This window comes from Eriocheir sinensis, unplaced genomic scaffold (genome assembly GCF_024679095.1).
Source record: "Eriocheir sinensis breed Jianghai 21 unplaced genomic scaffold, ASM2467909v1 Scaffold6, whole genome shotgun sequence".
Lineage (NCBI taxonomy): Eukaryota > Metazoa > Arthropoda > Malacostraca > Decapoda > Varunidae > Eriocheir > Eriocheir sinensis.
In genome coordinates, this window is record NW_026111942.1 from 258,240 (window position 1) to 330,328 (window position 72,089).

The following is a 72,089-nucleotide window of genomic DNA, read 5'->3' on the forward strand; positions in this document are numbered from 1 at the left end:
CCACTCTGCCTGCCAGGCCCTCAAGTGTACACAGACCTTCGTGGAGGAGGAGAGAGAGAGAGAGAGAGAGAGAGAGAGAGAGAGAGAGAGTGGGTGGGTGCACTTCTAGAGTTTTACCTGTAGATGGAATGGAGGAGAGGGAAAGAGAGAGTGTGGAGTGCACTTCGAGAGTTTTACTTTTAGATGGAATGGAGGAAAGGGAGAGAACAAGGTCATGTATAAGGGGACATGTCTCAAGAGAGTGCAGGGAGATCTGATAAAAGTATTCAAATAGGTCAAGGGTTACAACAAAGGCGATATAAGTAAAGTACTGAGAATTAGCCAGCAGGATAGAACATGCAGTAATGGATTTAAATTATTAAAAAGTATAGATGTAGGAGGGAAATAGGCAAGCATTGGTTTAGTAATAGAGTGGTGGGGGAGTGGAATAGACTCAGCAATCACATAGTGAGTGCAGGGAAGATAGCCTGTTTTAAGAGTAGACTGGATAGCTACATGGATGAGGACGACAGGTGGTAGTGTAGTGCGGCGACTAAGCCGGTCGAATGAGAGTCAAAGCAAAATTCAAAAAGGCTATCAAAGGATTCGTTGGAGAAGACGACTGATGAGTGAGGTGTGGGTACAGTAAGGTAGCAGTGTACACCCGTACCAAAGGTAAACAAGGATCAAGCCTCTATGACACAGTGTTGATTTCAGTAAATTGGAAGCCACACCACCCGCTTTGGAAGCCACGGAACGAATATGGTCATGAAATTTCAGTTTAGCATCAAACATTACCCCTAAATCTCTGCTCAGAGTGGTAAATGGGATAGGAATATCACCAATGAAGTACTGGTCGAAAAGGCCAGCAGGAGGGAGATCTCTGCCAAATCTCAAAGCCACACATTTGTCTGGGTGGAGGTTAAGACCCCATGATTTTGCCATTCCATTCAGTACATCAATATCTTGCTGGAAAGTAGCTATACAGTTGATTGTGGAGGAAATATTATTACTCTGAACCTTCATATAAATTTTCAAGTCATCAGCAAAGATCTTATATTGGCAGCTAAGTGATGACGTCAGGTGGTTAATGTAAATAAGAAAAAGAACGGGACCCAGGATTGAACCTTGCAGAACACCACTTAACACACTTTTGCAGGTACTAACCGTCAACAACAACTGACATTTTCCTGCCGGTAAGAAAGTTATGAATCCAAGACAATATGTTACTAGAAATACCCAAGTGATGTAGCTTTGTGATCAAAATGGAATGGCAAACTGTGTCGAAAGCTTTTGAGAAATCAAGTAAGATTAGGTCAACTGTACCTCCTGCATCAACACTTTTGACTAATTTCATCATAAGTCAAGAGTAACTGATCCTTGACACTCCTTCCTGCTCTGAAGCCAAACTGGGCATCAGACAAAATTAAATTATTATCCAAGTAAAGATTAAGTTGTTCCACAATAATTCTTTCAAGCATCTTGCAGCATATAGATGTTAGACTCACAGGACGGTAATTCAAAGGGTCCGAGTGCAAACCTTTCCTAAATATAGGGACTATGTTAGAACTTTTCCATGCTGAGGGCACTTGTCCAGTATTTAATAATTTTGTAAAAATAAGGTGTAAAGGGTAAGCCAGATGATATTGACAAGATTTCAGAACCAGAGGATGAATGCCATCAGGACTCATACTAGTGTTATTATCCAAATTGTCAATAGCCAACTTAACTCTTTCCAGAGATGGCAGAATAAAAGAAAACTGAGTATTAGACATCTGGTGAGCTGCAGGAAGGGTTGGGGGCGAGGCTGTGTATATATGGCTAAAAGTGTTTGCAAGACACTCCGCCATGCCACTGGGATCACTAACTGTTGACCCGGTACGTATATGTCATTTCAGAGGTAAAAAAGAAATTGAGTTCTTGGTATTAATTCGGCCTCATCAGTACCACTATCATAGCTCGCAATCTCCTACTCATGTTTTTACTCCCATTTTCTGTTGCCAAGTCAGGTCATCATATCCTTTCAGAGCCAAAGAAGAGGTATGGTGTTGGTTATATCTCTGCACCCCGGCATCACTACCCAGACTATTGTTACTTACTATGGGTAATCCTAGACTATTGTTACTTACTATGGGTAATCCTAGACTATTGTTACTTACTATGGGTAATCCTAGACTATTGTTACTTACTATGGGTAATCCTAGACTATTGTTACTTACTATGGGTAATCCTAGACTATTGTTACTTACTATGGGTAATCCTAGACTATTGTTGCCACATTTGCCACAAAACTCCTCTCTGGGGGTTCTGGTAAACCTGCCTCTTACAACAATGGGTAATCTGCGGTTATTAGTTCTAAATTTACAAAGACTTATTCTGTACAGCTTTGGTAACCTTATTAAGTAGCTTTGAAAAGAGAAACTGTCCTTATAAGTCACATAAGTACTGCATGATGATTTACTGTTGAATGCCACTCCGAGATCCAGTGATCCTTAACATTCCTCTGGAAAGCAAGTTTCAAGCAGTGTGTTGTGAACCTCTTGTTCCAGACACATCCCCGACATACTCTGCGGAGTTGTTCAACAGTGATTTTATACTTCATCCTTGGTGATTTGTAACTATTTTCATTATGCATTTTAAAAAGACTGATACATTACATAACAGTTTCTCTTGTTTACCGGAAATTATCCTTGGGTCTACCAAAGCCGTGTCAAACTATCTCTTTGCTCTTAAAACTGCCCATGGAAATACTACTAACACAACCTCTACCAAAGCCTTGTCAAACTATCACTTTGCTCTTCAAACTGCCCATGGAAATACTACTAACACAACCTCTACCAAAGCCTTGTCAAACTATCACTTTGCTCTTCAAACTGCCCATGGAAATACTACTAACACAACCTCTACCAAAGCCTTGTCAAACTATCACTTTGCTCTTCAAACTGCCCATGGAAATACTACTAACACAACCACTACCAAAGCCGTGTCAAACTATCACTTTGCTCTTCAAACTGCCCATGGAAATACTGCTAACAAAACCTCTACCAAAGCCGTGTCATGCTATCACTTGGCTCATAACACTGCCCATGGAAATACTACTAACACAACCTCTACCAAAGCCTTGTCATGCTATCACTTGGCTCATAACACTGCCCATGGAAATATTACTACTAATACAACCTCTACCAAAGCCCTGTCAAATTATAATTAGCCTCGTACCACTACCCATGGAAGTACCCAGAGAGTCTTATCCATTGTTGGTGTGTGAGGCCTGAACTCTCTGAGGATATTGACCCAGGCCTTGAGATCAGTCCCAGCAATGTCAGTCAGCCAGGCACTGTTCCCTACACGCTTCCCATGAACCTCTGCTGTGGGTCAGTGGCCACACCCAACACACTCATTATCCCTGTCAGTAATAGCAAACAGACCCCAAAAAGTGATGGAAATGAACTCTATGGAATGTAAGGGAGGCAGAAAACAGTTTAAAAGCTGACATTGTTTTTTGAGCTGGTAATAGCTGGCATTTCTTCGTGAGGGAGAGCTGGCAATACTGTTTTCATGCCCAAGGAAAGGCTTAGGTAGTCTTACGCTTGACAAATTAAACGGATCAATGAACACTTACTCTGACCTCTGCCGTGTGCATAACTAAACTCAATCCTCCCTGTCATCCCTGCCCTGTTGTGCCGTGTCCTCTGCTGCCCCGCGTCGCCCCGCCAGTGCCCCATCAGGACGTCATTGTCTCCAGTCGTGTGGTCCAGTGAGTCACCGCTCTACCGCACGACAGTGACCCCAAGGAAGTCCCGGTTAGTCAGTCCGTCTGTCAGTGAGGGACATAACCCCTGCCTGAGCTAACCCATCGCTGAGTCAGGCATTCATTATTTGTGTTATTTCAAGCCATAAGAGTAGGCTAGCATATGAGGAGGAGGAGGCATCCATTAGTCTACTCATGCATTTGAGATATAACGTAACACAAGATAATAAGGAGTCTGCAAGAGGCTGATAGGCCAATACAAGGCAGCTCCTCACTATCCATGAACTCATCTAACCTCTTCTTGAATGTATCTTGTGTTGGCACCCACCACATGACTGCCAGGTGTGTTCCACTCATCCACCACTCTGTCAGTAAATCATTTCTTTCCTGTGTCCTGAATTTATCTTACTTGAACCCATTGCTACGTGTCCTACCCGGCCCTCACACCACCAAAGTCTTATTAACACCCCTTATTAATTAAAGCCCTTCATACATTTGTAAACCTCCGTCAAGTCTCCTCACACCCTTCGCTTTTCTAGAGAATGCAGGTTTAAATGCTTAGGTCTGTCCTCATATGGCAAGTTTCTCACCCCTAAAGATGTATTGTAGAGGATTGTAACCCTTTCCCATATACAAACACAGGTAAACATACACACATTGACCCTTCCTGACCTGTCGTAACCCTCCACAGGTCCACAGCAGTGATGTGGCCACCCCTGGCCACAGCCCCAAGTGTTCCTGGTGGGCCATACTCACTGAGCTCCTCCTCCTCCTCCTCCTCACCCGGCTGCCGTGGAAGGTGAGGGAGAGAGAGAGGGACTTTGATCACTGTCTTCAACACCAATAATCATAATCTATTTACCAATGAGCTACATGAAATAAACCAGGAGGAACTACTAAATCTAGAAAATTCAAATGATAATTTTAATCTTTTCTATGAAAGAGTTTATGAATGTTACAATAAAAGTTTCCCCATTAAAACAAAATATGTAACTACAAAAGACTTCATAATGCTTGGCTTACAGGCAGAATACTTAAATCTATCAAACATAAATGTAACTTGTTTAAAATGTATAAACTTGGAACAGTTTCTTATGAGACCTTTAAACAATATAGAAATTACCTTACTCAGAATATTAGGGTTGCCAAAATGAACTATTATTTCCAAATATTTACAAATTTTTGCAGAAATATCAAAAAGATTTGTCAAACAGTCAATGAATTAAAAGGTAATACATACAAAGCAAACAATATCAAGTCATTGCAGTATAATAATTCAGTATTAAGTGATCCGTCAGATATATCGGAAGCCTTCAATAGATACTCGAAAGACTATCTTAAAGGTAACTTTCCAAATTCTATGATGTGCCCTATTGTTACCACCTTTGATTTGGCTACAGTAATTAAGTCATTAAACAATAAAAATCAGGCATTAATGATATATCACCTCTTATATTAAAAGAAACTCTCATTTCATTTCAATCCCTTTGGCTATACTTTTTAATCAATCTGTTACAACTGGAACTTTTCCATCTCTGTTGAAGACTGCAAAAATTACACCTATCCACAAGTCTGGTCCCGATGATGACCCTAAAAATTATAGACCAATATCTCAACTTACAATTTTCTCTAAAATATTTGAAACTTTAATGAAGGTTTATTTACTTGACTATCTTGAAACTAAGAATATATTAAACCCTTCTCAGTATGGTTTTAGGTGGAACTGCAGCACTTTTACAGCCTTAAATGTATTTTCTAATGATGTACTTTCTGCAATTGACAAAAAACTCCGTGTCTTATCCATATTTATAGATTTTGCTAAAGCCTTTGATACAGTACACCATAACATTCTTATTAACAAAATGTACCACTATGGGATCAGAGGCCCAATACTCTCTTGGTTCAAGGATTACCTAACAGATAGACGTCAATGTACTGTATTTAGCGGCGAAAAATCATCTACTACCACTGTAAAACTTGGTGTACCTCAAGGAAGCATTCTAGGCCCAATTTTGTTTCTTATATACATCAATGATATATCAAATCTTTTCTTTAAAGCTAAAAGTATATTGTTTGCCGATGACACGACACTCTACTTAACAGGTCCGAACCAAGATCAACTTGTACTAAATGCAAATCATGAACTCGAAAAACTATACCAATGGTGTCTATGTAACAGACTTAAAATTAATACAAACAAAACTTGCTTTATGCTATTCACTACTAAAAAAGCGTCTAACTTGATTAATTTAAAAATCAATAATGAAATAATTTCTAAAATGGATAGAGTGAGATTTCTTGGTGTAGATTATGATGATTCATTATCATTTAAATATCACATACATAACCTTACACTGAAAATATCAAGACACATTACTTTACTTTATCAAGTAAAGGATCTCATGCCTCAAAATGTATTAAAGTCAATATACTGTGCACACATTTATTCACTAATTACCTACTGCAACCCCATTTGGTGTACAACATACACCACCTATTTAACCCCCCTAAGATTGCAGCTCAAAAAAATTGTAAGAATTATTACTAACAGCAACTATTAAGCACACACTAGTCCACTCTTCAAGGAAACCAAAATTTTAAAACTGGATGATATAACTAAACTGGAAATAGCTACACTCATGTACAAAAATAAGAATGAAATGCATGACCTCCTCCCATCTCATGATTATAGTACCCGTCACCTCTACAATCTAATCTTTCCTATTCATCGTCTTTCAAAACTCCAACATTCAACTACTTATTTGGGTCCTGTAATTTGGAATTCTATCCCCACACAAATTCAAGAAGCTCTTTCCCTCAACACATTCAAAAGCCGATCAAAAACTAATATTATAATGACCTATTAACTAATTCACTTTTTCCTTATAAATGTGCATATGTGTATGTACTTTAAAATATTATGTTAATGAATTAATGCAACATATGTGCAATTTACTTATGTATATGAATGGGTGTATGCGTGTGTATGTGCGCATATTTATATGTGTAAGCTTGTGTGTATGCATGTGTGTGTGTGTGTGTGTATGAGTATATATAGGTCTGTGTGTGTGTATGCATGTATGTATGTACGCGTTTATTCTATTGTGTTATCTCGCATGCTCAATATATGATTCTATTACTTTAACATTATGTAAAGTTATCATAATCATTTCAAATAAATTATATATGTCTTGCCTAAAAAGCTATGCTTTAGACAGGCTAGCTTTAGTTGTACAGCTTAAAGCTCTGTCCATATATATATGCATATAACATATATAATTTTGTATAACTAATAGCTATAAATAAATGTTTCTCTCTCTCTCTCTCTCTCACTCACTCACTCATGTACTTACTCCACTCACGCACTCACTCTGAGGACATGAATGAACCCACAAACCTCTGGTCCAGGAGTCACTACAGCTGTCAGCAGAACAACTTGGAGCGTCCGCCCTTCCTGCCACCAGTGGTCGGAGACTCTCTCTTCACCACACGGTCTGCATGTCAGCAAGGCACTACATCGGACTCCACTACAACCTCCACAACCTCTACGGACTGTCAGAGACGAGTGCCACCAATGCATAAGTCTATGATGCTCAGAGTTTTAGGTGCAGGGAGGAATATGCTGACAGTAAGTTTGTGGTATGCATTCAGTATGGGTACAGTACATTAATAATGTGCTTGCAGTAAGTTTGTGGTGTGCATTTATTATCGTTACAGTTTATTAATAATATACCCAAGTCATAGGCAAGAGGAAATATAGATGAAGGAAGGCTGTTTTTCTTTCAGAGTTTACCAGCCAAAGGGATGAAAGAATGAAGATGCTGGCTGGCTGACTCCTGCATAAGGGATTAGGGCAGCATAGGGATGAGCCAGTGTTTAAAATGATGGATGGTAGGGGTTGAGGCATGCAGCTACCAAGTTCAGGAGTGCCCGCCAGTCCTCTTTCTTATAACATATCAATACTTTCATTTAGTATCTATCAATATGGCCGTTACTTGTTGCCAGACCCCTGCAGGGTGTGGGAGCCAGGCGGCCATTCATCACTTCCCGCTCGTCCTTCCCCGGCCAGGACCACTACGGGGGCCACTGGACGGGCCACGTGTGCTCCCACTGCTTCAACATATGGCACTCCACCGCAGGTCAGTGCTGCTGGAATTTATTTATTAATTTATCAATTTATCTATTTATTTTGTTTTATTATTATTATTATTATTTTTTTTTTTTTTTTTTTTTTTACATCCTGGCCTACAGTTGGTAGGCCTTCTTTAGGGGCCTGGTGGTCGGCCCGAGCCCGTCATGGCGCAGGGCAGGTGAGTATTTACAGTGATGCCATCTGTTCTGAGCGGGCAATGGGCCACGTTATTTAGAGATTCCTGCGCCCAAACACACACGTGACGTGACTTTTGTAGGAGTTGTGGGCCTTTCCGTAGGTAGTTTTGTGACCCTGGTGGCAGTTTGACAAGGCTTCTGTGCCATGAACTCTAATTACCACTCCTGAGAATGCATTTTACCTCTCTCTTTGCCTTAAGAAATAGCTGGTGTGTGAGGGTCAGTAGTGTGTAAGAATCCCAGGCAAAGCATTCCCTTGTCAAGTTTATTCTTTGGTGACATGCAGCTGTGCCCTCTCCTCTACAGCAAACACCCTTGCTCTGTCCTTATCGCAAGTTGTTACCTGAAAACTTCTCATCCCATCTCTCAAAAACTTAATGTCTTCTTCTGGCAACTTGGCCCAGCCTGCCACATGGCTATTGTCCACTCAGGAAGGGACGGTCCACCACACAGCCTGATATCATGAGGACACTGTGAAGAGAACACTTAATATAACATGAGTGCATTGATGTATGGCAGAATTGTTACAATTTTTAAAGGCTGAATTTAGATTAACTTTTACATGGATGATATATTTTTGGAGTTCATATTATCAATTTTTCACCTTCTCTTCCTCCTCCTCTTCTTCCTCCATGTGCATACTGTTTTTCACTCCAGTGTAATTGTGTGTTTGTGTGTGAGTGTGTGTGTGTGTGTGTGTGTGTGAGAGAGAGAAAGAGAGAGAGAGATTCTATGTCATCAACACCCAAAATGAGGCGCTGTAAGTCAGCCTATGGTCCTAAGCATATCAGGCTCCCACTGTTACTATTCCCCAAGGCCACAGAGAAGGCTAACCGTGTTTTCCTGGGTGGTGTTTTCCCGTTCAGGGTGCAGCAGCCGTGTCAAACTATCGGCAACACCACCCTGCATCTCTGTTTGTCTGTATCTCTGTGTCCCTGTCTTCCTAAATGTATCAGGCTCCCACTGCACCTATTTCCCAAGCCCACAGGGAAGAGTAACTGGGTTGTCTTGGGTGTTTTCTCCTTCAAGGCACAGAAGCCATGCAAAACTACCGCCAGGCTCAGGAAACCGCCCATGGAGACCCCGACAACCTCTGCGAGAGCCTTTTGAAATAGATGGAGCAAGCCTGTGAGGAGTTTGACAATATGGACCTTAACTTCATCATCTGCCAACTTGACGCAGCCTTTCACGCAACTTTTCCCTATCCTTTACAATACTCAGCTGCTGCACTCTTCCACATGAAGCATTTACAATCTGTCCTAAATCATCTTCCTAAGTCCCTGTCACCACACTCAAATTCTTCCCTTCCTGTGCTGTCTTCTGTGCCTTCATTTCATAGTCACTGCTGTTCAGAACTTGCTAACAGCTGCTTCCTTCCAGCCTTCTGCAGTGCCCGAGGCTTTCTGCTCAAGCTCATTCCTCTGCTATTTAACTTCCTAATGCCTGAGTTAACCAAAATCATCACTTTTTTCCATCCCTTTCCCTGGTAAACTCTGAAATACTTGTCCTTCCTTATTTCTGCATTTTGTCCTGACTGCCATTTGCTTCACTAAGTCCTCTAAGTCACTGCCATCACACTCATTCTTCTTTAATTCCTATCTTCTATGCCTTAATTTCATAGTCACTGCTGTTCTGAACTTGCTAATAGCTGCCTCCCTCCAGCCACACACACACACACACACACACACACACACACACACACACACCTTCCTCCTCCCTACCAATTTAACAGAGGCAGGAAATAACATAAGCTGCCAATGATTTTTTTTGTTATTATTAATCAACATCTTTTAGTAAGGAAGAGCTTCACTTTCTCCAGTGCTCCTGTCACCTTTTTCCTCCCCTCAGAACACTTCAGAAATATGTCAGGGGCAAGAAATAGTTAGGAACCTGCCAGCATCAGAAATATGTCAGGGGCAAGAAATAGTTAGGAACCTGCCAGCATCAGAAATATGTCAGGGGCAAGAAATAGTAGGAACCTGCCAGCATCAGAAATATGTCAGGGGCAAGAAATAGTTAGGAACCTGCCAGCATCAGAAATATGTCAGGGGCAAGAAATAGTAGGAACCTGCCAGCATCAGAAATATGTCAGGGGCAAGAAATAGTAGGAACCTGCCAGCATCAGAAATATGTCCGGGGCAAGAAATAGTTAGGAACCTGCCAGCATTTTTTTTAGTTGGTATAAATGACATCTATTGGTGAGGAAGAGCTGTGATTTTGCCACTCCTTCCCTTCTTTCCTCCTTCTCTCCTGTTCCCTTCTTTCCTCCTTTCCCTCTGCCCCTTCTCCCCTCCCTCCTCCCAGGCCCTCCAGGAATTATTCAACAAAGGCCAGAAATAGTTAGGAAGCTGGCCGCAGTGTTTTTAGTTGCTGTAAATGACATCTTATGGTGAGGCAGAGCTGTGCCTTTGCTGTTACTCATACTCCTTTTTCCTCCTCTCAGACCCTCCAGGAATTTAATGAAGGCAAAAAATAGCAAAGAGGCTGCCAGTATTTAGTTCATATTAAGTGACATCTTTAGTGAGGAAGAACTTTGATTGATTTCCTTTTTCCTCCCCTCAGATCCCTCCAGTAGGCTGAGAAGAAGCTCCAGAGCCTGGCCCCGGAGATGGAGGGGCAGCGGCGGGCCAGGAAGCCCTCCGGCTCTGGCTCAGAGCACCGAGACGTGCGGCGTCACAACCAACAACTCTGCGTGCAGGGCGGGCTTAGAGAAAGGCTTTACACAGACCCTGGATAATGCTCTTGGTCTTGTTCCTCTTCTTGTTCTTCTTCCTCTTCCTCTTTACCTTAGTCATGCTGCGTTATGAATCATGTTAATTAATATATCTTCTTCCTCTTTACCTTAGTCATGCTGTGTTATGAATCATGTTAATTAATATATCCTCTTCTTCTTTACCTTAGTCATGCTGCATTATGAATCATGTTAATTAATATATCTTCTTCCTCTTTACCTTAGTCATGCTGCGTTATGAATCATGTTAATTAATATATCCTCTTCTTCTTTACCTTAGTCATGCTGCGTTATGAATCATGTTAATTAATATATCCTCTTCTTTTCCTTAGTCATGCTGCGTTATGAATCATGTTAATTAATATATCCTCTTCTTTTCCTTAGTCATGCTGTGTTATGAATCATGTTAATATCAGACACGGGGTAATCGTAATCTGTAATCGTAATCGATTACAATCGATTACAGTTTTTCAAGTAATTGTAATTGATTACCCTCTTTTTTTTTAAGTAATCGTAATCATAATCGAATACATTATAAAAGTACAACTGTAATTCCGATTACTTTTGTGATTACATCATCAAAGTTTAGTTAATAGTTTCTCATACAGCAAGTGTGTGCTCTAAATATCTGTTGTAATTCAACCATTTAAATATTCAGTATGGTACATGTGGGAAATTTGCGAGTTCACCTTTCAGTCCTTCCTGTGATCATGATTGTAGTCACGATTAATACATCATGTAATCGTAATAGTACTTTATTACACCTAATTTTATTGTAATTGTAATCGTAATCGTGAAAATATGAAGTAATCATAATCGTAATCGATTACATAACATAAGTAATTGCTCCATGTCTGGTTAATATACAGTAAAATCTTGCTAGCTTCTCTTCTCTCCTCCTTCCCCTCTCCCCTCCCTCCCCCAACACATTCCCTACACATTTCTCCTCCTCCCCAGCCTGAGCACCTCACCACAAAGCTGTCCAAGATGCCTCACGTCCAAGAAGTCCCAGGTTTACAAGTGGAAGGGCCTGCTCAAGGAACTCCGCTGCTCTCTCCTGGACGGAAGGAACCAGGAGATGGAGAGGAGGTGATGGAATAATGTAGGCTCCGGTATTTTAGTTTTTCAGCTTATTCAGAGAGTTGGCAGTTTTGAGGTTTTGTGGTGTCAGGCATGCCTTCCCTGATCACTAATTCCTCCTCCTCCTGGCCCTTGTCACTTGCCTATTACAGTGTGGAGAGGGAGGGTATACATGAGGGAAGTATTGAAAGGGAGAATTAAGATGTGATGAGGGAATGCCGTCAATTCCATTCTTTTCTTCATAATTGTAATTGTTTTCAGAGTTGTTTTAATGCATATGTAGTGCAGCGACTAGGCCTGACGGGCAAGCCTCCCATAACCCACTCAGCCAGCGGGGTACCTCTTTGGCCGACTGGTAAGGCAGTGGCTCTCCCGTCACGCTGGTCACAGGTTCAATCCCCGGCAGCCGACAAAACCCTCTCCTTGTCTTGATTAATGTCTCGTGTGTTTCAATACACGCAGAGGACGTGTGGGACCGGGTGTAGTAGAAAAGAGAAAAAAATCTCGGCCTTAAACATATAACAGGGAGGCAGGACGAGGCGGCAGAACTATAGTGCTAGAAGGCAGGGAACGTATCAGGGAGGCAGGGACACACAGTTTTCTTATTTTTAGTATACGAATACTAATTCAACTTAACTTCTTCCATGGAATGAGATGAAGAAGAAGAAGAAAAAGAAGAGGAAAAAGACTTAGGAACAAAGGTAAAAAATAGCACATAATTTCTTTTTTATTCATTTTTTCTCCTTTTATTTTCTTTCTTCCATTTTTCATCATCATTTCTTCCTTCTCCTCCTCTTTCATTCTTTCTTTCTCTGCTCCTCCTCTTCTCCCTTCCTTCCCTCCTCTCTCCTCCTCCTGTCCACTCTACAGGTTCTTGGTGACTGTCACCGTTGTCAAAATACGTCTGTTAGTGTTATTAAAACCCATCCCTGGGCTGGGGCTAGAGTCTGTTGAGCTGCCCTGGCCTCTACAGGAAGGTCTGGGCACACTAGAGGGCTTGGAAGGGGCTGTTTTGCGGCTGAAAACATGTCGCATTGGCCCTGTAAATGTGGGGTCTGTTTAGGGAATTACTGTGTGTGTGTGTGTGTGTGTGTGTGTGTGTGTGTTAAGACCTCAGGGGCGGCTGGGGGAGTGATTCGGCCAGTGTCCTTTTCTTTATTTCCTTTACTTAATATTCTTGTTTTATTTCTGTCTTCTTTCCTTAACTTTTTTATTTGTTACTTTCCTTGTTTTCTTTCCCTAACCTGTTATTTTTCTTTACTTTTGTTTTCCTCTTTCCTTAATATTTCTTGTCATTATTTCATGTCTTCTTGCCGCTGGTCTTCCCCTTTCTCCTCCACTTCTCCATTTTATCTCCTCCTCTCCAGTTCTTCTCCTCCCTTTCACCTCCCTCCTAAGGTCGGAAGCATTTGCCCTTCACATCAGCTGTTCCCAAACGCCAAAAAGGAGGTCAGTCGGATCAAAAGGAATGCTCTTTTAGGTTCACGGTGCAGAGGAAGATAGATTATGACCTCCTCCTCCTCTCCTCCTTTCTCATATCTTCTTCCCTTCCTTTCTTTCTCTTCTTCTCTTCCCTTCCTTCTTTCTTCTTCTCTTCCTTCCTCTCACAATATTCTTCCTTCTCCATCCTTCCTTTCTTCTCTTCTCCCCCTCCCTTTCCCTTGCCTCCCTCCCTCCTCCTCTTCCTTCCTTTCCCTTCTCTCAATCCCTTTTCCTTGTTCTTGGGTCTATTGATAATAACAATGGTAATAATAATAGTAATATATATTTGTAATTTATTTTTATTGAGCATTCCTACATTATTTTATTATTACAGGAGGAACACACACACACACACACACACACACACACACGCACACACACACACACCAGGATAAATGGGAGATAAATAGGGGAGAAAAGTGACAACTGTAGCAAGAGATGGAGTGCTAGTGAGAGGGAATGAGGAAATAAATAAACTGTAATGAATGGGAACGTGGGAGGGAAAGCAGAAGTGAATAGTGCAGGAATACAGATGAGTTTAGGGCGGCCAGATCCACAGGGAGGTGAGGTCAGGAAGAGAGCAGCGAAGGGCAGAGTTATGAAGGGAAGAAGTGTGAGCATGGAGACCAAGAGGGGAAAAGCTTTAGCCAAGTACTGTACATGACACGCAGCAGAGCAAGGGGATATACGTGCAGTGGAAAGGTGTTATACAAGAGGTGTGTGTGGTGTGTCAGGACGAGGCAGAATGAAGCGTGTATGAGTGGTTTGGTGTGGGTGTGGCAGCGAAAGAAGTGGAGTGTGCTGCGCCGAGATGGTTTGGACACGTGATGAGAATGGGTTTGTGAAGAGTGTATGAGGGAAGGCTTGAGGGAGGGACTGTCAGGGAAAGTGAGAAGAAGGAAGAGGAGGAGAAGACTGCATGGGTATATAAGTGAAGATTTAAAGAGATAGAAGAAGAGGAATTGAAGAGCAAGAGTGCCAGAGCAGGTACAGATGGAGGCACTTCTGAGATTGAGATACACACACACACACTGACTGACTGACTAACTACTGAGGAAATGTAGTAGTAGTAGTAGTAGAAAGAGAGAAAGAATAAGGAGAAGGAAGAGAAAGAGACAGAAGGCTGTTCTCTCTCTCTCTCTCTCTCTCTCTCTCTCTCTCTCTCTCTCTCTCTCTCTCTCTCTCTCTCTCTCTCTCTCTCTCTCTCTCTCTCTCTCTCTCTCTCTCTCTCTCTCTCTCTCTCAGGATCCACAGGATGCTCCCCACAGTATGTTGACAACCCCCACAGACACATATATGGGTCCCCCCCCCCCCCCCTCTTTCTCTATAGAGCTAATTCTTTCTCATTTTTATTATTATTTCTCTTCCTATCAGAACCCCAACAAAAGATGAAGAAGAAGAAGATGAAAGAGAAGAAGGAGGAGGAAGTGAAGAAGAGAAGTTTGTCTTTCAATAATAATAATAAAATATATGTTGAAAGAAATCAGTTTAAATTCTGTCCATATAACACACACACACACACACACACACACACACACACACACATATACCCTCTCCTCCTCTTCCTTCTCTTCTTTTCTTCTTCTTCTGCCTCTTCTTTCTGCAATACATTAAAACATATTACTATTCAAATCTAGAAGAGGAGGAGGAAGAAGAGGGAGAGAACAGAGTGGACCAAGGGAGATAGAGTGAGGGAGGAGAGAGAAGAGAGAGAGAAGTAAAGAGTGGTGGAGAGAAAGAGGAGGGAGAAGGTGGATAAAGAAGGGAATGGAAGAGGGAGAGGGAGAAGGAGGAGAGGAGGGAGGGAAGGAAAGAGAAGCGATTCTAACATAAGGAGAGATTTGGAGGAGGAGGAGGAGGGTGAAGAATGTAATGAAGGAAGAAAGGAAGAGAGAGAGAGAGGAGGAGGAGGAGGAGAAGGAAGAAGAGATATTATGAAAAAAAAACTAATATAAATCAAAATAAACTTTCTATTCCTTCTATTATCTCCTACTAATCACCAAGTCTATTATACTGATGCTAGATGTAGACAACCTCTCCCTGACTCTGCTCCAGGGAGGCAAGGAGGCGCCACTATAAACACTCGCCTGCGCCAGAACGGGCTGGGCCGACCATCAGGCCCCACCGGGAAGAAGCCTTGGGCCGACCATCAGGCCCCACCGGGAAGATGCCAAACAGCGCAATAGGCAGCGACGTAAAAAAAAAAAAAAAAAAAAAAAATTGTGAGGGGCAGTAAAAAAAGTAGCCTTGCCCAGGGTCAGGCACCACAAGGACTCAAACCACAAGACTGCAAAACATAGAGAGGATAATGTGTTTCGCTTCTTACTGTCTGACAACAACAACATCTATAGCCACTGAGAACTGAAGAAATGTTTTGAGAAATCTAACTAATACATGTCCAATATATAGTTCTGGAAATGAGGCAGCTTTCTATATTATGTGCTGACAACACTACCTGCACAGAACACACCAGCAGGACATGAGGGGTAACTTTCACCAGTCCTGCCCCTTAACCCCTTGACTGGATTTCCTACAAGAAGACCTCACCAAGCTACAGCAATGGAACAAAAAGTGTCTGCTACAATTCACTGAAGAAAAATGTAAAGTCCTGCACCTTGGGAGGGGATATCCAGCACACCAATACCACATGGGAAACACTCCACTATCACCACAGAGGCAGAGAAAGACCTGGGACTGTATGTTACCAGGCTACCAGTGAAGGCCAAATCCGTGCCAATTGCAGTGGTCGGATTAAAGACCCTCACACTCACCTTGAAGCAGAGCGCCAGCCAGTAGCGGCTGTGGGTACGGATGACGCCATTGGTGGTCTGCACGGCACTTGTTGGGCACCAGCTGGGGCTCAAGGGGGGGCAGCAGATCCCCCAGCAAGGCCTTGGCACACAGCGTCATACAGTAGCTGATGGTGGTGAGGTTGAAGCCGCCCTCCAGTGCCAGAACTATGCGGTCCTCGGCCAGGCCAGACAGAAGGGCCATCATATGTCCACAGCAACCAGGACTCGCGCGGTAACCTGGGAGTGTGTGTGAGGCTGTTACTTTAGGTATGAGATGCATGAATGGAGGAATAAGGGAGGAGGAAGAGAAAGGGAGTTCTTCACTATGGAATGCTGTGTTATTTTGGGTATGAGATGCATGAAGGGAGGAATGGGGGTGAGGAAGAGGAAGGGAGTTCTTTAATATGGAATGCAGTGGTTAGGGTGTGTTACTTTAGGTATGAGATGCATGAAGGGAGGAATGGGGGTGAGGAAGAGGAAGGGAGTTCTTCACTATGGAATGCAATGGTCTGAGATGACAATACATCAGGATACAATATAAGGAGACTACAAAATGCTTCATTGCATACACATGGCAGCCCCTGAAGATGAATTATTAAGGCAGATAAAAATAAATAAATAAAAAAAGCAAAAAGAACAATACAGAAATTTTGGATAAGAAAGAACACTAAAGGAATAAAGAGAGGAAAACAAGAAACCCAAACAGTGAAGGAGTGCACCAGGGAGTGCTGTTATGAAGCCAAAACTCCCGACCATGAACTGAAAATATAATTATGGAGAGAGAACTGAACTGAACTGAAAATATAGTGACAGAAAAAGAGAAAGAGGCAGCTGCAGGTAATCATACAGATAGTGACACCATCCACCAACCTCCAAGTGGGTCCCCGCACCAACATCAAGGCTGGCAGTGACCAGGACCAGCTGTGGGTTGAACTGGAAGGCCACGGGCAGCACCACCTGAGTGAGAGCCTCTGCGTCACCCATGCCACTCTGAAACAACACAAGAAAAACACTGTGGCTTTAGTAAACACAACTTCTTCCTCCTGAACTGTGGCTGGGAGGAAGGACACTGGACGATGAAATACCAGAGCTGAGGACCATAACTGATTCTTGCATTGGGAGCTTGGATAGCAGGGTGAACCTTCATGTGCTGGACAGGGCTGTGTGGATCTAGACATTGATCACTGGGAATCATGACAGGAAAAGAAGAAAGTGTCAGGTAATTGTGACTGAATAAAAATGCAATACTTCGGCACCAGTGTGGGGAGAAAAATACTCAGAGGACTTAGCACTCGAGGGTTAATTTTCCGATTTGTAGCTGGGAGGAAAGACACGAGGTGGTGGAATAGCTGAATCAAGGGTTTACCTGTTCTCTCTCTCTCTCTCTCTCTCTCTCTCTCTCTCTCTCTCTCTCTCTCTCTCTCTCTCCTCAATTCTAATTCCAACAATGAGAACAACTTCTTTGCCTCAACTCAACCCAACTGATCCTACTGGCTGACACTGCATCATGTTTATAAAGCAGGTCCAAGGAATAGAGAGAGCTGCATACCCTCTATGCTTTACTATGGGTGGCTATACAGGTGTTAGCCAGTGCAGGTGTGAAGGGAGACTCATACTAAGCAAGGCGAACAAGGAGAAGTAAACAACTGAACAGTGAACGACGGAACAGTGACATAAACATGAACACACACATCATACAGACAGTGCCTCCACCACCCACCTGCAGCCGCTGGCCTCGCCCCAGCATCTCCCACACCCGCTGGATGCACTCTGGCCGCTCTGGATGTTCCCTGTGTGTAGGGGGGAGAGGGTGAGTTAGTGTGTACCTCTGTGTGTTGTGGTGTGAGGGAAACTTGTCTGGTAAAAAAGGTTGCTCTAGTACGAGGGTAGAAAGCTGCCTCAAGGGGTTATGTGTGGTCAAAGTTATGGTGGTTAAGTGTTGGTTAGATAAGTGAGGAAAGCTTTGTCTTCTAGCTCTGGTAAAGAGTATTAAAGCTGCCTGAATGGGTGACATATGTAACAAGGAATTGGGTGAAAATAAATAAATGGTATGCAGAAAGTTGGAAAGTTTGGTTTAGTCGGCGCAACATCTGTGGTCATATGCCGGAGAGAGACAGAAGGGAAGGAATTATAGAAGGGAACAGATCCCAGGAGACAGGACACAACCCCCGATTAATACCTGGTACCCATTCACTGCTGGCTGGACAGGGGCGTGGGGTATCGGAAAAGCCGCCCAAATTTTTCCACTCCACCCAGGAATCGAACCCAGGCTCTCTCGGTTGTGAGCCGAGTGTGCTAACCACTGCACCACGAAGTCCTCTATAAATGGTAAATGTGAGGGAAACTCTGAGTCTTTTTGAGGTAAAAGCTCTGGTAAAAAGATGCCATGTGCTGCCTCAGTGGGTTTGGTGTGGACAAGAAATTCGGTCCAAGTAGATATATATATGTGAGGGAAACTTGGTCTTCTTGAGGTAAAAACTCTGGCAGGTACCAAGAGCTGCCTCGGGTACATCAGAGTACTTAGACTATCTTCATTATGTTTTGTCTGTGAATGAAAAAACACCTTAGTGTGTAGTGCACTTACCCTTCCGTAAGGCTGCGTGTTGCTCCACCTGCTCGTCACACACCAGACACAGCCTCGGAGACTCACTCAGCACCACGGCCTCTGAAGACAAGGCACAGAGCTCCTCAGTGACTCCTGTTTGCTGTGACTGAGCTTCCTATGAAAGGTGTACATCCCTCCCTCTTCCTTCTCCTCCTCCTCCTCAGCCATTATTATTGGTCCACTGCAGTACAAAGGCATTTCCTAATGTTCCCAACCTCCCTCACATCTCCTTCACTCCCTCCCTTCCCTTAACTCTCCTTTCCCCTCCTTCCTTTCCCTTTCTTTGCCTCCCTCTCCCTTCCTCCCTGCTTCCTTTTCTTTCCCTCTCAACCCCCCTCTCTCTCCCTCTTCCTCTTTGCCTTCCCTTTCCTTTCCTTCCCTCCCTCTCTTCCATTTTTTCCTTTCTCCTCTTCCTTCCCTCTTCCTCTCCCTCTTTCTCCCCCTCCCCTTCCTCCCTACATACCTTCCCTCCTCAGCTGCAGCAGTTTCTCATCAATCCTCTCCCTGAGCTGCTGTGTCTATGGTGTCAGGAGCTGCATGGTGTCTGGTCTGTAGGCATAAGGGACGGACACCCACCAGGCCTTGGAAGGAGAGGCTCGGGGTGAAGGTGCTGGGGTCAGCCTCGCCCCACACCTCCTGCTGGCATAAGGACCCTGGTACTGGAAGCAGCGCCAGTGTGCCCGCTGGACGTACACCAGGCTCAGCAGTGTCTCCTGAAGGCTGGGGAGGACAGGGAAGGGAGAGGAAGGTCAATGTTGAGAAAAAGAGCAGGTTAACTATAGGAAAAAGACATTGTTTCTGAGATCCAAGAAAGGCCATCAAGGAAAAATAAAACAATGCTACAGGCCCAAACAGCTTCATCTTAATGAGCAGACATGGATAGGGAAATTAAAATAGACAGCGACAGTAAAGTAAGGAGAATAATAATAAAAAAAAGAGGGACAAAAACAATATTAAAACAAAACAGTTCAATAAATCCTGCATCAGAGATAAGGCAGACAGAGAGAAAGATAAATGGATATAGACAGACTGAGATAGATAGATAGATAAAGACAGATATAAGCAGAGATAGATAGACAGGCACAGAGATGGACAGATTGATACAGAAAGATATAGACAGACAGACAGCTATCAGGCACCTTGGTGATGGCTGCAGGGGGGTCCAGCAGGGGGGCAGTGGCGGCCCAGCAAGGCACTGAGGGTGTGGGCGGCACTCTTGGCCAGGACGGCAGGCAGCTCCCACCCTGCACACACAACAGGGATTGCTTATTACCATTCTAATTATTATTATTATTATTATTATTATTATTATTATTATTATTACTATTATTATTATCAATATTACTATCATCCTGCTATGTTATAATAATAATTGTCTAAGCTATTTTTTAGATTTCTGTGCAATATTTTTTTTCAAGTTTTCAGTGATGTATCAATTTTTTTTTCCCAATTGAATTCTATAGGGAGGTAGAATGCATACCAGTGTGTGGATGTGAGGTGCTCAGTTCCTGCCACAATGTTTGGGTGAGGTCAGACTGGTCACCTCCAGCACCAGCACCACCTTGCCCCGCGCCAGGGCCATCAGCTGGGAGGTGAAGTGTGTGTACAGGCCTGGCCACACCTCCAGCACCAGCACCACCTTGCCCCACGCCAGGGCCATCGGCTGGGAGGTGAGGTGTGCGTACAGGCCTGGCCACACCTCCAGCACCAGCACCACCTTGCCCCACGCCAGGGCCATCAGCTGGGAGGTAAGGTGTGCGTACAGGCCTGGCCACACCTCCAGCACCAGCGCCACCTTGCCCCGCGCCAGCTGGGAGGTGAGGTGTGTGTACAGGCCTGGCCACACCTCCAGCACCAGCACCACCTTGCCCCGCGCCAGGGCCATCAGCTGGGAGGTGAGGTGTGTGTACAGGCCTGGCCACACCTCCAGCACCAGCACCACCTTGCCCTGCACCAGGGCCATCAGCTGGGAGGTGAGGTGTGTGTACAGGCCTGGCCACACCTCCAGCACCAGCACCACCTTGCCCCACGCCAGGGCCATCAGCTGGGAGGTGAGGTGTGCGTACAGGCCTGGCCACACCTCCAGCACCAGCACCACCTTGCCCCACGCCAGGGCCATCAGCTGGGAGGTGAGGTGCGTACAGGCCTGGCCACACCTCCAGCACCAGCACAACCTTCCCCTGCACCAGGGCCATCAGCTGGGAGGTGAGGTGTGCGTACAGGCCTGGCCACACCTCCATCTCACCCTGAAATGCCAGATGGTAAAATAAAGTATAATAAATATGCTGTATTATTATTATTATTATTATTATTATTATTATTACTATTGTGTTTGGCTTCCCTGTTAAGAGTGGTTCATAATGGGAAGTTTGTGATACAGTTGAGTAAAATAAAATATATATACCATCTTTTATTATTATTACTAGTATTAGTATTAATAGTAATAGTAGTAGTAGTATCATCATCATTATTATGGGGCTTGACTTCCCTGCTGGAGTGATTCACACTGGCAAGTGTCTGGATGAGGAGACAGAGCTGAGAACATCCATGAATTTATAAAAGTAAGTACAGTTGTATGAAAGCAGATATGGAGGCAGGTCAACACAAGCTTAGTTAAAATCCTCTATACTATGACTAAGTAAATGCATACAAAAACCAGACAAGCAAGCAGAGGCAGACACAAACACACACACACACACACACAGATACATTGTGACTTAGAATGACCTTGAAAATAGATAAAATTGAGCTCAAGCAAAAAATATTCATGAATTAAAGCTATACTTGATAAACTGAAATTTGGAGACAGGACCAGCGTAAAGCATCCTGTATATCACGAGGTAAATACACACACACACACACACATACAACCTCCACCTAACACATACACAAGAGCCCACAAGTGTAGCTCAATTCCTATATATCCCAACTATAGTCTGTTCACTTAATTCTGACCCAAGCTGACAACATAAACCTAAGCGTGGTCATAAGCACAGTGCATATTAGCAGAAAGTGCTGCGTGAGATAAACACAAACAGGTTAAAGAAAACTTGGAAGCCACAGCAGCAGCCAGTCAACACTCAGCTTGCAAACACACTTAGGTTTATGTTGTCAGCTTGGGTCTGACTTAAGAGAACAGACTTTAGTAAGGCTTTAGGACAAGAGAGAGAGAGACTGAGAGAGCAGGACTTCCCTTTTCACCCCCCACTGCCGAGTCATAACCAGCAGACACAACACTATAACTAACTCAGGACCAAACTAGAAGAGAAAATAGTCGTGCTTAGGGTTCAAACGGCACACCAGGTTCAGTCTAGCCTCCTCCGATCATATGCTGAGGTTTGTGCATAGGTGTGTGTGTGTGTGTGTGTGTGTGTGTGTGTGTGTGTTGGGGTCCTAATCGGTCAATCAGATTGTATCTTATTAACAAAATGTGTCAAATGTAGCAATTTCAATATGGTATGCCACATAAACTATACTGCATTGTAGGGATCTTGCTTTTCCTGTCCCTCAAGCCTGGACATCTAATGCCACCTAGTAATGAAGGGAAAAAATTCACACTAAGCTGCACACAACTTTCTACTCTGTCTCATTCCTGTGCTATACAAATCCCTTATGCAGGAGTAAACCACCGTCTGCATTCCTTTATCCCTTTTGCTGGTACACTCTGGAACAAACAAGCTTCCTTTGTCTGTGCTTCCTCCTGCCCATGACTTGAACTCTTTCATGAGGGGAATATCAAGACACCTCTCCACCTGTAACTGACTCTCTCCAGACCACTCACTTCTATCTACTTTTACAGGAGCAATGCATAGTGGGCTTTTTTCCCCTTGAACTGCTTCATTAACTGGACAAAGGAAAAAAAGAAAAAGAGCTTCTCACTCCCTTGGCCTCTGCCTTTTCCTGACCTACTAACAAAGACCAGAGCTGCCCAGCCTCAACCTCTGCCTCACCTGCTTCTCCAGACTTGCCATCGGTTGCTGCCGCTGCCGCACCCCCAGCAAGAGGCTGACCGCGCGGGGATTCCTGGCTGACGTCTTCCTCTGGGGCATGTCTTCCGTCATCCTGCAAGACAAAAGTTCACCTTCATCAACTGGTTAAGATTTATTTCAGAGGCAATATTTGCCCAAGGTTTTTGATATGGGGTCATTTTCAATAATCTTAAATGTAGAAATTCAAGTGTCACAACACAGAGCCTTGAGGACACATTATTGTGGGGATAAATGCCTAACAGATAGGTAATAACCAATATCTATAACCATTGCAAAGTGGATCACAGGGATTTATCAAAAATTACCCCGTGTGCTGCCACTCCATGTTTTCTAGGGTGAATACAAACCCATCAAAGCCTGACATGATAACCAATATCTATACCCTTGTAAAGCATATCAAAAATTTATCAAAAATAATATACAATAACAAGTGGTAGGCATTGCAACCAAGAAAGGACCTTGCACAAGCACTAGGTAGCTTATGACACACTTGTGAGACCAACACTGGAATACTGCTCCACGGAGTGGGATCCTTACACACACAGAAACATTGATAAGCTAGAACAAATCAACACCAAGGCAGCAAGGTTCATTACAAACAATTACACTTGAACGTCTGGCATCACAACACGGATCAAACAACAGATAAACATGGACCCTCTTCACATACACAGACAAGCACACAGACTTACACTGATATACAAGATCACAAACACTCACACTGACATTGACCCACACACAAACTTACACAATGCAAACAGTCAACGTACTCATAACACACACACCCCTAAATACCAAACATATCACACTTGATATGTACGTAGATTAAGCATAGTATTAAGTATTTATAAGTTATGCATTAATGTTAAGTTTTCTTTGTAAGTGCCCAGACAAAACTATGTAGTAACAAGGAATCCAAATCCCTTTATATAAGTTTTGATACCTTTATACTTTTGTATGTTTATATACTAGGATTGTATACCATATGTAAGTTTCAGCTACATATAGCTCCTAGAGGATTCCACACACACACACACACACACACACACACACACACGAGGACACAAGGCGCTGAGATTCAGGGTGTAATGTAGAGCTTACTCAATAAATACTGTGTGCCTCCACGCCTATCCATCCCCCTCAAGACCGACACCACGGACACGTCGACGAGGATGGGATATAACCAGTTGTCACATATTACAGGTACGTTATAGTGCTGTCAAGAGTAATTAAGTGCTGGTAGACTACAAACACAACAAAACCTGGCGACGAGTGGACGTCCCACTACGGACAGCCCTGGACGAGGACAAGCACGATGCCCTTGGACGTGGACCAGCCCCCAGCCTTCTCTTTGGTAGAGGACCCAGCATCAGTGGCTCCCCAATGGAAGAAGTGGAAGACACGGTTCCAGTTCTACCTGGATGCTACAGGAGTCACTAATGAAGGGCAAAGGCGTGCACTACTCTTGCATGTAGCAGGCCCGGAGGTGCAAGAAATATTCAGCACACTGCCAGCACCACTGACGACCTACAAGGAGGTACAAACAGCTCTAGAAAAACACTTCACCCCTAAGACCAACATAAGGTATGAACGTGTGTTGTTTAGACAGATAAAGCAAGACACACATGAAGCAACAGATGCCTTTGTCACCAGACTCAGGAAGTTAGCAGAAACCTGTGAATTCCATGACACTGAGGATGCCATTTTAGACCAGCTGATTGAGAAATGTTCTTCTAGTCAGTTAAGGAGAAAGGCACTTCGGGAGACAGACTTAACTCTTGAAAAAATGTTACAGTTAGCTAGAGCAATGGAAGCATCAGACAGACAAGCAAAAGTAATTGAAGGTAACAACCATGCTAGCCAGCCAGCTAAACCTGTAATAAGTCAGATAAAAAAGAACACAAAACCTAGAATTGATGGAAAGAACTCTGTTCCAGCCTCTCTTAAAAATAAACCTAGTCATCCAACACAACCACAACAAGGCAACAAACATACTGCAGGAAATAGTAAATGCTACAGGTGTGGTTACACAGGTCACACACCATGGCAGAAAGATAAATGTCCAGCTGCTTCCAAGGAATGTTCAGCCTGTAAAAAGTTAGGGCACTTTGCTAGTATGTGTAAGACTAAGAAAAGAATATATGCCACTGGAGAATCCACTGAGTCAAATATAAAGCAACCTAGTGAGTCTCACGATAGTAAGGGTGACACTGATTTACAATTTGCTTTCAGAATTAACTCGGTAGGAAATTCCCAAAAAAGGATCATGCTTAGCGTCACACTAAATGGCAAACCTGTGAACATGCAGCTGGACACGGCAGCAGATGTTACACTAGTGTCAGAGAATCTGGCTAAGTCTATTCCAAATGTGAGAATTACACCCACTAAAGTACAGCTTCAAGACTATAGTGGTAATGATATAAAAGTTGTTGGTTCTATGGATGTAAATGTTTGTTATGGACAGAAGGAATACAAAAATCTGCCAGTTGTAGTAGTGGAAGGACAAGAAAGGAGTCTTCTTGGTTTAAATTGGCTTCAACACATTCCATTGGATTGGTCAAAAATATGTACTGTAAAAACAAGGTTGCTGAAGGAAGATTTAACTCAAGTACTTGAACAGAGCAAAGAAGTATTCCAAGACGGGGTAGGAACTGTAATAAATGCATGTGCTAGTCTACAACTAAAACCTAATGCCAAACCAAAATTTCATCCTCCTAGACAGATTCCCTTGCCATTAAAACCACTGGTAGAGCAAGAGATTCAGAGACTTGTAGATAATTGATCTTGGGAGAAAGTCACTTACTCAGATTGGGGCACCCCCATTGTCCCTGTAGTGAAAAGTGATGGAGGCATTAGACTTTGTGGAGATTACAAGGTTACAGTCAACCCTCAGTTGCAGATAGCTCAACACCCCCTTCCTAAACCTGATAACATGTTTGCCGCTCTTGGAGGCTGCAAAGTATTTTCAAAAATTGACTTAAGACAGGCCTTCCAACAGCTCCAAATGGATGAACCTTCCCAAGAAATATGTACTCTTAGCACACACCTAGGTTTGTACCGACCTAGGAGATTACCATACGGTGTAGCTAGCAGTCCAGCACTTTGGCAACAGACAATGGACAAGTTGTTCATAGGCAAGCCTGGTACACTCTGTTTTGTCGATGACATTCTAGTAGCTGGGCAAGATGAAGCTCAACCATAGACTTCACAATCTCTTGACGGGAAACGGGGCGCGGGGCCGATTCGCAGGGGGCCGATTTTCAAAAATTTAAAATTTAAATATTTTCAAAACCAAAGCAGCTAGCGACCTGAAACTAAAACAGGCACCTCCCTTAGGCATATATGAGTCTCCATGAGCAGCGGTATCAGAAAATTCAAAGTCGTTCCCTAATAAAATCCCGATTAACTGTTTTTTATATAAGTATAACAAAACTTAAAAAGGCTATAAAATCCTCAGATTTTACGCTAGATGCACAAACATCACCAAATGCAGAGATAATCACTTATATTTTCAGAATCAATAGCAATATTTAGCATATCTTATAAGTTTATGCCCGAAATAGCTACTTATTTTTTTTTTATTTAGTGCATTTTTTTACGTAAGTTTTTAACATCTAATAAATCACTTAATTTTCACATTAGAAACTTAATACTTGAGGAAAGCATGCAGAAACATCTTAATTTTACTCAAAAAAATCAAAATATTCATTTTTATATATACAATCACAACTTATTTTGGTTGAATTCCGATGTCACTATTGCAGCAGCACTTCTTGCCTGATATCTGGCCATCGTCGCTGAACAATATCTTTAGCCTTTTGTCCTATGACTTGTGGGCACAGGTCAGTTTCCTGGACTTGTACACGTCCCTGTTCCTCGCCGTCTCCTTCCTGCCCTCCTCGATACTGCTCCTCTTCCTGCCGGTCGGCTGCTTCAAGGCCTTGTTCTTCCTCGCTTCTGAGGTCACGTCCTTGGAGAAATTAGCACCGAAACAGTTGAAGAGGGACCTGCTGATGTGCGGCAAGATGGTGTTGGCCAGGTTGTGCCCCTCCTGGCACCTGTACCCCTGCAAGGTCGGGTCTGAGGCCGCCAGGAACTCCAGGAGGTGCCTGAACCCGTCCCTGTGGCGCATGGCAAGGGAGAGGAACCTCAACCTGCGCTCCTTCTTGTCCTCCTGCACATCAGGGAGTCCCACAGCGACATCCTGAAGGACGCCATGTGGGCCATTGGGAGAGATGGCCGCTTCAGGACCGCCCGGCCTGTCTCCAGCTCTCCCTGTCGACCAGCTCGACCAGGGCGTCGAACATCACAGAGGGCGGGTCGCCCTCTCGAGCTCCACGGTAATCTTCATCTCCTCCTGCTGGGCAAGCTCCTGCTTGCAGCACTCGGCCACAGAGGAGTTGGCCTGACCTTCCTGGCCAGGTAGCCGGCGTAGTTGCCGACCACGGCGAGGAGCAACTCGTCCGTCGGCGGGTCCGGCTGGTCGTCGGCCAGCTCCCTGGCAAGCTGGGCCAAGATCACCTCGTCGTCCTCCTTCTCCTCTGCCTTGGCCCGGTCCAGGTCGGCCTGCACGTCCCCGGGGAAGAACCCGACGAGCTTCAGCAATGCAGGCGCTGGGCCAACCTGTTGCTCACCATGAAGTTCTGCACGCTCGTCCAGTAGTTGGCGCCGCACATGGTGCGGCGCTTGCCGAAAGAGTGCTCAGTCGGGTCAGAGTTGGCCTTCCCATGCACACATACTCGACCCCGTAGGACGTAGTGAACAGCCCCCTCACTACCACACTGCACTGAACACACCACTGCACTGCACACAACACTGAGTCACTGCACTGATGGCGTAGTACGGCTCCTCCACAGTTTACTCCACGGGGTCGCGGCGTCCTCATATCTTGTGTCTCCTCCGTCACTTCCACTCGATCCACTGCCTTCTGTGTCTTCTTGTATCGTCCTCTGGATCCTTGCAGTTGTGGGGAAGGGTACAGAGACGATGAATAACTGTAGGTCCTTTACTTGGAGAGTAAACAGAGGCAGGACAGCGATAATCCTGTACAGAGGGGAAGTGCCCAGCTGATTGCGTGCCTAAGGCGAGTTAGGCGACGCGGGAACTGAGCTGAGTTGCCATGTAGGCACTAACTAAACGTACATTTCTTGTTTCCTAATACGTAAAACTGTGGACTTCACTATCCTACAGTTATCATTCATTTTACGTAAAGATTTCAACCTAAAGTTACGCAAATTTGCCATTTTTTACACAACGTTTTCAAAGTGCACGCATGGTGCTATTTTATATAAGTTACCTTGAATCCTCGACCAAATCACTCTAGAGACACTCCTGCCTGCTTGTATGCACTAAAACTTGAAGATTTCGTCCTGTTTCCACTTAAATTCGGAGTAAGAACGCAGAGTGTGTTTGAGTTGTCGCAGTGAAAGTCGCCATAACAATCGGCCCCTTACGCGAAGCCAGCGCGCCAAGACTGAAGAGATTTCCCGTCAACTAGTTGTGAAGTCTATGGCTCAACACTTGGAACGACTTCAAGTAGTCCATGAAACTTTGCAGAAAACTGGATTGCGGATCCGCAAAGACAAATGTCAATTTGCTGTACCCTCGGTAGAGTACTTGGGATTTAGAGTGGACGGACACGGCATTCACAAAACTCCAGGGAAAATAAGAGCTATTAGAGATGCCAAAACACCAGAGAATGTTGATGAATTAAGATCATTTCTCGGGTTAATTACTTTTTACAACAGGTTCATTCCAAACTTAGCAACCATAGCTCACCCTCTATATAACCTTCTGAAACAAGACACAGAATGGAAATGGACAGAAGAATGCACCAGTGCAGTTAACCACATAAAGGGTGAGATAACTTCATCTAGATTTCTCACCCATTACCAACCAAATTTGCCTGTAAAACTTGTATGTGATGCATCGTCTCATGGCTTAGGAGCAGTAATTGCCCATGTAATGCCGGACGAGTCAGAAAGACCTATTGCATTTGCTTCTCGTTCACTTAATCAAGCAGAGAAAAACTATTCACAGATTGAAAAGGAGGGATTATCATTAGTGTATGGTGTAACTAAGTTTCACATGTACTTATATGGGAAAGCCAAATTTACCTTAGTCACAGACCACAAACCTCTTCTTGCAATACTGGGTGAAAAGGCAGGTTTACCAACCTTGGTAGCCGCCAGATTGCAAAGGTGGGCAGTCAAACTAGCAGCTTACTCTTATGAGATAGAGTATCGTTCTACCAAGAAAATGGGAAATGCAGATGCCTTATCACGTTTGCCAGTGGAAAGGGCTCCAGAGGAACATGATGGAAGTGTACTCATGGTAGAATGTCATAACTTACCTATAACAGCTAAAATGATAAGACATGCCACTAAACAAGATCCAGTGTTGTCACGTATTTTGCAATCATTAGTTACCGGTTATAACACAGTACCAGAGCAGGCAGAATTTCAACCCTATCTAAAGGTATGGTCAGAATTGTCAGAAGAACAAGGATGTATTCTAAGGGGAGCCAGAGTAGTTATCCCAGAAAGTTTAAGGAAGCAAGTCCTGAGTGAAGTCCATGCTGACCATCATGGTATTGTTAAATCAAAGGCGATCGCAAGGACGTATGTGTGGTGGCCAGGAATTGATGTCAAGATAGAGTCATGTGTAAAACAATGCCCAAACTGCTCAACATTTCAAAATGATCCCAAGCCAGCACGCATGCATCCTTGTGAATACCCGAGACACCCTTGGCAAAGATTGCATTTGGACTTTGCAGGTCCTTTCCTTGGTCATTCATTTCTAGTTATTGTAGATGGCTACAGTAAATGGCCAGAGGTAATACCCATGAGTTCAACCACAGCACAAGCTACTATAAAAGCCTTAATGCCAGTCTTTGCCACCCACGGACTTCCAGTTCGCATTGTGACGGACAATGGTCCACAATTTTGTTCCAGTGAATTTTCAGAATTTCTAAAGGTCAATGGAATAGAACATACTAAGGCAGCACCTTACCATCCCGCCACCAATGGTGAAGCAGAACGCTTTGTGCAGACCTTCAAGCATAACATGAAATGTAGGAGTGCAACGTCTGCAGACATTATTGCTCATGTTAGCAAGTTCCTATTGTCCTATAGAACTTCTGAACATTCTGTTACCGGACAAACTCCTTCACAGCTATTGATGGGTAGAAGAGTCAGGAATAAATTGGACTTATTAAAACCAGACTTCTACATACAACAAAATAATCGTGAATGGCAACAAGTAGCCAAACATCAAACTGTGAATGAGTTCAAACCTTCTTCACCGGTAATGGTTCGTTCTTACAACACAGATGTGAAATGGGTCCCAGGCTGTTACTAAAGACCTAGGACAAATGCACTATGATGTCAACGTTGGTGGACGCGTATCGAAACGTCATGTCGACCAACTTAGACCTTACACGGCTCCAGCTCAAGAAATAGAAGGAGACCAAAGCGATGAAGAGCTAATGCCATTGGAGAGTAAAGAGATAGATGTACCTGATCATTCTAGTGACTCTAGTATACTTCTACTCCTCCAGAAAATGTAAATAGGAGAGTTCTTCCAGCTCGGAGCACGAGAGGAGTTCCTCCAGAACGCTTAAATCTGTAAGGTTTCCTTTCTTTCTGACAGGGGGAAGGAAATGATATGTACGTAGATTAAGCATAGTATTAAGTATTTATAAGTTATGCATTAATGTTAAGTTTTCTTTGTAAGCGCCCAGACAAAACTATGTAGTAACAAGGAATCCAAATCCCTTTATATAAGTTTAGATACCTTTATACTTTTGTATGTTTATATACTAGGATTGTATACCATATGTAAGTTTCAGCTACATATATGTAGCTCCTAGAGGATTCCACACACACACACACACACACACACACACACACGAGGACACAAGGCGCTGAGATTCAGGGTGTAATGTAGAGCTTACTCAATAAATACTGTGTGCCTCCACGCCTATCCATCCCCCTCAAGACCGACACCACGGACACGTCGACGAGGATGGGATATAACCAGTTGTCACATATTACAGGTACGTTATAGTGCTGTCAAGAGTAATTAAGTGCTGGTAGACTACAAACACAACAACACTAACACTGACGCATACAAGCACTCATACTTTCCACGCACCATGTGTGACTGGAACAGCCTCCCTCAACAGATTTTAAACTGTGGTACAATAGACTCATTCAGAAAACAACTACACACTCACTTGTCACCACAACACACCAACACTAACAATTACAGTTGATTCACTTCCCTCCCCTGCACACCTGGCTCCCCCGTCACCCAACAGCCAACACAAATATGCATGTTATGCACCTGAATGGGTGCCCTGTGTATTATAAATCAAGATCAAGGTAATTTAGCTGTGGAGGTGTAACTAGTAATTTTGCACTTGTGCACCGGCATGAGTGCAATATTACACAAGACTGAGCACTGCACTGCTGACATTTACTGAAGAACAACACTATGCAGGTTATTGCACAGTGCCCCACCACTAAACTTAACAGATCTATTCAAATTTAACATCACCTGCTGGGTGGGGCTTTGTCCCCGTCAACCCTACCGGCAGACCTTTCATAACAAATGTGCAATCTCCCCTTCAGACCTTTTTGTTCTAACTCTTGATCTACCCACTAGAGGCCACCAGCACTAAATAGCACAAGTTAGGACCCAGCTTGAACTAAGGAAGAGGTCCTTCAGTGTCAGAGGCATTCCTTCATGGAATTCCCTCCCTGAATCCCTGGTCACCCTCCAGTCTCTACCTCTATTTAAATCAGCACTAGCTCATCATCTTGGGGACAAACTTTTGGAATATCATTAAATGGACTGTAGCTCTACATCTAATCATATAAATTACATTACAAATTGACTGCATATGATGGACTATCCAGCTCTTTCATTAGTATTTGTTTTTGTTTATGTAATTAAATATTGAGAGCTGGCGCATCAGCAGAGTGCTGGCTTCCCCTCGTCATCATGTGGACTGTGGGGTCTGGAAGCCCACCAGGTGAGTAAACCAGGTGAGTTAGTTTGAAATATCCAAATCTGACACAGCACCTCCTTAGGGGGGCATTACCTTTGTTCCCCCTTGACCCCTGGCGTGTGTTATGCACCACCCACTCAACAGGAACAGCAGGCACCCATTTAACTGTTTCTGCAGGAATGGTTATGTAAAAAGCTGAGCAGTAGTACAAGGCACCTCAGTAAGGTGCCCAGCAGCCCCGCGGGGCGGCGGGTGTGATGCTGGAGGAACACCAAGGGCCGGGGGGCGTCTTGGCCATGCCGGTCACACACTCCATCATTACCTTCCCCTCGTAGGATCAGCTTCACCTAGGCTTAGGCATGCCTCGCTAGGCCTTGTTCAGGCTGTCATGGTGGTGAGTGTCTGGCAGGAAGCTGTGGGTGTGTGGCGGTGTCTGCCGCCCGACCCTGCACGGAGATGACACACACACACACACACTGCCTGTCGTGTGTCCACGCCAGGCCACACGCGGCACACAGTGGACAGTAGTCTTGCCCCGGGTACTCGCGCGGCGGTGCTGGCGTCCCCAACACTCGTCGTTCCTGCAGAGTCGCTGCTGCCAATGTTTGTGTTTTTTCAACGGGACGCTTATCGTGCCACACCTGCTCATATTCTTTTCTGAGTAGTGTGAGGATGAAACTGTTTTGCTCCTATTATTTATTTGTTGCTGATTTGTGTCGTCACTTTTTGTGGGTACTGGATTCTCACCAACCACCGGCTCAGGGACCAACGGGACGGGGGTGAGCACCGAGGCAACGCGCAGAACAATTATATACGCCCCAAACCTTACCTTGCCCTCCCTACACACACACACACACACACACACACACACACACACACACACACACAAACACACACACACACACATGGAATAATAAAAAAAAAAGAGATTAATTTATCTTAAACGTGATTTAAGGGTCATCAAAGGAGGAAGAAAATTATATATATATATATATATATATATATATATATATATATATATATATATACTATATATATATATATATATATATATATATATATATATATATATATATATATATTCATAATGTAACGTACCTGCCGGCATACCAACACCGCAGAAGCCAGTTAAAAGCCAATTGGGAAAATTGGGAATAATCCCTTGTACATGGCCATGGTTATTTACCGGATCCAGTTTCTCCTCAGCCGAAACAATACCCGTAGAGGTTAATATGTCATAAATAGATAAGGGAAGAGAGCGAGAAATACGAACTACAGCTTGGGTTGGCACCCCTGATATAAATCCAGCCGGATCCCTATTTTTATATATATTTATACGTTAGGACTTAGAAATTAAGGGAAAATTAAGTTTAGAATTAACATACAAAAAGACACCCTCAGAAAGGCAGAGGAAGGATAGATTAATGTACCAAGCTGAAAGGCGAGAAGGAAAAGTGTTGGAACCTTGAGGTGGCCACGTCAGACGGTCAGAGGAAAGGTCATGAGTTAACCGCTCGGCCTGACGAGACTCATTCGGGACTTAACTTTCCACGGCACAGGTGAGGGCGCGAGACAGCTGAAGGCCGGTGTCCAGGGGTTAGGCAAGGCGAGTGGCCCGCCATCTTGAAGCCGCCCCCATTGAGAGTCGGGAATGGACCCAGACGCCAGTGGTGAACAAGGGTCATGCCCTCAGTCATGAGTGCCTGAACTGAGCCCAGGTAAGGGCGAGCCAGTCCAATCCCTGCCGCCCCCGAGATCAGCAGGCTGGTGATGGGAGTAGAAACGGCTCCGAAACCCCCCCTTTAGGCACGGCACAACAGCATATAGTGTAGCTCTCAGGCCTCCACCAAGCCAAGGAAATTGTGTAAAACGGGTAAGGGGCATCCGCTTGGTGGACGAGGGGCAAACAGTGACCTCACCCCCCCTTTAGCTGTAACAGTCTGATCTTTCTCTCATACTTACCCTTCTCTTCCTATTTTTGTCCTGAGTGTGTCATGAGTGTTTTTATTTGTGTATGCACGCCGATGCGGGAAGTTGAAATCGGATTGTCTAGTCAATCGGGCGGTAGCCCTGTGATATATACCTACATATGGTCATCTCTCGTGTGTAGCATTTATCGATAAGAAGGTTAGGAATTAGAAGAAAGATTTACAATTTTGTATTAACCAAAACATGCTACCCTTTCATCGGGAGTGAGGATTAAACCAATAAATTGTATTCTGTCTATGTCCTGTATTAATGCATACAGTCTTCCTAGCCTAAGGTGCAGTCTCGCAATCTCCCCCACCACGACCTCCGAAGGTAATCAAGACCCCATAATACCAAACTTGGGACTGAGGATACCATCTACCTCAAGGAACAACCCATAGTAAGCTGGGGAGCGACGGACACTATCTACCAGGTGGGACAGTTGTTAAAGTCAAGTGTTGCCAGGCCTGCCCTTGGCAGGGAGAGTCTGGGGACTAAACAGTTAGTTTAGTTCCGCCCCACCTGGTTCATAGAACTGCCGTTCCTCACTTACAGGCTTTGGGGGTTGTGCCATATTACAACCTCCTGGTGGCAGCTTACAGAGAGGGAACAGCAGGGATTCGAACCCAGCCGTACACTCTGTGAGGCTGAGGAATCTTAGCGCCACTATTCTTCCTCTTCCTCCCCCTTTTTTTTTTTTAAACCTGTGATGGCCAGGGGTCGAACTCGGGGCTGTTATAATAACATCGTAACAGGGCTTGAAAACTTAGTAGACTGATAGTGCCCTCCCCTTGACATGAGTGTGTGTGTGTGTGTGTCATCACCATAATTTCATCGACGCCTGCTCCTAGGAGCTCCCACCAGGGGATGGCCACGGCAGAAGAGCTTCCAACTTTCTCTATCCAGACACTCCCTCCTTGCCTGCTCAAAGTTTATCAAAGATCTTTCCCCCTTCTCCCCAACGTACTCTTGCACCCTATCCTCTATTTCACTGTAGTTCGTCCTCTAGCCTTCCCGCCATCTATCTCACTCACATACACCCTTCTGGTCATCTTACTCTCCTCCACTCGCTCCATGTGGCCAAACCACTATAAAGTCTGTCGCTTCACTACTTCCACCACTCCACACTTCCCTTCACCCCTGTGACACATTCCAAAATGCTCGTACACACTTTCATTACTCATTCCATCCATTCTACTCACACCACAAGCACTCCTCAAATAAGTCATTTCCACTGCCTGCACTCTAGACCTCTGACTTTCATTCCAGACCCACGTTTCACTTGCATATGTGAGGGTTGGTGCTATTATTGTATTTCTCAAATCCCTCTTTACCTCCATGCTCACACTTCTGGCATTCATGATTCGTCCCAAAGACCCTACCACCCTTCTTCCTTGCAATGCCCTTTCTCTTATCTCTCCCTCCATACCACCATGCTTACACATAACTGATCCAAGGTACTTAAACTCATTGACCTCCTCCATTTCTTCACCTTTCAAATTATTTTGCATTCTTTTTCACATTCAATTACCACTCTATATGGGCATACAAAATCTACAACCTCACTTCTACTTCGCTCACAAACCATCACTTTATTTTTGTTGACATTTACTTTCAGCTTTCTCCTGTTACAGACACTATCAAAAACACTGACCAAATTTTGTAGGTCACTTTCATTTTCTGCAATGAGCACCGTGTTATCAGCAAACAGTACTGAATTCAGTACCCACTTACTTACCTCATCGAACAGTCTTACTCCAACTTCTCCAACTTTGCCCTTAATTCCTCTAATAACACCATCCATATAAATATTGAATAACCAAGGTGAAATGACGCACCCTTGTCTTAGGCCCACTTTTATCTCAATGTTATTGCACTAAGCAGTTTTCCTCCCACACCATAAATCTTTAAAACATCCCACAATACAATCCAATCGACTCTGTCATAAGCTTTTTCCAAATCCATGAAGGCAGCGTATAGTTTCTTTCCTTTTGCTATTATTTTTTCTACTACCATCCTGAAGGCAAATATCTGATCCACACATCCTCTTCCCTTCCTGAAGCCTCCTTGTTCTTCACTGATTTTCTCTTCTGTAAGTCTTTGCACCCTCTCTATTATGACTTTTCCATATACCTTTCCGGGTATACTCAGGAGACTTATACCTCTATAGCTCCCACATTCCCCTCTCCTGCCCTTCCCTTCCCCTTGTAAACTGGGACAATGATGGCTTTCGTCCAGTCTGCTGGCACCACCACCCCCCTCCCATGCTACTTCACATATCTTGACCATCCATTTAACAACTACATCTCCTCCACACTTCAACATTTCTGCTGTGATTCCATCAATTCCTGCTGCCTTTCAATTTTTTATCTTTTTATTGCCTGATTTACGTCTTCATATGTTATACTTCTTTCCTTATATACTCCTCATCTACCTCTACTCAAAACTGCTGCTGTTACAGCTGCTGGACGTCCATCCTCAAAATTCATTAAGTTTTTGAAATATTCTCTCCATCTCTCTTTCACAGCTTCCCCGTCTTTCAACATCTTTCCATTCTCATCCATAACTTCATTTATTTTACTTGGGGAGATATTTTCTGCATTTCTTTCGTTTTTTACTTCTTTCCAATATGATTTCCTGTTCCCTTTATATTTTTCACTTAGTCTTTTCCAAAGTCTTCATCAACTCTCTTCTTACTTTCTTTTATTGCTTGTTTTAATTTCATTTTGCATTTTCTATATTTCTTTTTCCTTTCCCTTTTTACTTGTTCAGACACATTTCTTTCTTGAGTTTTCTTAAGAAGTTCCCTTTTCTCTTTTACTCTCCTCCTTATCCTCCATGAATTTCCTTATTTTTCCATCTCTCACCACTTTCATCCCTAACACTTTTTTGTTGCAGTTACCATTATTTCTTTAAATGTTCCAAAAACTTTTTCAATATTTGTATCATCTTTTACACTTTCCCATTTTTCACTTAAGGCCTCTACCATTTCACGATTATACTCATCTTTCATTTCTTTTTCCTGTAACTTTTCTATCTTCAGTATTTCCTTTTTTACTTCACCTGTCTTTTCAAACACTTTTCTTTCAGCTTTAACTTTGCCAGCACTGCAAGATGGTCAGATCCATCGTATATCTGTGTCTCTATATGTGTATGTGTATGTGTGTGTGTGGGGGGGGGGGGCATGTGTGTATATGTGTGAGTGAGTATGTGTGCGTGTCTATTTGCGTGTGTGTGCGTGCGTGTATGAGTGTGTGTATGTGTGTACATGTGTGTGTGTATTTCTATGATTAGTGTGTCTGTATGAGTGGTGCGTGTGTGTGTGGGGGGGGAGGGGGGTGCATGTGTGTATATGTGTGAGTGAGTATGTGTGCGTGTCTATTTGCGTGTGTGTGTGCGTGTTTGTGTGCGTGTATGTGTGTATATGTGTGTGTATTTCTATGATTGGTGTGTCTATATGAGTGGTTTGTGTGTGTGTGTGTGTGTGTGTGTGTGTGTGTGTGTGTGTGTGTGTGTGTGTGTGTGTGTGTGTGTGTGTGTGTGTGTGTGTGTGTGTGTTGAGTGCGAGCGCGGAAAAGCCCGCGGTCGACGACGCCATCATGTGAACGTTTATAGCCTATCATTACGTATATATTTTTTTTTAATAAAGAACAAGATCTCGGCTGTCAGGGATTTATTTTTTAAGTTAAAAGGCATAACAATCTCCCTTAATAAGTGCAGTATATTTTTAAATGTATCATAGCTTGATAAATAACTTAGAATTGCTATTGACTAAATTTGACCGAAACTAAAAGCTCGTGTCAAAATGTAGCGACAGAGCCTAAAGAAAAAATATTTATCAAGCGTTAGCGACGGGCACTTTTGATAAATATCTATCTTAAAATTATGGAGAGTGCACCTGTGACCACCAATCACCACAACAGTACGATTTCGATAGGATGTAATAATTTTCATGTCGCGTGGAGGGGTTGCCAGATGTCGCTTTCTGAATGAAACTTACTGGACAGTGTGACACTACTCTCTCTATAGCCGACTGTACCAAGGTCTTGTGAAATAATAATAAAAAAAAAAATGTGATCCACGAAGTGACAATCTCTCTCTCTCTCTCTCTCTCTCTCTCTCTCTCTCTCTCTCTCTCTCTCTCAGACGCTTTCGGCTCTCACAACAAACACTTCCAAAGGCCACAAGGAAGAAGGAGAGTTGCGTGCTCATGTTAGTTTTCCTTCACATTCATGGTGCTTAAGCCTGCTCACACTATTACACCACAAGGAAGATCTCTTTCTATCTTCTATCGATATTTTCACGCTGACTGCTCTTCTGAACTTGCTAACTGCATGCCTCCCCCCCTCCCGCGGCCCCGCTGCACGCGACTTTCTACTGATGCTCATCCCTATACTGTCCAAACCCCTTATGCAAGAGTTCAACAGCATCTTCACTCTTTCATCCCTCACGCTGGTAAACTCTGGAACAATCTTCCTTCATCTGTATTTCCTCCTGCCTACGAATAGGCGCACCTGACATTACCAAATGTGAGGTACAAACTTGGCGGAGGGACTGTTTTTTGGGTGCCATTAAAGGTAATCGCTAAAGAGCAGCTTAGCCGGATATTTTGTTTTCATTTCTTAATGATCCACGAGCCATCCTAGAGGTAAATCAAAGTATGTGCTTATCTTTGTATTCATTCATACACACACTGGTAACATTTCTGTGGAGTCTGATTCACTTATTAGAGTGAAATTCTATTGTGATAAACAGTCACAAATTCGTGTCACTAGTAAAAATGAAACTAGTAATTAAAGTTTTGGCACCATGAAATATACAAAAATAGATAAATATGAAGCTCACGAAGTCACAATAAGTGACATCACCTGCTTTGCGCAGTAAAAGTATACTATTTCAGGTATCTGACACCCGCAATATGGTAGGCTGCTGCTGCCTCGACCACAGACTATTGCCAGATTGTCGTACTCAGCCGATTATATTTCCCGACTTCCTGCCCCCAAACTGTCTTCTGGGCTCCAAAAACGAAACTAATTTATAGTTATCGTCAAAAGAGTAAGATTCTGATGTTTCTTGGCAATAGTTAGGTGTCAAACACCGTTAAATACTATGCTCTGAGTACGATAATCTGTCAACGGTATCTATACGTATTTTCATATTATTGTTCTGTTGTTTATTGAATGTTGTGTTAAAAAAAAAGAATACGCATAATTTTAGCTAGTTTTTGGTTATAAGGATTCTTTACGAAATACAAGTATAACATTACCTTCTTTAACTTAGGAAACGTCCTGAGTCCTGGATCGGCTATGGTATTGTCAGGTGCGCTTATTGAACTCTTTCAAGAGAAGGGTATCAGGACACCTCTCCTCCCGAAATTGACCTCTCTTTCGGCCACCTCCTTTGATTATTTTTTTAGGAGCAGCGAGCAGCGGGCTTTTTTTTATTGTTTACTTTTTTGTGTGCCCTTGAAAAAAAAAAAAAATCGGGTTCTCAGGTTTCTTTACTTCACTTTCATGGTGCGTAAACTATCACTGGGCCCACAAAACTACCCATCAAAATACAAACACAACCTCCACGAAATCCTTATCATGTATTTCTTCTTTACATTCATGGTGCAGAAGCCTCGTCAAACAATCACTGGGCTCACTAAACTGCCCATGGGAATTGCCACAACCCCACGAAAGCCTTATCATGTTATTTTTTTCCCATTCATGGTGCGGAAGCCTTGTCAAACTATCACCGGGCTCACAAAACTACCCACAGAAATACTAACACAACCTCCAAGAAAGCCTGATAATGTTGTCAAACTATCACCGGGCTCACAAAACTACCCACAGAAATACTAACACAACCTCCAAGAAAGCCTGATAAAGTTGTCAAACTATCACCGGGCTCACAAAACTACCCACAGAAATACTAACACAACCTCCAAGAAAGCCTGATAATGTTGTCAAACTATCACCGGGCTCACAAAACTACCCACAGAAATACTAACACAACCTCCAAGAAAGCCTGATAATGTCAAATTATCACCGGGCTCACAAAACTACCCACAGAAATACTAACACAACCTCCAAGAAAGCCTTATAATGTTATCAAATTATCACCGGGCTCACAAAACTACTCATGGAAATACTAACACAAACTCAACCACGAAAGCCTTATACAATGGGAGTTTGTTTCCGCGTAAAGTCTAGAAATGTTTTGATAATGTCTTTTGCCAGTCCGTCCCCGGCTCGTTTGTCTTTTCCTGCGTCTGTGTGTGTGTGTGTGTGTGTGTGTGTGTGTGTGTGTGTGTGTGTGTGTGTGTGTGTGTGTGTGTTGAACGTAATTAAATCAGGTTTCTGACAAATTAAGGACGTATTTATTTGCTTGACTTAATATTCTTACATTTTTCAATCAAAACGTTTATATTCTGGTAAGTTTAAGATTATATGCTCAGAGACACATAAGAAAGAAACACACACACACACACACACCGTTCAAGGGCATCGCAAGCATACAATTTTATCACATCTGGAAATAACAAGACAATAGTAATGAAAAGACGCATGAAAGGAGTCAGAAACAACAACAATAAAGTTCACCTCTGAATTTTCCGCGGGACACGCCACGTCGGAGACACACGCAGAGCCGCTCGCCCGAGGCACTTTCATCGCTCCCAAAGATAACTAGACCAAAGAAGTAAAAGTCGCCAAAGAGTCAGATATTGCACTCAAATTAAATATGTATCTGCACTGTATTTGTTTTTTTTTACAGCACAGAGCAACTCGAGGGCAACAAAAAGATGTAAAAAATAAACCCGCTAACTGTTGCTCTCATATAGCGATAAGTATAGAGTGGCCAAAAGAGAGGTCGATTTCGGATGGAGAGGTGTCTTGATACACTCTTTTTGGCAGTAGAGAAACGACATGGCCATATAAGACAGAAACAGCCGCTCAAATGTTCCCGAAGCTTTTCCTACGCACTTGAATACACCCATCAAAATGTAAGCGAAGGCAAATATATCAAATTATTGTTTTAAAGACATATTTAACCGGAAAGTGACGAAATGAAAGGAACAGAAACGACTCGAGAAAATGCAATAGGAGGAGAAAAACTAGTTTTAATAGCAAAGGTAAGCGTCTCACCCCACTGAACCGCATTATAACGTATAAGCCCACTACTTCTCAGTATGGAACAAAAGGCACGTCCCATATCTCATAAAGTATTAGACTTGTCTAGATGAAATTTGGTAGGCGTCATCTTTGTCAAGTGGCCATCTACCCCTGAGAAAATGGTTGTTGTAGCTGCAGTATCTCAGACGTATGAGACTGATATGTTTCAGGCCTTTAGCGGTAATATTTTACCTTATCTCTGGGGATCATCAGAACATAAGTTTATCATGTGGGTTTTTGTTTTACAAGAGGTAGGCTACTTCCCCACACTCCACCTAATTATTTAGAAGCTTCCTGTAGCATAGTCAGCTGCATAAGCTTTCTTTACACGCCCCGATGGTATTTCATGCGCCTCGGCAATGTGTTTGCCGTTGCTGTCTCTCAAGTCTCTATAATAATTTTCAAGGGTAAAATATTTATCTCCAACAAAGCTCTGGATGTCATAATAAGCACTCCTTGTCATGGACTTGGTGGTGATGGTGGTTGCTGCCACAGAGTACAAATTATATCCACCACCTGTTTGCAAAGAATTGGCAAGTTTGACATTATTTTCAGAAAAATTGCCATCCCTGACTGTCTTCGAAGAGCAGTAGAACACTTCATTGTGGCATATTTTGCACTTTACAGGCAATCAAATGTCTGTCTGCTGCCTTGAATATGATGCTATGATGGATATGATATGATGGCTAACCCAGCTGGGCATGCTACACTGTCAGCCTCAAACCGCTTCTGCAGTACACATTTATCAATAATGCAATTTTCTGTACTTACAACAGATGTTTTGTCACTGCAGTCCTGATGTAACAGCTCAATTCGTCTAGCCAGGGTGCTGGTGGGGGCTGGCTGGGTGGCGGGTGGATTGCCCATCTCACCTGATTCTCACTGTGGCAGTCTTCTGTTCCTCTCTCTTTCTCTTCCTGGCCTCTCTAACCTCTGCTAACCTTTCAGGTCTCTCCTTGAGTGCTTCAGACTTACGTGGCACATCGAAAAATGGTGTAAAACACATCAGATTACAAGCCCGAGTTCTCCCCAACACGTAAACAAACAATACTCTTCTTCTTCTCCGTTCTTCCCAAGAAAACTCTACGTTTTCTGAGAACAAGCCCGACAGAGCATGCTGTCATGAAAAGGTGCACTAAATCAAACTAAAGGAAGTCAAACAGACGATCGAAAAATCATTAAAAACCCACGTGCTCGTGACCCTTTAACAGTGGATTTTAAACAACTTTTCATGAGCAGGATAGCCTTTTTTTTAGGCCTTTAACTTGAAAATCGCAAAAAAAATGAAAAATTATTTTTTCAAAGATAATGCCTTGAGACGCTCACCTTAATAAATAGCACAAAAACTGTGCTAGAGCGGCGTCGCATGACCCTCCAACACACCCGCAACAATTTATATTATGCAACTAGGGGTCTTAAATGGAAAATGTTGAAAAGTAAAGATGGCGCCATTATAAACACTTGCCTGCGCCACAACGGGCTGGGGCCGACCATTACCGGCCAAGACGTTAAAAAAAAAAACTGAAGTGCCATGTTGTAGGGTTCATCAGGGCTAACAAATGTTATTATACAATGTCATGTCTACAATGCATGGGTAAGCCAGGAAAACAACTTGAAAGAACAACAACAAGATGGAAAATCTGTTGGTCGGCGTCTGCAACGCCGATAACAAGATGTAGTGACACCAATAATATGACAATAACGACAATGAAATATGACTGAACAACACAAAGGACGGACATGCGCCTCTAACTAACCTTCAAATATTCTTCATCGCAAAGACATTCAGCAGCAGAAAAAAGTCATATATATCGACAAGTGACCTGACGCCTGACCTCTTCTTGAAGTGAAATAAAAGAAGCGGGAAACAGCTTAGCGATACATTGTTTCGCTGCGGCACATTCCCTCTCCTCGTAGTAACAAAACACAGGAGCATCAGGAGGAAAAGCAATATTGCCAAGACCTGTTCTCTTAACTTATCCAAACAAATAAGCACAAAAAAGTAGCAACGACACAAACTTTACAGGAGTAAATTTTCTCCTCGCAACATGTTGAAAAGTAAAGTGAACATACAAAAAATCATCAGTAACGACTTTCCAATTTTCCTGCAACACTTTATCGTTGTAGTAAAATGAAACCAAAGATATTACATTACTAGCAGATAACTTCTGAGAAATTCTATTCCGAAGCAAATAACACAAGTAAAAAATAAATGGAAAAAATATCACCACACATTTTCCAACAGTTAATCGCGGTAAACAAAACAAAACAAAAATTACCAGCAAAAATAATCTTCGCAAGGCTGTTCTTCGCAATAAAACACACCAACTGCCATGAAAGAACACGGCAACAATGCGTCACACTCAGCACGCACTGCCTCGCCTCAAGTTCGATTCCGCGCGCGTCGGGAGTCTGGGCGAGGCGCGCATTGTACTACTACGTGTTGCTAACGAGTGTGCGAGGTAACGACCGAGATTACGACCAACTCACTGCCTGGCCTTGAGAGAGAGAGAGAGAGAGAGAGAGAGAGAGAGAGAGAGAGAGAGAGAGAGAGAGAGAGAGAGAGAGAGAGAGAGAGAGAGAGAGAGAGAGAGAGAGAGAGAAAAGAGTGTGGTGGGTGGGGGGGGGGAGTAACCAGCTCGTTCGCCACACCGACCTCCACCATCGTGCGTCACTTCAAGACTTCAGGCGGGAGGTGAACAGCTGGCTTAGGACCTGTAGGCAGTAACTCAATGTGTGTCTTGTCTTGTATATAGCTATAGATAGATGAAGCTTAAAACCTTCAACTTTAGCACAATATTTTGTAAACCCTGTTTAAATAAAAGTGTGTGTGTGTGTGTGTGTGTGTGTGTGTGTGTGTGTGTGTGTGTGTGTGTGTGTGTAATTCACCTCTTGGTCTGCTGCGGGTCTCTCTCGAGACAGCCACCCGTTCCCCTACGGAAGAGGACAGAGCTCGTACTACTGATCTTTGCAGGACTGAGACCACTCACACAACACACCGCGACAACGAGGTCACAACTCCTTGCCTGACGTCGCGTACCTACTCACTGCTAGGTGAACAGGGGCTACACGTGAAAGAAGGTAAACCCAACCTATCTTATCTTCACCCGGCCGGGGAATCAAACCCCGGTCCTTCTGGTCGTGTGTGTTGGGGGTGGGGGTCATAACTTTGCCCTAAAGACCTCCTGTATCTTCTCTCTTCTCTCTCTCTCAAAATCTTGATTCTCTGGCCTCAACGTTATTCAATGTTCCGATCGGCAACTTTATGGTCCTTCGGTTTCCTCTCTGAACACGAGTTTTATTTTAACATCTTCGATTAACTTTTCTTGTGGTGCGTCTATATCAGTTTTTCTATTCCTCTTTTTAGGGTGCAGCTTTCGACACACGGCATCTATTCAATCTTTGCTATTTTGTGACTGCATTTTCATCTGACTCCAAAAGAGAGAGAGAGAGAGAGAGAGAGAGAGAGAGAGAGAGAGAGAGAGAGAGAGAGAGAGAGAGAGAGAGAGAGAGAGAGAGAGAGAGAGAGAGAGCAACAAAGACCCTATGACGCGTGCAGTAGCTCCACGCGAGATACTGCAACGTTTGACGATTACCGAGTCGAGATATGGAAACAATAAAACTTTAAGAACAACAGAGCTTACGTTTGTTTACACACCTTCAAAGGTTACTGCAGGGAAAACAACAACAACAATAACAACACACACACACACACACACACACACACACACACACACACACACACACACACACACACACACACACACTCGCACGCACGCACGCACGAACGCACGCACGCATTGTTTTTTTTCCACTTGCGTCTTCCCTCTCCTCCTTCAAGACCTTTTTTTCTTTATTTCCTTTTCTGCTTCTTTTCCTTTTTTCTCCGTAATATTTCTTCTTGTTTAAATTCTCTTAATTTTCCTTTCTTGTCGTTTATTTTCTGTCTTTTCTCATTACCTTTTTAGGTCTTTTCTCATTACTTTTTTAGGTCTTTTCTCATTACTTTTTTAGGTCTTTTCTCATTATTTTTCATGTATTTTCTAATTACTTTTTGGGGTCTTTTCCCATTACTTTTTTAGGTCTTTTCCCATTACTTTTTTAGGTCTTTTCCCATTACTTTTTTAGGTCTTTTCTCATTACTTTTTTAGGTCTTTTCTAATTACTTTTTTAGGTCTTTTCTCATTACTTTTTTAGGTCTTTTCCCATTACTTTTTAGGTCTTTTCTCATTACTTTTTTAGGTCTTTTCTCATTACTTTTTTAGGTCTTTTCTCATTACTTTTTTAGGTCTTTTCCTATTACTTTTTTAGGTCTTTTCTCATTACTTTTTTAGGTCTTTTCTCATTACTTTTTTAGGTCTTTTCCCATTACTTTTTTAGGTCTTTTCTAATTACTTTTTTAGGTCTTTTCCCATTACTTTTTTAGGTCTTTTCTAATTACTTTTTTAGGTCTTTTCCCATTACTTTTTTAGGTCTTTTCCCATTACTTTTTTAGGTCTTTTCCCATTACTTTTTTAGGTCTTTTCTCATTACTTTTTTGTATTTTCTAATTACTTTTTGGGGTCTTTTCCCATTACATTTTTATGTATTTCCTAATTACTTTTTTAGGTCTTTTCCCATTACTTTTTTAGGTCTTTTCCCATTACTTTTTTAGGTCTTTTCCCATTACTTTTTTAGGTCTTTTCTCATTACTTTTTTAGGTCTTTTCCCATTACTTTTTTAGGTCTTTTCCCATTACTTTTTAGGTCTTTTCCCATTACTTTTTTAGGTCTTTTCCCATTACTTTTTTAGGTCTTTTCCCATTACTTTTTTAGGTCTTTTCCCATTACTTTTTTAGGTCTTTTCCCATTACTTTTTTAGGTCTTTTCTCATTACTTTTTTAATTCTTTTCCCATTACTTTCTTAGGTCTTTTCCCATTACTTTTTAGGTCTTTTCCATTACTTTTTTAGATCTTTTCCCATTACTTTTTAGGTCTTTTCCATTACTTTTTTAGATCTTTTCCCATTACTTTTTTACGTCTTTTCCCATTACTTTTTAGGTCTTTTCCCATTACTTTTTTAGGTCTTTTCCCATTACTTTTTTAGGTCTTTTCCCATTACTTTTTTAGGTCTTTTCCCATTACTTTTTTAGGTCTTTTCCCATTACTTTTTTAGGTCTTTTCCCATTACTTTTTTAGGTCTTTTCCCATTACTTTTTAGGTCTTTTCTCATTACTTTTTTAGGTATTTTCCATTACTTTTTTAGGTCTTTTCCCATTACTTTTTTAGGTCTTTTCCCATTACTTATTTAGGTCTTTTCCCATCACTTATTTAGGTCTTTTCCCATTACTTTTTTAGGTCTTTTCCCATTACTTTTTTAGGTCTTTTCCCATTACTTTTTAGGTCTTTTTCCATTACTTTTTTTAGGTCTTTTCCCATTACTTTTTCAGGTCTTTTCCATTACTTTTTAGGTCTTTTTCCCATTACTTTTTAGGTCTTTTCCATTACTTTTTAGGTCTTTTCCCATTACTTTTTTAGGTCTTTTCCATTTCTTTTTCGGTCTTTTCCATTACTTTTTTAGGTCTTTTCCCATTACTTTTTTAGGTCTTTTCCATTACTTTTTTAGGTCTTTTCCCATTATTTTTTTAGGTCTTTTCCCATTAGTTTTTAGGTCTTTTCCCATTAATTTTTTTAGGTGTTTTCCATTACTTTTTTAGGTATTTTCACATTACTTTTTATGTCTTTTCCCATTACTTTTTAGGTCTTTTCCATTACTTTTTTAGATCTTTTCCCATTACTTTTTTTAGATCTTTTCCCATTACTTTTTAGGTCTTTTCTCATTACTTTTTTAATTCTTTTCCATTACTTTTTTACGTCTTTTCCCATTACTTTTTAGGTCTTTCCCCATTAATTTTTTAGGTCTTTTCCCATTACTTTTTAGGTCTTTTCTCATTACTTTTTTAAGTCTTTTCCCATTACTTTTTTTAGGTCTTTTCCATTACTTTTTTAGGTCTTTTCCCATTACTTTTTAGGTCTTTTCCCATTAATTTTTTAGGTATTTTCCCATTACTTTTTTAGGTATTTTCCATTACTTTTTTAGGTCTTTTCTCATTACTTTGTAAGGTCTTTTCTAATTACTGTTTTAGGTCCTTTCCCATTACTTTTTTTGCCTATTTCCTTCTTCTATTAGTCTTCTTATTTCCACTTTCTTATTTTAATATTAATTACTTTGTACTATCTTATTATTATTCCTAGCTTTTCCTCCTCCCCTTTCACATCCTCCTCCTCATCCAAGCATTATAAATATATATAAATATATATATATATATAAATATAAATATATATATATATATATAAATATAAATATATATATATACTTTTTTTCATATTTTCCCTTGTTACGCCGAAAATTTCCTCTCAAACCTTTCCTCCTCCTTTTCTTCCTCTCCACCTCCTCCTCCTTATCCTCCTCCTCCTCCTTCTCCTCATCCTCCTTCTCCTCCACCTCCTAATCCTCCTCCTTCTCCTCCTAATCCTCCTCCTTCTTCCACCTCTTCCTCCTTCTATGCCTCCCTCCCTCTTGTCCCTGTGCCAAGAGGAAAGGGGGGAGGAAGGGGGAGGGTGGAGGTGGTGGTAGATATGATGGACTGAGAGAGAGAGAGAGAGAGAGAGAGAGAGAGAGAGAGAGAGAGAGAGAGAGAGAGAGAGAGAGAGATTTTGAGCTCAGACTTTTTAACAAAGTATGGAGCACAACTGAATATAAAATACAATGTATTTTATTCATTGGCTAACAATTTGAATTATCTAAATATGTTACAAAGAGACTTGCGGAATAATGCCGCTATATATTGCATGGTATGTCTATTATTTTGGAACAGTTGCGCAAACTTGTATTATTTCTGCAGTAGCCAGCAGGAACATACCGAGGCCTCAGGTGGGTAACGTCTTGATCATTGCACTCAAACATGACAGGGTACTCGTCTCCTATACTATTGTTACTACATTCACCACAAAGTCCTTCCTCTCTATAGGGGTTCTGGTAAACCTGCCCGTTGCAATGGGTAATCTGTGGTTATTAGTTCAAAATTTCAAAGACTTATTCTATACGGCTTTGGTAACCTTATTAAGTAGCTTTGAAAAGAGAAACTGTCCTTATAAGTCACATAAGTACTGCATGATGATTTACTGTTTAAAGTTGAATGCCACTCCGAGATTTAAGCATTCTTGTAAAGTTTCCCCAAGCAACTTAGTAAAGTTATACTCCTGTAATTATTAACATCCTCTACTTCCCCTACATTTTTATAAATAGGGATAACAACTCCAATTAACCAGTCCTCTGGAAGGTTCCCTGCTTCTATAATCTTGTTAAAAAGTTTACACAGAGTACACATGCAGTGTATGATTCGTATGTTTAAAATATTCGTTAATGAAGTTGTCAATCTCAGCGGCTGTATTATTCTTTAGCCTCTGTATGCACCTGTTAACTTCCTCCTCTGTAACCATTTTATTCAGCTCACTGTCGTCGTCAATATCAACGCCCACAGCATCCAGAGATTGTTCAATATTACCGTCTTTCACTTATCACTAAAAACGAATCATAAATGTTGTAATCAAAATTGGTACCTCAGACTTATTCTGTATTCCCCGTAATATCTGCCAATATAATCTAGAATCCTTAGTTTTAACATTTCTCAACTTTGCGATAAAATTACGTTTTTCCTTTGCTTTAAGCCTTTTAAGTTATTGGTTGTATTTCTTACTCCTTGATATCATGTCCATATAGCTACTCGAACTTCTTAATACATTATTCTTATGCTTCGCCTTATGGTATTCTTTTCTACTTGAATAACACTGTCTATTAAAACCAGTCAAAATACTATTATTACTTATTTTAAGGAAGGTCTTACTTCATTGAGGGAATACTTTCATTGCTGGTTCAATAAGGATTCTTTGAAAATCCCCACTTAAATCAGAAACAGACTTTCGTGGGGAGAGAGAGAGAGACAGAGAGAGAGAGAGAGAGAGAGAGAGAGAGAGAGAGAGAGAGAGAGAGAGAGAGAGAGAGAGAGAGAGAGAAATACATAAAATTACATAGAAAATCAGACCACACAGACCCCATGGTCCAGACTAGGTGGTCTGTCCTTAAACCTAAGTGAATCTACACTAATCAGATGGCTCCAAAACGTTGCTTTTCTACTCTAGTTAATATTAAGTTCGAGGAAGTGACGGTCGAGCTTGTTTTTAAAGGAGTCAATCGTGTTACATTGGACCACTGACGGAGGGAGCTTATTCCATTCTCGCACTACAACGTTGGTGAAGAAAAATTTGGTGCAGTCTGAATTTACCTGTCTACATTTGAGTTTTATGCCATTGTTCCTCGTTCGCAGTGTCATCGATCATAAACAATTTTGTTATGTCTACATTCGTGAAACAATTAAGTATTTTAAAACATTCAATCAATTTTCCTCGGAGGCGACGTTTCTCAAGAGAGAACAGGTTAAGGGTGGAAAGCCTTTCTTCGTATGATTTGTTGCGCAAGGAAGGGATCATTTTTGTTGCCCGACGCTGAACACCTTCTAGTTTAGCAATGTCCTTTGCATGGTGAGGAGACCAAAACTGTACCGCATATTCCAAGTGGGGTCTGACTAAACTATTGTAGAGCGGAAGTATTACATCTTTATTCTTGAATACAAAGTTTCTTTTAATGAAGCCCAACATTCTGTTCGCTTTATTTGCTGCATCGATGCATTGATGTGAGAATTTAAGTTTGACCTGATTTTGACCCCCAGGTCCTTAACGCATTGAACGCTTGTGAGTTTAACGCAGCGCATTTCGTAATCGAACTTCTCATTTCTTGTTCAACCTTTAAGGACCTGGCACTTGTGTACATTAAAGGGCATTTCCCATCTATCCGACCAAGCTGAAATTTTTTGCAAATCTTCTTGGAGGCTTTGTCTGTCTTCGTCAGTGAGAATCGAGTTACCAATCTTTGTGTCGTCTGCAAATTTACTAATGCGATTATTGAGTCCAACATCCACGTCGTTGATGTAAATAATGAAGAGCACTGGGCCAAGAACCGAGCCCTGAGGGACGCCACTAGTGACCGGCGCCCACTCTGAGTTAAATCCATCAATCACCACTCTTTGTTGTCTGTTGTTCAACCAATTCGCGATCCATTGGTTTACTTGACCGTCAATACCTATTTGCTTTAATTTATAAAGTAATTTATGATGTGGGACTTTATCAAACGCTTTCTGGAAATCAAGATAGACTACGTCCAATGATTTGGTTACGTCATAAACTGAGAAGAGGTCGTTATAAAAGGTCAATAGGTTTGATAGGCAGGATCTTTTGTTACGGAAGCCATGTTGTGAATCCCCAATTAATGAGTGGCTTTCGAGGTAACTCACAATTTTTTCTCTAATTATGCTTTCAAGTAGCTTACCTACAATTGAAGTTAGACTAATGAGTCGGTAGTTACCTGGTATTTTTTGTCTCCTTTCTTAAAAATCGGTGTCACGTTAGCCTTTTTCCAATCCGAAGGGACGATGCCTTGTCGCAAGGACATATTGAATACGGTAGTGAGAGAGGAGACTATTTCGCTCTTTGTTTCTTTAAGCAGTATAAGATATACTTTATCGGGTCCGGGACTTTTATTTGTTTTAAGTGAATGGAGAGCTTTAAGGACTTCATCGGTTGTTATTTCAATATTAGGCAATGCATGCTCGAGATTTACATTAGTACTGGTGTTGGTGGTAGTGGGAGGATGACTGTTAGTATTAAACACCGAGGAAAAGTAATTGTTTAAGAGGTTTGCAATGTGTTGGCTGTCAGTCACTAGTGCACCGTCGCTGTTTGTTAAAGGTCCAATTCCACTTCTGATCGCCTTTCTATTGTTTATGTTACTGAAGAAGGATTTCGGATTATTTTTAGTTGGCTGCAATATTTTCTTCATATATACTACGTTTTGCCTTACATACTAATCTTTTTACTCGTCGCCTGGCATCGTTATAAAGTCTAATGTTTTCGGGCGTGCTTTGTTCTTTCTTTAAACTGTAAAACAATTTTCTCTCCTTGACTGAGTGTTTAATTTCGCTATTAAACCAAGGTGGGCTTTTATTAGTGTTAATTCGCTTCTCGCACAAGGGGACGAATGTGTTCTGCTGAGTGAGTAAGTGATTTTTAAAGCTTAGCCAGGCTTTCCCGTCATCTGATAGTTGTATTTCTGTTAGTTTTTGTCGGATTTCTACGAAGTTAGCTCTTTTGAAATTGGGCACCTTTACTTTATTTTCAGTCACTGATATTTGAGCTCTAATGTCTACGCGCACTAATTTATGACCGCAAGAACCGAGGTGTTCTCCTACCGTGACATTACTGACAAGGTTATCTTGGGTCGTTATAACAAGGTCGAGTATGTTATTTTGTCGAGTTGGTTCAGAAACCATTTGGCTTAGATAATTTTCCTCTAGAAATTCGATCATACTAAGTGACTCGCCTTCTGTACCTGACAGTGTCGCCCAGTCAATATGGAGGAGGTTAAAGTCTCCTAATATCAGTGAGTACAACCTTAAAACGCTGTACATTTCAAGGTCGTCATGGACTGATTGCCCGGGAGGCCTGTAGGTGACAGATATATTTAAATTGACTTTTGCAATGTTTACTCGCACGCACAAATGCTCAACGTTACTGTCTTTTGGTGTTTTGTCAGTGGGTTAGAGAGAGAGAGAGAGAGAGAAAAATACATAAAATTACATTGAAAATCAGACCACACCCATGGTCCAGACTAGTGGTCTGTTCTTAAACCTAAGTGAATCTACACTAATCAGACTCTACATATTTGAATTAATGTCCGGTTATATAATCATGTCTATATAAATAAATAAGTAAATAAATATATATATATATATATATATATATATATAAATATATAAATAAATATATATATATATAAATATAAAAATATATATATATATATATATATATATTTTTTTTTTTTTTTTTTCAGCTACAGAGACAGCTCAAGGGCGCAAAGAAAAAAAAAGAAAAAAAGGCCCGCTACTCACTGCTCCCGAACAGAGGTGAAAGGAGTGTCCAAAATCAGAGGTTAATTTCGGGAGGAGAGGTGTCCTGATACCCTCCTCTTGAAAGAGTTCAAGTCGTAGGCAGGAGGAAATACAGATGAAGGAAGATTGTTCCAGAGTTTACCAGCGTGAGGGATGAAAGACTGAAGATGCTGGTTAACTCTTGCATAAGGGGCTTGGACAATATAGGGATGAGCATGAGTAGAAAGCCGAGTGCAGCGGGGCCGCGGGAGGGGGGGAGGCATGCAGTTAGCAAGTCCAGAAGAGCAGTCAGCGTGGAAATATCGATAGAAGATAGAAAGAGAGGCAACATTGCGGCGGAATTTAAGAGGTAGAAGACTATCATTATGAGGAGGAGAGCTGATGAGACGAAGAGCCTTAGCCTCCACTCTGTCCAGAAGAGCTGTGTGAGTGGAGCCCCCCCACACATGAGATGCATACTCCATACGAGGGCGGACAAGGCCCCTGTATATGGACAGCAACTGTGCAGGGGAGAAGAACTGGCGGAGACGGTACAGAACGCCCAGCCTCGAGGAAGCTGATTTAGTAAGAGATGAGATATGAAGTTTCCAGTTAAGATTTTGAGTTAAGGATAGACCGAGGATGTTTAGTGTTGAGGAAGGTGATAGCTGGGTGTTGTCAAAGAATAGGGGATAGTTGTTTGGAAGATTGTGTCGAGTGGATAGGTGGAGAAACTGTGTTTTTGAGGCGTTGAAGGACACCAGGTTCTTCTTGCCCCAATCGGAAATAATAGTAAGGTCTGAGGCTAAGCGTTCTGCAGCCTCCAGCCTTGAGTCGTTAAGTTCCTGAAGGGTGGGTCTTCTATTAAAAGAAGTTGAATAATGCAGAGTGGAATCATCGGCGTAGGAATGGATAGGACAGTTCGTTTTGGAAAGAAGATCATCAATGAAAAAGAGTGGGAGATAGGACAGAACCCTGTGGGACACCACTGTTAATAGATTTAGGGGAAGAACAGTGACCGTCTACCACGGCAGAAATAGAACGGTCAGAAAGGAAACTGGAGATAAAGATACAGAGAGAAGGATAGAAACCGTAGGAGGGTAGTTTAGAAAGAAGATTTAAAGCAGACCCTATCAAAAGCTTTTGATATGTCCAGCGCAATAGCAAAAGTTTCACCGAAACGGGTAAGAGAGGATGACCAAGAGTCAGTTAAGAAGGCTAGGAGATCACCAGTAGAACGCCCCTTACGGAACCCATACTGGCGATCAGATAGAAGGTCAGAAGTGGAAAGGTGCTTTTGAATCTTCCGGTTAAGGATTGATTCAAAAGCTTTAGATAGACAAGAAAGTAAAGCAATAGGACGGTAGTTTGAGGGATTGGAGCGGTCACCCTTCTTAGGTACAGGCTGTATGAAGGCATACTTCCAGCAAGAAGGAAAGGTAGATGTTGACAGGCAGAGGCGAAAGAGTTTGACCAGGCAGGGTGACAGCACGGAGGCACAGTTTTTAAGGACAATAGGAGGCACTCCATCAGGTCCATAAGCCTTCTGAGGATTGAGGCCAGAGAGGGCATAGAAAACATCATTTTGAAGAATCTATATAAGAAGCATAAAGGAGTCAGAGGGGGGATGAGTAGGAGGAATATGCCCAGAATCGTCCAGAGTGGAGTTTTAGAAAAGTTTGAGAGAAGAGTTCAGCCTTAGAGATAGATTATACGTCAGTGTTTCCGTAAGGACTTAGTAGTGGAGGGAAAGATGAAGAAGTTAAGTAGGAGATGTTATTTGCTAGATGCCATAAGTAAAGGGAAGAGTTAGAGAAAACAAGGTTTTGTCATTTTCTAATAATGAAAGAATTTTTGGTTAGTCGGAGAATAGATTTTTCATGATTTCGGGCAGAAATGTAAAGTTCATAATTTGTATTAGTTTGAAGGCTCTGGTACCTTTTGTGAGCTACCTCTCTATCATTGACAGCACGAGAACAAGCATGATTAAACCAAGGCTTTTTAGCGTGAGGAGTAGAGAAAGAACGAGGAATGTATGCCTCCATTCCAGAGACAATCACCTCTGTGATGCGCTGAGCACACAGAGGGGTCTCTATCCTGGAAGCAATAATCCTTCCACGGGCCATCGGACCCGTACATCCTCAGGTCTATATATATATAGATATATATATATATATATATATATATATATATATATATATATATATATATATTATAAGCGGTGGCCGAACTGGTAGCGTACTGGGCCCAAATTCACCGCGGGATGGACGACGCGGGTTCGAATCCCGTTACCACTGATTTTTCAGTCACCGCCGAGGGGCTTAAACCGACCCCCAAGCGGTCCTGCAGCCCACCCATCAACCCGGACTCTACAGGAAGCCGTCCCAGCGAATCAAGAACGAGTTACGGGGGGCAGCATGACCCAATGCAAGATGGCGCCAATATAAACACTCGCCTGCGCCAGAACAGGCTGGGCACCATCAGGCCCCACCTGAAGAAGCCTTGGGCCGACCATCAGGCCCAACCAGGAAGATGCCTACCAGCGCAACAGGCAACGATAAAAAAAAAAATATATATATATATATATATATATATATATATATATATATATATATATATATATATATATATATATATATATATATATATATATATATATATATATATATATATATATATATATATATATATATATATATATATATATATATATATTTTTTTTTTTTACAACGAAGGAGGCAGCTCAAGGGCACACAAAAAAAGGAAACAATAATAAAAAAAAGCCCGCTACTCGCTGCTCCTAAAAAAGAAACAAAAGAGGTGGCTGAAAGGAAGATCAAATACGGAAGGAGAGGTGTCCTGATACCCTCCTCTTGAAAGAGTTCAAGTCGTAGGCAGGAGGAAATACAGATGAAGGAAGATTGTTCCAGAGTTTACCAGCGTGAGGGATGAAAGAGTGAAGATGCTGGTTAACTTTTGCATAAGGGGTTTGGACAGTATAGGGATGAGCATGAGTAGAAAGTCGAGTGCAGCGGGGCCATGGGAGGGGGAGGCATGCAGTTAGCAAGTTCAGAAGAGCAGTCAGCGTGGAAATATCGATAGAAGATAGAAAGAGAGGCAAAATTGCGGTGGAATTTAAGAGGTATAAGACTATCAGTATGAGGAGGAGAGCTAATGAGACGAAGAGCTTAGCCTCCACTCTGTCCAGAAGAGCTGTGAGGGAGCCCCCCCACACATGAGATGCATACTCCATACGAGGGCGGACAAGGCCCTTGTGTATGGACAACAACTGTGCAGGGGAGAAGAACTGGCGGAGACGGTACAGAACGCCCAGCCTCGAGGAAGCTGATTTAGTAAGAGATGAGATATGGAGGGAGGTGAGTTAGTGTATACCTCTGTGTGTTGTGGTGTGAGGGAAACTTGTCTGGTAAAAAAGGTTGCTCTAGTATGAGGGTAGAAAGCTGCCTCAAGGGGTTATGTGTGGTCAAAGTTATGGTGGTTAAGTGTTGGTTAGATAAGTGAGGAAAGCTTTGTCTTCTAGCTCTGGTAAAGAGTATTAAAGCTGCCTGAATGGGTGACATATGTAACAAGGAATTGGGTGAAAATAAATAAATGGTATGCAGAAAGTTGGAAAGTTTGGTTTAGTCGGCGCAACATCTGTGGTCATATGCCAGAGAGAGACAGAAGGGAAGGAATTATAGAAGGGAACAGATCCCAGGAGACGGGACACAACCCCCGATTAATACCTGGTACCCATTCACTGCTGGCTGGACAGGGGCGTGGGGTATCGGAAAAGCCGCCCAAATTTTTCCACTCCACCCAGGAATCGAACCCAGGCTCTCTCGGTTGTGAGCCGAGTGTGCTAACCACTGCACCACGAAGTCCTCTATAAATGGTAAATGTGAGGGAAACTCTGAGTCTTTTTGAGGTAAAAGCTCTGGTAAAAAGATGCCATGTGCTGCCTCAGTGGGTTTGGTGTGGACAAGAAATTCAGTCCAAGTAGATATATATGTGAGGGAAACTTGGTCTTCTTGAGGTAAAAATTCTGGCAGGTACCAAGAGCTGCCTCGGGTACATCAGAGTACTTAGACTATCTTCATTATGTTTTGTCTGTGAATGAAAAAACACCTTAGTGTGTAGTGCACTTACCCTTCCGTAAGGCTGCGTGTTGCTCCACCTGCTCGTCACACACCAGACACAGCCTCGGAGACTCACTCAGCACCACGGCCTCTGAAGACAAGGCACAGAGCTCCTCAGTGACTCCTGTTTGCTGTGACTGAGCTTCCTATGAAAGGTGTACATCCTCCTCTTCCTTCTCCTCCTCCTCCTCAGCCATTATTATTGGTCCACTGCAGTACAAAGGCATTTCCTAATGTTCCCAACCTCCTCACATCTCCTTCACTCCCTCCCTTCCCTAACTCTCCTTTCCCTCCTTCCTTTGCCTTTCTTTGCCTCCTCTCCCTTCCTCCCTGCTTCCTTTTCTTTCCTCTCAACCCCCTCTCTCTCCCTCTTCCTCTTTGCCTTCCCTTTCCTTTCCTTCCCTCCTCCTCTTCCATTTTTCCCTTTCTTCTTCCTTCCTCTTCCTCTCCCTCTTTCTCCTCCTCCCTTCCTCCCTACATACCTTCCCTCCTCAGCTGCAGCAGTTTCTCATCAATCCTCTCCCTGAGCTGCTGTGTCTGTGGTGTCAGGAGCTGCATGGTGTCTGGTCTGTAGGCATAAGGGACGGACACCCACCAGGCCTTGGAAGGAGAGGCTCGGGGTGAAGGTGCTGGGGTCAGCCTCGCCCCACACCTCCTGCTGGCATAAGGACCCTGGTACTGGAAGCAGCGCCAGTGTGCCCGCTGGACGTACACCAGGCTCAGCAGTGTCTCCTGAAGGCTGGGGAGGACAGGGAAGGGAGAGGAAGGTCAATGTTGAGAAAAAGAGCAGGTTAACTATAGGAAAAAGACATTGTTTCTGAGATCCAAGAAAGGCCATCAAGGAAAAATAAGACAATGCTACAGGCCCAAACAGCTTCCTCTTAATGAGCAGACATGGATAGGGAAATTAAAATAGACAGCGACAGTAAAGTAAGGAGAATAATAATAATAAAAAAGAGGGACAAAAACAATATTAAAACAAAACAGTTCAATAAATCCTGCATCAGAGATAAGGCAGACAGAGAGATAGATAAATGGATATAGACAGACTGAGATAGATAGATAGATAAAGACAGATATAAGCAGAGATAGATAGACAGGCACAGAGATGGACAGATTGATACAGAAAGATATAGACAGACAGACAGCTATCAGGCACCTTGGTGATGGCTGCAGGGGGGTCCAGCAGGGGGGCAGTGGTGGCCCAGCAAGGCACTGAGGGTGTGGGCGGCACTCTTGGCCAGGACGGCAGGCAGCTCCCACCCTGCACACACAACAGGGATTGCTTATTACCATTCTAATTATTATTATTATTATTATTATTATTATTATTATTATTATTATTATTATTATTATTATTATTACTATTATTATTATCAATATTACTATCATCCTGCTATGTAATAATAATTGTCTAAGCTATTTTTTAGATTTCTGTGCAATATTTTTTTCAAGTTTTCAGTGATGTATCAATTTTTTTTTCCCAATTGAATTCTATAGGGAGGTAGAATGCATACCAGTGTATGGATGTGTGGTGCTCAGTTCCTGCCACAATGTTTGGGTGAGGTCAGACTGGTCACCTCCAGCACCAGCGCCACCTTGCCCCGCGCCAGCTGGGAGGTGAGGTGTGTGTACAGGCCTGGCCACACCTCCAGCACCAGCACCACCTTGCCCCGCGCCAGCTGGGAGGTGAGGTGTGTGTACAGGCCTGGCCACACCTCCAGCACCAGCACCACCTTGCCCCGCGCCAGGGCCATCAGCTGGGAGGTGAGGTGTGCGTACAGGCCTGGCCACACCTCCAGCACCAGCACCACCTTGCCCCGCGCCAGGGCCATCAGCTGGGAGGTGAGGTGTGCGTACAGGCCTGGCCACACCTCCAGCACCAGCACCACCTTGCCCCACACCAGGGCCATCAGCTGGGAGGTGAGGTGTGTGTACAGGCCTGGCCACACCTCCAGCACCAGCACCACCTTGCCCCACGCCAGGGCCATCAGCTGGGAGGTGAGGTGTGTACAGGCCTGGCCACACCTCCAGCACCAGCACCACCTTGCCCCACGCCAGGGCCATCAGCTGGGAGGTGAGGTGTGTGTACAGGCCTGGCCACACCTCCAGCACCAGCACCACCTTGCCCCACGCCAGGGCCATCAGCTGGGAGGTGAGGTGTGCGTACAGGCCTGGCCACACCTCCAGCACCAGCACCACCTTGCCCCACGCCAGGGCCATCAGCTGGGAGGTGAGGTGTGCGTACAGGCCTGGCCACACCTCCAGCACCAGCACCACCTTGCCCCACGCCAGGGCCATCAGCTGGGAGGTGAGGTGTGCGTACAGGCCTGGCCACACCTCCATCTCACCCTGAAATGCCAGATGGTAAAATAAAGTATAATAAATATGCTGTATTATTATTATTATTATTATTATTATTATTATTACTATTGTGTTTGGCTTCCCTGTTAAGAGTGGTTCATAATGGGAAGTTTGTGATACAGTTGAGTAAAATAAAATATATATACCATCTTTTATTATTATTACTAGTATTAGTATTAATAGTAATAGTAGTAGTAGTATCATCATCATTATTATGGGGCTTGACTTCCCTGCTGGAGTGATTCACACTGGCAAGTGTCTGGATGAGGAGACAGAGCTGAGAACATCCATGAATTTATGAAAGTAAGTACAGTTGTATGAAAGCAGATATGGAGGCAGGTCAACACAAGCTTAGTTAAAATCCTCTATACTATGACTAAGTAAATGCATACAAAAACCAGACAAGCAAGCAGAGGCAGACACACACACACACACACACACACACACACAGATACATTGTGACTAAGAATGACCTTGAAAATAGATAAAATTGAGCTCAAGCAAAAAATATTCATGAATTAAAGCTATACTTGATAAACTGAAATTTGGAGACAGGACCAGCGTAAAGCATCCTGTATATCACTAGGTAAATACACACACACACACACATACAACCTCCACCTAACACATACACAAGAGCCCACAAGTGTAGCTCAATTCCTATATATCACAACTATAGTCTGTTCACTTAATTCTGACCCAAGCTGACAACATAAACCTAAGCGTGGTCATAAGCACAGTGCATATTAGCAGAAAGTGCTGCGTGAGATAAACACAAACAGGTTAAAGAAAACTTGGAAGCCACAGCAGCAGCCAGTCAACACTCAGCTTGCAAACACACTTAGGTTTATGTTGTCAGCTTGGGTCTGACTTAAGAGAACAGACTTTAGAAAGGCTTTAGGCCAAGAGAGAGACTGAGAGAGCAGGACTTGCCTTTTCATCCCCCACTGCCGAGTCATAACCAGCAGACACAACACTATAACTAACTCAGGACCAAACTAGAAAATAGTCGTGCTTAGGGTTCAAACACCACACCAGGTTCAGTCTAGCCTCCTCCGATCATATGTTGAGGTTTGTGCATAGGTGTGTGTGTGTGTGTGTGTGTGTGTGTGTGTGTGTGTGTGTGTGTGTGTGTGTGTGTGTGTGTGTGTGTGTGTGTGTTGGGGTCCTAATCGGTCAATCAGATTGTATCTTACTGACAAAATGTGTCAAATGTAGCAATTTCAAAATGGTATGCCACATAAACTGTACTGCATTGTAGGGATCTTGCTTTTCCTGTCCCTCAAGCCTGGACATCTAATGCCGCCTAGTAATGAAGGGGAAAAAATTCACACTAAGCTGCACACAACTTTCTACTCTGTCTCATTCCTATGCTATACAAATCCCTTATGCAGGAGTAAACCGCCGTCTGCATTCCTTTATCCCTTTTGCTGGTACACTCTGGAACAAACAAGCTTCCTTTGTCTGTGCTTCCTCCTGCCCATGACTTGAACTCTTTCATGAGGGGAATATCAAGACACCTCTCCACCTGTAACTGACTCTCTCCAGACCACTCACTTCTATCTACTTTTACAGGAGCAATGCATAGTGGGCTTTTTTCCCCTTGAGCTGCTTCATTAACTGGACAAAGGAAAAAGAAAAGAGCTTCTCACCCCTTGGCCTCTGCCTTTTCCTGACCTACTAACAAAGACCAGAGCTGCCCAGCCTCAACCTCTGCCTCACCTGCTTCTCCAGACTTGCCATCGGTTGCTGCTGCTGCACCCCCAGGAAGAGGCTGACCGCGCGGGGATTCCTGGCTGACGTCTTCCTCTGGGGCGTGTCTTCCGTCATCCTGCAACACAAAGGTTCACCTTCATCAACTGGTTAAGATTTATTTCAGAGGCAATATTTGCCCAAGGTTTTTGATATGGGGTCATTTTCAATAATTTTAAATGTAGAAATTCAAGTGTCACAAAACAGAGCCTTGAGGACACATTATTGTGGGGATAAATGCCTAACAGATAGGTAATAACCAATATCTATAACCATTGCAAAGTGGATCACAGGGATTTATCAAAATTACCCTGTGTGCTGCCACTCCATGTTTTCTAGGGTGAATACAAACCCATCAAAGCCTGACATGATAACCAATATCTATACCCTTGTAAAGCATATCAAAATTTATCAAAATATTATACAATAACAAGTGGTTGTCATTGCAACCAAGAAAGGACCTTGCACAAGCACTATGTAGCTTTTGACACTCTTGTGAGACCAACACTTGAATACTGCTCCACGGAGGGTGATCCTTACACACACAAACATTGATAAGCTAGAACAAATCAACGCCAAGGCGGCTAGGTTCATTACAAACAATTACACTCGAACGCCTGGCATCACAACACGGATCAAACAACAGATAAACATGGAACCTCTTCACATACGCAGACAAGCACACAGACTTACACTGATATGCAAGATCACAAACACTCACACTGACATTGACCCACACACATACTTACACGATGCAAACAGTCAACGTATTCATAACACACACACCCATAAATACCAAACATATAACACTAAAACTGACGCATACAAGCACTCATACTTTCCACGCACCATGTGTGACTGGAACAGCCTCCTCAACAGATTTTAGACTGCGGTACAATAGACTCATTCAGAAAAAAAATACAAACTCACTTGTAACCAAAACAAACCAACACAAACAATTACAATTGATTCACTTCCTCCCTGCACACCTGGCTCCCTGTCACCCAACAGCCAACACAAATATGCATGTTATGCACCTGAATGGGTGCCCTGTGTATTATAAATCAAGATCAAGGTAATTTAGCTGTGCAGGTGTAACTAGTAATTTTGCACTTGTGCACCGGCATGAGTGCAATATTACACAAGACTGAGCACTGCACTGCTGATATTTACTGAAGAACAACACTGTGCAGGTTATTGCACAGCGCCCCACCACTAAACTTAACAGACCTATTCAAATTTAACATCACCTGCTGGGTGGGGCTTTGTCCCCGTCAACCTTACCGGCAGACCTTTCATAACAAATGTGCAATCTCCCCCTCAGACCTTTTTGTTCTAACTCCTGATCTACCCACTAGAGGCCACCAGCACTAAATAGCACATGTTAGGACCCAGCTTGAACTAAGGAAGAGGTCCTTCAGTGTCAAAGGCATTCCTTTGTGGAATTCCCTCCCTGAATCCCTAGTCACCCTCCAGTCTCTACCTCTATTTAAATCAGCACTAGCTCATCATCTTGGGGACAAACTTTTGGAATGTCATTAAATGGACTGTAGCTCTACATCTAATCGTATAAATTACATTACAAATTGACTGCATATGATGGACTATCCAGCTCTTTCATTAGTATTTGTTTTTGTTTATGTAATTAAATATTGAGAGCTGGCGCATCAGCAGAGTGCTGGCTTCCCCTCGTCATCATGTGGACTGTGGGGTCTGGAAGCCCACCAGGTGAGTAAACCAGGTGAGTTAGTTTGAAATATCCAAATCTGACACACCACCTTCTTAGGGGGCATTACCTTTGTTCCCCCTTGACCCCTGGCGTGTGTCATGCACCACCCACTCAACAGGAACAGCAGGCACCCATTTAACTGTTTCTGCAGGGAATGGTTATGTAAAAAGCTGAGCAGTAGTACAAGGCACCTCAGTAAGGTGCCCAGCAGCCCCGCGGGGCGGCGGGTGTGATACTGGAGGAACACCAAGGGCCGGGGGCGTCTTGGCCATGCCGGTCACACACTCCATCATTACCTTCCCCTCGTAGGATCAGCTTCACCTAGGCTTAGGCATGCCCCGCTAGGCCTTGTTCAGGCTGTCATGGTGGTGAGTGTCTGGCAGGAAGCTGTGGGTGTGTGGCGGTGAGTCTGCCGCCCGACCCTGCACGGAGATGACACACACACACACACACTGCCTGTCGTGTTCTTCTTCTTCGTGGGTGTTTTATGGGGCTAGTTAGGCTGTGGACCCACAGCCTCTAGAGCCCCGTCAGTGGTAGTTGTTATCAGGAGTTCTTGGTTGTGCTGGCCGTCCTGTCACCAGGGCGGGTCGTGTTCGTCGTTCCTGCAGAGTCGCTGCTGCCAATGTTTGTGTTTTTTCAACGGGACGCTTATCGTGCCACACTTGCTCATATTCCTTTTCTGAGTAGTGTGAGGATGAAACTGTTTTGCTCCTATTATTTATTTGTTGCTGATTTGTGTCGTCACTTTTTGTGGGTACTGGATTCTCACCAACCACCGGCTCAGGGACCAACGTGACGGAGGTGAGCACCGAGGCAACGCGCAGAACAATTATATACGCCCCAAACCTTACCTTGCCCTCCCTACACACACACACACACACACACACACACACACACACACACACACACACACACACAAACACACACACACACACATGGAATAATAAAAAAACTGAAACATTAATTTATCTTAAACGTGAATTAAGGGTCATCAAAGGAGGAAGAAAATTATATTTATATTCATAATGTAACGTACCTGCCGGCATACCAACACCGCAGAAACCAGTTAAAAGCCGATTGGGAAAATTGGGAATAATCCCTTGTACATGGCCATGGCTATTTACCGGATCCAGTTTCTCCTCAGCCGAAACAATACCCGTAGAGGTTAATATGTCATAAGTAGATAAGGGAAGAGAGCGAGAAATACGAACTACAGCTTGGGTTGGCACCCCTGATATAAATCCAGCCGGATCCCTATTTTTATATATATTTATACGTTAGGACTTAGAAATTAAGGGAAAATTAAGTTTAGAATTAGCATACAAAAAGACACCCTCAGAAAGGCAGAGGAAGGATAGATTAATGTACCAAGCTGAAAGGCGAGAAGGAAAAGTGTTGGAACCTTGAGGTGGCCACGTCAGGGGAAAGGTCATGAGTTAACCGCTCGACCTGACGAGATTCATTCGGGACTGAACTTTCCACGGCACAGGTGAGGGCGCGAGACAGCTGACGGCGGAATTTTCAGTGAAGCTCTTCCCTCTTCGTCGAAGCGTCGCTTAGAGAGTGTGTTTCCGTGAAGAGATATTTTCAAACCCTAGTTTCTCTTCCCCCTTCGAAACAATCTTTCCGTGTAGTGTTGGTACTACTGCAAATCAAACAAACGTTGAAAACCGAAACATAAATGCATTTTAGGTACATTTCTATAATGGAAAATATTGTGTGGCAAGTACTTATGTAAGCAGTGCTTGATACAGTGACATACACTATATATAGCAGAAAATTTACATTGATGGGTTTAATTGGTTGGTATCTGTGGCTATGTTTGCTTGCTCTGATATCGTCCTGTTACCTGTGGGCGGAGCTTAGGATACCTCGTTAGAATAAACTGCTTTTATTTTCTTTATTTGCCTCCGTTTCCATGAGATCTCTTTCTCCCTTCGTTATTTCTCCCTTATAAATATATTTTCAACTAGCTTTAGAGCTCCTATCAGTGGGTGGAAAATGGTATCATCTAGATTGCTGAGCTTTGCTAAGCTCCACCCACAGGTGACGTCACGAGTTTGGAGATTGGCTGTGGGAAGCCCAGCACGGAGTACCACATAGCACCACATATTCATACAGACTTGTGAAACATTCGCCCGGAGACCGAAGCCTAGCTGTCAGTCCGTCACTTTTAAATTTGTCCCAGCACTCTTCATGCTTATGGTTTGAAGTGCCCGCCCTACAAACGCTTAAAAAGGAGAACTGTTGTGAATAGTTGAGTCTGAAGGGCGGGGCATGCTGGCTTGGAGGTGCGTTCCAGTGTTGGCTTAAATTATCATGGGAACCGTGAAGTCTTGAATAGACAGAAAAAAATAATGTTAAGCATTGTATGACTTTATATAAAGCCTAGAAAATTTAAATTGTTCTTATACCCAATTAATAATACAGCAACATGGAAAAATGTTGTAATAAAGCATTAAATGTGCGAAGATATTAGCGAAGAGCGGGCCTTCACCTCCTCTTCGTCAAGAGAGGAAATTAGTTCATTTCTTTCCCGCTCGCCGCTTCGCGCGCTGCATCAAAGACCATACCTGGGCACTTCCGCACCTCGGTCCGGACCTCCGCTCCTCCGCACCTGCGGACCGCCAAACGAGGTGCGGAAGCCCGGAAGTGCGGAAGTAACAGGTGCGGACAGGCGAAATTTTGGGTCCAGACTTCCGCACCTGAGATTTTCAAAGATAAAAAAACGAAGATGACAAACAGTCCGCGGCATTACTTTCGCGCGTTTTGGCGGGCTATGTGCTACCAGCTGATCACTGTGTCAATTTTCTTTTTCTTTTCAGAATCTTTTGACATTTAGTGATTCACTGCGATTGTTTAGTGTTTAGTGTTTACAAATAAACATGGACAGATACGTGAAAGAGGTGATAGCGACAGGAGCAGGAGTGTGTCAGGATAGTAGCGTCAATAGCGTGAGCTACAGAACCAGCACGCCTGCATCGTCAGCCTCCAGAACCCCTACGTTGCTGGCGACGTCAGACATTTCCTTGTCTGACGTGGAGCTGGACCCTTCCAGTGTAATGCCAGAAATTAATTAAGAATGGGAAAATGTAAATTAGGGAGGAATAAGCCGTTACCGCATAGAACATTCCAGTCTCGCGCTTGAGAGGCCCCCCCCATTTCAAGGTACATCTATATTTGTCGCTCGCTCTCTCTCTCTATATATATATATATATATATATATATATATATATATATATATATATATAGCTTGATGTATTATGTTTTATTTTTGAGGTTTTATTTTTAGTTTTTTCAGGCGCGCTTAATAGTTTTGCGTACAGTAGCGGAGGTCCGGTAGCGGACCGAGCGAAAATTTTAGGCGCGGAAGTACAGGTGCGGACTACCTGCGTCCGAAGTGCGGAGGAGCAGCGGACTACCCCAAATCCAGTAACGCGCCAGCTCTGTCAAAGACACTCCTCGTCACTGAGCATACCATTTGGTCCACGAAGTTTGTTTCCTCCGTGAAGGGGGAAGAGATTCACGGCCATATTCTCAGTGAAGCTCTTCCTCTTCGTCGAAGCGTCTCTTAGAGAGTGTGTTTCGCTGAAGGGTATGCCCAGTTCCTAACCTTAAAACAATCTTTCCGTGTAGTGTTGGTACTACTGCAAATCAAACAAACGTTGAAAACCGAAACCTTAATGCAATTTAGGTACATTTATATAATGGATTATATAGTGTGACTAATATTTATGTAAACAGTGCTTGATACAGTGACATACATTATATATAGCAGAAATTTTACATGGATGCATTTAATTGGTTGGTACCCGTGGCTATGTTTGCTTCACTTTCGTATCATCCCGTTACCTGTGGGCGGAGCTTAGGAGACCTCGTTATAATAAACTGCTTTTATTTTCTTTATTTTCCTCCTGTTCCATGAGACATCTCTTTTTCCCTTCGTTATTTCTCACTTGTAAATATATTTTAACTAGCTTTAGAGCTCCTATCAGTGGGTGGAAAATTGTATCATCTATATTGCTGAGCTTTGCTAAGCTCCACCCACAGGTGACGTCACGAGTTTGGAGATTGGCTGTGTTAAGCCCAGCACGGAGTACCGAATACCACCACATATTCATACAGACTTGTGAAACAAGCGCCCGGAGAAAGCCTGTTAGTCCGTCACTTTAAAATTCATCCCAGCAATCTTAATGCATGCTTATGGTTCGAAGTGCCCGCCCTACAAACGCTCAAAAAAGATAACTGTTGTGAATAGTTGAGACTAAAGGGCGGGGCGTGCTGGTTGAGAGGTGTGTTTCAGTGTTGGCAATTATCATAGGAACCGTGAAGTCTTGAATAAACAGAAAAATATTGTTTCTCGCATTGTATTATTTTTTATATAAGGCCTAGAAAACTTAAATTGTTCTTATACCCAATTAATAATACAGCAACATGGAAAAATGTTGTAATAAAGCATTAAATGTGCGAAGATATTAGCGAAGAGCGGGCCTTCACCTCCTCTTCGTCAAGAGAGGAAATTAGTTCATTTTTTTCCCGCTCGCCGCTTCGCGCGCTGCATCAAAGACACTCCTCTTCACTGAGAATACCGTTTGGTCCACGAAGCCTTGTTTCCTCGCGTGAAGGGGGAAGAGATTCACTGAGAATACGGCCGTCACTGAGAATACGGCCGTGAAGGCCGGTGTCCAGGGGTTAGGCCAGGCGAGTGGCGCGCCATCTTGAAGCCGCCCCCATTGAGAGTCGGGAATGAAACCAGACGCCAGTGGTGAACAAGGGTCATGCCCTCAGTCATGAGTGCCTGAACTGAGCCCAGGTAAGGGCGAGCCAGTCCAATCCCTGCCGCCCCCGAGATCAGCAGGCTGGTGATGGGAGTAGAAACGGCTCCGAAACCCCCCCTTTAGGCACGGCACAACAGCATATAGTGTAGCTCTCAGGCCTCCACCAAGCCAAGGAAATTGTGTAAAACGGGTAAGGGGCATCCGCTTGGTGGACGAGGGGCAAACAGTGACCTCACCCCCCCTTTAGCTGTAACAGTCTGATCTTTCTCTCATAATTACCCTTCTCTTCCTATTTTTGTCCTGAGTGTGTCATGAGTGTTTTTATTTGTGTATGCACGCCGATGCGGGAAGTTGAAATCGGATTGTCTAGTCAATCGGGCGGTAGCCCTGTGATATATACCTACATATGGTCATCTCGTGTGTAGCATTTATCGATAAGAAGGTTAGGAATTAGAAGAAAGATTTACAACTTTGTATTAACCAAAACATGCTACCCTTCCATCGGGAGTGAGGATTAAACCAATAAATTGTATTCTGTCTATGTCCTGTATTAATGCATACAGCCTTCCTAGCCTAAGATGCAGTCTCGCAATCTCCCCCACCACGACCTCCGAAGGTAACCAAGACCCCACAAAACCAAACTTGGGACTGAGGATACCATCTACCTCAAGGAACAACCCATAGTAAGCTGGGGAGCGACGGACACTATCTACTAGGTAGGACAGTTGTTAAAGTCAAGTGTTGCCAGGCCTGCCCTTGGCAGGGAGAGTCTGGGGACTAAACAGTTAGTTTAGTTCCGCCCCACTTGGTTCATAGAACTGCCGTTCCTCACTTACAGGCTTTGGGGGTTGTGCCATATTACAACCTCCTGGTGGCAGCTTACAGAGAGGGAACAGCAGGGATTCGAACCCAGCCGTACACTCTGTGAGGTTGAGGAATCTTAGCGTCACTATTCTTCCTCTTCCTCCCCTTTTTTTTATTTTTTCAACCTGTGATGGCCAGGGGTCGAACTCGGGGCTGTTATAATAACATCATAACAGGGCTTGAAAACTTAGTAGACTGATAGTGCCCTCCCCTTGACATGTGTGTGTGTGTGTGTGTGTGTGTGTGTGTGTGTGTGTGTGTGTGTCATCACCATAATTTCATCGACGCCTGCTCCTAGGAGCTCCCACCAGGGGATGGCCACGGCAGAAGAGCTTCCAACTTTCTCTATCCAGACACTCCCTCCTTGCCTGCTCAAAGTTTATCAAAGATCTTTCCCCCTTCTCCCCAACGTACTCTTGCACCCTATCCCTCTATTTCACTGGAGGTCGTCCTCTAGCATTCCCTCCATCTATCTCACTCACATACACTCTTCTGGTCATCTTACTCTCCTCCATTCGCTCCATGTGGCCAAACCACTTTAAAGTCTGTCGCTTCACTTCTTCCACCACTCCACACTTCCCTTCACCCCTGTGACACATTCCAAAACGCTCGTACACACTTTCATTACTCATTCCATCCATTCTACTCACACCACAAGCACTCCTCAAATAACTCATTTCCACTGCCTGCACTCTAGACCTCTGACTTTCATTCCAGGCCCACGTTTCACTTGCATATGTGAGGGTTGGTACTATTATTGTATTTCTCAAATCCCTCTTTACCTCCATGCTCACACTTCTGCCATTTATGATACGTCCCAAAGACCCTACCACCCTTCTTCCTTGCAATGTCCTTTCTCTTATCTCTCCCTCCATACCACCATGCTTACACATAACTGATCCAAGGTACTTAAACTCATTGACCTCCTCCATTTCTTCACCTTTCAAATTATTTTGCATTCTTTTTCACATTCAATTACCACTCTATATGGGCATACAAAATCTACAACCTCACTTCTACTTCGCTCACAAACCATCACTTTACTTTTGTTGACATTTACTTTCAGCTTTCTCCTGTTACAGACACTATCAAAAACACTGACCAAATTTTGAAGGTCACTTTCATTTTCTGCAATGAGCACCGTGTCATCAGCAAACAGTACTGAATTCAGTACCCACTTACCCTCATCGAACAGTCTTACTCCAACTTCTCCAACTTTGCCCTTAATTCCTCTAATAACACCATCCATATAAATATTGAATAACCAAGGTGAAATGACGCACCCTTGTCTTAGGCCCACTTTTATCTCAAAATGTTCACTTGTTTCTCCAGTAATTTTGACACATGCAGATGCATCCTCATAGAAAGACTTTATTGCACTAAGCAGTTTTCCTCCCACACCATAAATCTTTAAAACATCCCACAATTCAATCCAATCGACTCTGTCATAAGCTTTTTCCAAATCCATGAAGGCAGCGTATAGTTTCTTTCCTTTTGCTATTATTTTTTCTACTACCATCCTGAAGGCAAATATCTGATCCATTCCTGAAGCCTCCTTGTTCTTCACTGATTTTCTCTTCTGTAAGTCTTTGCACCCTCTCTATTATGACTTTTCCATATACCTTTCCGGGTATACTCAGGAGACTTATACCTCTATAGCTCCCACATTCCCCTCTCCTGCCCTTACTTGTAAACTGGGACAATGATGGCTTTCGTCCAGTCTGCTGGCACCACCACCCCCCACCCATGCTACTTCACATATCTTGACCATCCATTTAACAACTTCATCTCCTCCACACTTCAACATTTCTGCTGTGATTCCATCAATTCCTGCTGCCTTTCCATTTTTTATCTTTTTATTGCCTGATTTACTTCTTCATATGTTATGCTTCTTTCTTTATATACTCCTCCTCTACCTCTACTCAAAACTGCTGCTGTTACAGCTGCTGGACGTCCATCCTCAAAATTCATTAAGTTTTTGAAATATTCTCTCCATCTCTCTTTCACAGCTTCCCCGTCTTTCAACATCTTTCCATTCTCATCCATAACTTCATTTATTTTACTTGGGGAGATATTTTCTGCATTTCTTTCGTTTTTTACTTCTTTCCAATATGATTTCCTGTTCCCTTTATATATTTCACTTAGTCTTTTTCCAAAGTCTTCATCAACTCTCTTCTTACTTTCTTTTATTGCTTGTTTTAATTTCATTTTGCATTCTCTATATTTATTTTTTCTTTCCCTTTTTACTTGTTCAGACACATTTCTTTCTTGAGTTTTCTTAAGAAGTTCCCTTTTCTCTTTTACTATCCTCCTTATCCTCCATGAATTTCCTTTTTTTTCCATCTCTCACCAGTTTCATCCCTAACACTTTTTTGTTGCAGTTACCATTATTTCTTTAAATGTTCCAAAAACTTTTTCAATATTTGTATCATCTTTTACACTTTCCCATTTTTCACTTAAGGCCTCTGCCATTTCACGATTATACTCATCTTTCATTTCTTTTTCCTGTAACTTTTCTATCTTCAGTATCTCCTTTTTTACTTCACCTTTCTTTTCAAACACACACTTTTCTTTCAGCTTTAACTTTGCCAGCACTGCAAGATGGTCAGATCCATCGTATATCTGTGTCTCTATATGTGTATGTGTGTGTGTGTGTGTGGGGGGGGGGGGGGGGAAGCATGTGTGTATATGTGTGAGTGAGTATGTGTGCGTGAATGTGTGGGTGTCTATTTGCGTGTGTGTGTGTGTGTGCGTGCGTGTATGAGTGTGTGTATGTGTGTACATGTGTGTGTGTATTTCTATGATTAGTGTGTCTGTATGAGTGGTGCGTGTGTGTGTGTGGGGGGAGGGGGGTGCATGTGTGTATATGTGTGAGTGGGTATGTGTGCGTGTCTATTTGCGTGTGTGTGTGCGTGTATGAGTGTGTGTATGTGTGTATATGTGTGTGTATTTCTATGATTGGTGTGTCTATATGAGTGGTGTGTGTGTGTGTGTGTGTGTGTGTGTGTGTGTAAGTGGTTATGTGTGTGTGTGTGTGTTTGTGTTGAGTGCGAGCGCGGAAAAGCCCGCGGTCGACGACGGCATCATGTGAACGTTTATAGCCTATTATTACGTATATTTTTTTTTTAATAAAGAACAAGATCTCGGCTGTCAGGGATTTATTTTTTAAGTTAAAAGGCATAACAATCTCCCTTAATAAGTGCAGTATATTTTTAAATGTATCATAGTTTGATAAATAACTAAAATTGCTCTTGACTAAATTTGACCGAAACTAAAAGCTCGTGTCAAAATGTAGCGACAGAGCCTAAAGAAAAAATATTTATTAAGCGTTAGCGACGGGCACTTTTGATAAATATCTATCTTAAAATTATGGAGAGTGCACCTGTGACCACCATCACCTCAACAGTACGATTTCGATAGGATGTAATAATTTTCATGTCGCGTGGAGGGGTTGCCAGATGTCGCTTTCTGAACGAAACTTACTGGACAGTGTGACACTACTCTCTATAGCCGACTGTACCAAGGTCTGGTGGAATAATAAAAAAAAAATAATGTGATCCACGAAGTGACAATATCTCTCTCTCTCTCTCTCTCTCTCTCTCTCTCTCTCTCTCTCTCTCAGACGCTTTCGGCTCTCACAACAAACACTTCCAAAGGCCACAAGGAAGAAGGAGAGTTGCGTGCTCATGTTAGTTTTCCTTCACATTCATGGTGCTTAAGCCTGCTCACACTATTACACCACAAGGAAGATCTCTTTCTATCTTCTATCGATATTTTCACGCTGACTGCTCTTCTGAACTTGCTAACTGCATGCCTCCCCCCCTCCCGCGGCCCCGCTGCACGCGACTTTCTACTCATGCTCATCCCTATACTGTCCAAACCCCTTATGCAAGAGTTCAACAGCATCTTCACTCTTTCATCCCTCACGCTGGTAAACTCTGGAACAATCTTCCTTCATCTGTATTTCCTCCTGCCTACGAATAGGCGCACCTGACATTACCAAATGTGGGGTACAAACTTGGCGGAGGGACTGTTTTTTGGGCGCCATTAAAGGTAATGGCTAAAGAGTAGCTTAGCCGGATATTTTGTTTTCATTTATTAATGATCCACGAGCCATCCTGGAGGTAAATCAAAGTATGTGCTTATCTTTGTATTCATTCATACACACACTGGTAACATTTCTGTGGAGTCTGATTCACTTATTAGAGTGACATTCTATTGTGATAAACAGTCACAAATTCGTGTCACTAGTAAAAATGAAACTAGTAATTAAAGTTTTGCCACCATGAAACATACACAAATAGATAAATATGAAAGCTCACGAAGTCACAATAAGTGGCACCACCTGCTCTACGTAGTAGAAGTATACTATTTTAGGTATCTGACACCCGCAATATGGCAGGCTGCTGCTGCCTCGGCCACAGATTATTGCCAGATTGTCGTACTCAGCCGATTATTTTCCCGACTTCCTGCCCCAAAACTGTCTTTTGGACTCCAAAAACGAAACTAATTTATAGTTATCGTCAAAAGAGTAAGATTCTGATGTTTCTTGGCAATAGTTAGG

General features: G+C 42.9%; 3 long non-coding RNA genes across 3 annotated transcripts in view; 1 reads left to right on the forward strand and 2 right to left on the reverse strand.

The window, feature by feature from the left end:
- The window catches only part of LOC126993323 (uncharacterized), a 3,957-nt gene extending 173 nt beyond the window's left edge, over positions 1–3,784 (forward strand). Inside the window, exons 2-3 of the long non-coding RNA XR_007747622.1 lie at positions 1,719–1,857; positions 3,697–3,784. This is a non-coding gene — a long non-coding RNA (uncharacterized LOC126993323). The remainder of the gene's footprint in view (positions 1–1,718; positions 1,858–3,696) is intronic.
- Positions 3,785–15,740: 11,956 nt separating this feature from the next.
- LOC126993318 (uncharacterized) lies at positions 15,741–19,006 on the reverse strand. The gene is made up of 4 exons (XR_007747617.1): positions 18,729–19,006; positions 17,865–17,934; positions 17,015–17,134; positions 15,741–16,381 (listed from the first exon to the last, which is right to left on the reverse strand). It is a non-coding gene; the product is annotated as an uncharacterized LOC126993318 (long non-coding RNA).
- Positions 19,007–20,915: 1,909 nt separating this feature from the next.
- On the reverse strand, positions 20,916–32,179 carry LOC126993319 (uncharacterized). The gene is made up of 3 exons (XR_007747618.1): positions 31,968–32,179; positions 22,700–22,811; positions 20,916–20,995 (listed from the first exon to the last, which is right to left on the reverse strand). It is a non-coding gene; the product is annotated as an uncharacterized LOC126993319 (long non-coding RNA).
- Positions 32,180–72,089: the final 39,910 nt, after the last annotated feature.